Source organism: Humulus lupulus, chromosome 8 (assembly GCF_963169125.1).
Source record: "Humulus lupulus chromosome 8, drHumLupu1.1, whole genome shotgun sequence".
Taxonomy (NCBI): Eukaryota; Viridiplantae; Streptophyta; class Magnoliopsida; order Rosales; family Cannabaceae; genus Humulus; species Humulus lupulus.
The window spans coordinates 55933221-56003939 of record NC_084800.1 but is presented as its reverse complement, the minus strand read 5'-3'; the positions used below and the strand labels follow the sequence as shown (position 1 = coordinate 56003939).

Sequence of the window (70719 nt, the reverse complement as noted above, 5' to 3'; positions counted from 1 at the left end):
TTCGATATTTTTTGTCAAAAGTAAAAATTACTAAAAAAATTAGATTGAATTAATTTTAAGGAAATTTGCATGGTAGGGGTTTCGAAAAGAGTTTATTGTTAGGTTTTTTTTTGTGTTTTCAACTTGTGAATAGTTTATGATACGATTTTTTTTATGATAGTGTATATTATAGTTATTTAGAGTACTCTGCAAATTTTCAGAAAATTCAGAATAATTTATATTGCCGAAAACTAGGTTTAAACATGATGTTTTCCACGCACATAAAAAAATTAGTTACACATGCAACAACTTGTTTTTAAACTAGTTTTTTATACGGTAAATTATTTGAAATTTTCCAAAAATTTGCAGATGCTCTAAGTAACTACAATATACACGCTCATAAAAAAATCGTACTGAAAACTATTCACAGGTTGAGAACATAAAAGAGTCACACTGATAAAGTGCTTTTTGAAGCCCCTACCATCAAAAATTCCTAAATTTAAAAACATATAAATAAATTTCCAATAATCATTAAACTTAATTTTTTTTTGCTTTTAAAAAAAACATCACCATATAATAATAATAAATTTCCATAAGGAATATACATATTTTGATTTGATTCTTGATTGAAGAATGGTTTTACGGGTAAGTGGTCTATTTTATTCCAAAACCATGAATATGTATACAATGGGAACTACTCCAATTAAGTTAGGTATCGTTTCTCAGGTTAGACAAATAAATTCCAACCCAATTATTATTAATTTAATTTGCTTTCTATGGAATCCTTATCTTTTTCGATATTCTTACATTTTTTTTAGATTTGTAAATTGTCTTATATCATCCTTAGTCATTGATTATAGTTAAATCAATTTTGACCTGGATGGTCATGTCTGAATATAAGGGTTTGACTATCTTTCAATTATTTATTAAGAGATGAGTTGAATTAATTAAAAAAATACTCTGTTCAATTTATAATATGAGATTATGAAAATAAATACGTGTGATGTTTGGTGAGGAAAGGTGACATATTAGTAAAACTATTGAAACATCAATTAGAGAAGTGGGGGAGAGTGGTGACTGGTGAGAGGTTACCATCTCCATCTCCAACTCCATCTCCATCTCTCTAATTTGAAAGAAAGCACTGGATTAGCTACCTACATACTCACCTAACTGAACTTAACTTATTTAAATAAATAAATAAAATATTATCTATGATCAAATCGAACTCCATCATAGTTCACTTATTCAATTTAACCACTATGTTTTCCTTTTCCATTTCCGGGTCAGTCACTGTCGAAGTGGTTCACTTCATACAGTATGAATCATGAGGAAACTTAAAAAAAAAATTATCGAGTTTAAAATTGGATTAACCATATTTATTTGAACAACTCCATCTCCAGATTTGTAAATTGCTTTTTTATGTATAAGTTTTCTCAATGACCTCCATCACATTTATCACAATTCATCATCTTAAAATGCAAGTGAAATGAATAAAATTTAAAAATTAATAAGTTGAAGAAATAAATTTTACTTAGAAATAATGCATAACAAAATAAAGATTGTTAAAGTCGAGAATAAAACTAAAATGTCAAACTAAGAAATAGGTATTATTGTAATGTTTTTAAACATTAGGGATTCTTCAGTTAGAAATACAAAAAATAGGTATAGCATCCAATTTCCAGGAATATCATCATACATTTGGACATGACCACATCCAGTCCGTTGATTTTGAGCCCAACAGGCCTAGGGATGAGTTCATACGTCCAAATGGGATAGAATTGATTTAGGCCCAATCTCAAATCCAACGGTTCTTTTCCTTTCCTTCCATGTTGTGCCACTGACACGTTACATTACATACACCCTATCGTGAATGAACTATCCATCTTCCTTCAAACCCTCCAAAATCTAATTGAGAAAATCCTTACTGCTTAAGAACATGGCACTGCAATAGCTTCTACTGCAATGTCAATCGTCCCAATCAGGTCACAATTTTCTACACATTAAACTAACTTTGTATCACTTTTGCAAGTACACTACTTAATGATCTTACCATGTATACTTTCTATTTGGAAGCAGGGAAATTCCTTTGAAAATTTTACCACAAAAAGTCACTAAATCATTGTTTGGAACAACTCGAGTTAATGCAACAAAATGATTATCTAGTGTTTGCGAACCACTTCCTCCAGATAGGCCTATATGGTTCCTTGGTAGCTCGCCTCCTGAGTGGCTCGACGGAAAGTCATGCTTTTTCTCTTCTACCTCACATTTTTATTTATTTATTACATTTTTATCACATTTGCCTTATAATCTTTTTTTAAAGCTTTAAAACTTTGGCTTCGACCCTCTTGGATTAGGTACTCAATTATTCTTCTTAACCATAATTTGAATGAAAAAATCTTTGAATGAAAAATAGTCCTGAATTTGGTTTTGCAGGGTCTGATCCAAAACTACTAAAATGGTTTGCACAAGTTGAATTGATGCACGACATGTGGGCAATGCTGGCGGTGTCCAGAATCCTTGTCCCAGAGTGGCTTGAAAGACTAGGATTAATCCAAGACTTCTCATGGTACGAGGCCTGAGCCCGAGAATATTTTGCGGACCACAGAACTTTATTTTTTCGTTCATTTAGTACTAATGGGATAGGTTGAGGGTCGAATATGGGCTGACACGCTCAACCCAAGGTGCATTGACATTGAACCCAGGATGCCCCACAAGAAGAACCCCAAGCCCGATGTTGGCTACCCGGGTGGGCTGTGGTTTGATCCCTTTATGTGGGGAAGAGGGTCTCTGGAACCTGTCATGCTTTTGAGGACCAAGGAGATTAAGAATGGGTGTCTTTCTATGTTGACTTTTGTGGGTTTTTGGTTCCAAGCCATCAATACTGGCAAAGACCCTATTGACAATTTGATGGCTCACATTGCTGATCCTGGTCACTGCAACATATTTTTGGTAACAATCTCAACTCCTTGCTATTATAGGTCCAATTGGTAACAATCTATGAATTGAGAAAAAGAAACACAAATTTTATGTCTTTGGAGTTTGTGTTCAAAATTTTGAAGAGGGACCAATACTTTATAATGATTCTTTGATGATATAATACTTGTTTTGTAAGTGAATTGCTTTATTAATTGGTGATTATTGATGAAAGAATGATGCTAAAGATTAAGGAGGCAAATTAAGAGCCAAAAGTATTATAATTACTAATTCTTATCTAATGAATACTCATCTAGAGTACAAAGACTTCTCAGAAATGGAATAGGGCAACTGGTGTGGTGGTCTAAGTGGAAATGACGAAATAAAGTTGATTATTATGTCCTCTATTGTGGCAAGTAGCCTGTTTGAGTGAAAAGGATAGTACTGTCTTTCGATTTTTTCATGGTGGGTGTCAGTATCATTGGAATAATGTAGGTTCGTTTTCATATTACCTTCAGTTGTGCAAGGCTTTGGAAAAGATAACTTACCCAGAGTGGAGAAGCATTGCTACATTTGGTAGAGTCCTTTAGCTATCTAGATCTTTTGATTTTCCTATTGTTTGGATTAGTGGGGACTTTAATAAAAGGGCTCACCAGCTTGCGGTGTGGGTAGCTCATGTCATGCTAAAGATTTTGGTAGGGGCGGCAAAAAACACGACTTGAAACCCGTTAATAGGTTTTAGTTTATCTTAAACGGGCGTGGATCATTTTTGGGTTGACCCGTCTAACCAGCTTGATAAATGGGTCAGGTTCGGGTCAACATGCTTAATACGAAACTGACCCGTTAATGACTTATTTAAAGTTACACACTTTTATTTATTATATTTTGGTATTTAGAATAAGTGCATAATTTGAAAGAATGTTAAATTGTTTATATTAAACGTATTAAATGAGTTATAAATGTGTCATAAATAGATTATAAATGTGTTAAACGTGTCATAAACAAGTTATTTAGCTGGCAGGTTGATCCAAATTTAACACGATTTTTATATAAATAGATTAAATGGGTCGTGTTAGGTCAACCTGTTTATAAACAGGTCGAGTTTGAATTTTAGTTTTTGACACGATTAATAAATGGGTTGGGTTTGGGCTAAACATTTTCTTATAATATACGAATCTCGACACGACACGAATACGACCCATGAATACAAATTGCCACCCCTAGTTTTTGGTACCTTGAACTTTTGAGAGGTAATCTCGAATGTAATCGCCACTTATATTGCAGTTATTCGTTTTATGTAGTTGATAAAAAAATGAAGTGGTATTTTAAAGCATTGCTATAGGGCATATATAATGTTTAACACCACTTTAGTATTGATTGATACAATTAAATATAGAATGAAATATGTGAATTTTCTTATTAAATTGTATTAATAATGATATAACTGGACAAATAATATTACATACTATGTCAAAATATATACTATTTTCATTAGTCATCTTTTGTCCCGACCTATGACTAATGTATTATTGTGCCCCTGATTTTTTCGAGTTGTTAAAAATTATCCTCAAACTATTCATAGTGTTGTAAAGTGGGATTTTAGTTAAGTTTTATCTTATGTGGCTAACGGATTGATGACGTAGTCATTTGGTCACTGACTTTTCATTGCCATGTTAGCACTATGTGTATAATTTAAAATTAAAAAATATATATTTCTTATTAAAAAAAATAAAAAATATATGTTTTCCTTTTAATTCTTGAAAGATTAATTTTTTTTGAATAAATTTTCAAAAATTACGAATAATTTATTTAATTAATCTAATAAGAATTTATTTTAAAAAGTCAATATTTTAAGAATTAAAAAATATATTTTTTGAATTATTTTAATTTTAAATTTTTTAAAAGACAGATATATATTTTAATTTCAAATTATACACATGGTGCTGACGTGACAATGACAAGTCAGTGACTAAATAACTACACCATCAATCTGTTAGCACATAGAATAAAACTTAACCGAAGTCCCACTTTACAACACTCTGAATAATTTCACTTTACAACACTGTGAATAATTCTACTTAACACTATTGTGAATAGTTTGAAGTTAATTTTTAATGACTTGAAAAAATTAAATGACATAATAATAATAATGTATTGGTCATAATTGCGAGGACAAAAATCCCCCTGCTCTTAATTTTAAAGATCTATAATCTTTAGGGAGCAGTTGTACATTTTGAGGACTCTACACATTGCCTACACTGAAGGATTACTCTCTTGAAGTAGAATATTAGGAGTTGGATTTCAATGACTATAATTTTGTTTTTTCCCTTAGAGCATGTGATAAATTAGCTTTTAAAAAATAATTATTATTTTGGTAGAGGTAAAAGAAAAATAGAGGAGCAATAATAATAACCTTCTATTTCATTTTCTAATTCAACACGCGTAATAAATTAAAATATTAAAAAATATCAAGAATTCTATTTTTGGTATAATATACTGTTTATAATTTTTTAAAATTTACAAGGAGTATTTTGTAATTATAATGAACACCAATATAAACAAAATAATTCAATATTTGTTTTTAAAAATTAAAATAGGAGGTTAACATTTCACTCCTTGAAAAAAATAACTAAGGGAGAAGTTTGGACTTCGGAGAATCTGTCTACGCGGTCAAATCAGAGGACAAGTGGAAGCACATAAACTAGTCGACGTGGAGCTAATACTTACAGTTGGGATCCTATTCTTCTTCTACTCAAACCCCTCTGTTCACTCTCTGCATCTCATTCTACTACTCGCCGACGTCGTTTCAATGTATCGTACGGCAGCTAAGCGATTGCTCCTCGGTGCTTCTGCTTCCGGCAATGGCGGCTCCCGTTTTGGACTCCCTCCCTTCCGGTGCTTTTCCTCCTCCGTAGACTCTCAATCGTTCCCCAATCAAACCCCTAATCAACACCAACAACTCCATCACCATCAATTCCAAAACTCTAACTCTTCAGATTCAGCTTCGTCCTCGTCTTCGTCTTCGGATTGGACAGCTTCGTCTACGGCTGAGGAAGCTCGGCACCATCGCAGTCAGAAGCCGATACCGGACTACCAAGAGGAGCAAGCTAGGGTGCTTCGTGCTTCACTTTTCTATGTGGTCCGTAATTCCACCTTTTTATTATTATTATTATGCATTTTGAAATTTGCAAATGGGATCTTGTATCTGCAAAATCAAAATTGGGAGTGAATAATTGTGGCGTGTGGGATGAGTTGGTGCAGTTAAAGTTGGGGTGGACCGAAGCTGCGATGATTGCAGGTGCCAGAGACGCCGGTGTGTCTCCCGCTATAATTGGGTCACTTCCCAGGAAAGAGGCTGCTCTAGTGGAGGTATTTATATCCATTCATTGGTATATGTATGCACGTATGTGTAGCTTCTATGCCTCTGGTTTCTTTTTATGGTTCCCTTTTGTCCAATTTCATATTGTGTATTACTTTACTGGTTGAGTCGTTCTTTTTTCTGCAACTCCTATTATGATTTTTTTTTTTCTTGGTAATTATGTTTAGGCACTATTCGTTACACTAGTATATAATTTGATTAATTATGACCTTTCCGTGTTATACTAGTATGATGATTATTTTCTTCTCTGTACGTAATTACCTTTACTAATTCAAGTTTTTTCATAAGCTGTATTCGTACTCTTATTACATTTATCTAGTATATTGTTAAATTCTAATGCTTAAATACTCTTATCATTATTATGTGATTCCACATTGCAACTTTAAACTACCTTTATATTTCAATCATGAACTATATAAATGTCTTTGCTAGATTGAAAATAATTATAGGAATCAACCCTCAGGCACCTAAGGTCTTCTCAGAATAAAAATATGGATATAGATTCTTTTGGCTAAATAATAATGAAAGATAAAGATTGAATTGTGAGTGTTTTCCTTGAGAAATCAGTAATAGATACTCTTTTTCATCTATTTATTAATGAAATTTAGAACTAATATTGAAGGCTTAATTTTTTAACAAAACTTTTTTCAATATTATGCAGTCTTGCTGTAAGTTGGACCTTGTGATCTTTTCTCCACATTATTAATTTAGATATCATTAAATCTATTTCTTACAGTTTTTCATGGATGATTGCTTACAAAGACTTATTGATAGAATTGACTCCGGTGAGGACTTGAAAAGTTTGATACCTAGTGAGCGTATTTCCAAGCTTGTTAGAATTCGCTTGGACATGCAAGCTCCTTACATATCAAAATGGCCTCAAGCTCTTAGTATCCAGGTATCGCCCTGTGTATGATCTCTTTTAGTGCCCTGTTGTTTATTCAATAAACTAGTATGAAAGGCACAAAATTTATATTTCAAGATTTTTTGTATAGGCACAACCAATGAATGTTCCAACAAGTTTTAAGCAGCGAGCTATGCTTGTTGATGAAATCTGGCATGCTGCTGGTGATGAGGCCTCTGATATTGATTGGTATGTAAAACGCACTGTTCTTGGAGGAATATACTCAACAACTGAGATCTACATGCTTACTGATAGCTCCCCTGGTATGTATGCAGTTTTCATTGACCTGTAATTGGAATTGGATTTGTTACATTTGTATGGTTGGCCTTTATTGTCTTCACAAGGTCCTCTTGAATCCTTTGTACTCTTGGCCTATACATTAGTCCCAGATTGGTAAATTCCTCTCCTATGTAATACTAATTTGACAGTTTGCTGAATCTGACAGACTTTCGTGATACTTGGGCTTTCTTGAATGGTCGAGTCAAAGATGCCTTTGATTTCAAGAAAACCATGCAAGAGGTCTCTCTCCATACACAAACACAAATATAATGTTTTGGATCTGAGCGCCTTATTCACTCTGCTGTCCTTTTAGAGGTCAAGATTTTCTAGTGCATAAAATCCCAATGTTGAATTTTTGCAGGCAAAATACATGGCAGAAACCGTTGGAGCTGGGATGGGGAGTTCTTTGCAAGGATTTGTGAAGGGAGTTTTTCGGCATGAATAGTGGACAACAGTGATAGCGGTATCATGATCAGAAAATTCTGCTCTTATACAGGGAGGGTTAATTGTGTTTAACAAACTCTGCTTGAAGGGAATGCTGTTGGAAATCTTAACACCATTCTTACTAAATTTCAGTTTTCTTAAACCGTACTGGCATTACATGTTGAGTTTTTTACTTTTCTTATTCAATTATATCTTGGGCTGTAAGTGTAAAATAATGGGAATGCTTCAGTACCTGGAGGACTATGGATGAAGAAAGGTTAAGAAAATGGTGTTTACTTCACATTTTTAGAATGCAAACGGCGCGCATTGGTGAGCTTTTTTTACACTAAATATTTCTTAGGGAGAAAAAAAGTTGGATGAGGAAAATTTTCAACCATATAAATTCATCTTCTTTTCGTAAAGTAAGCGTAGCTAGCTAGAGCATGCATATGTTGCTCTATTGGCTTCACCAAGCAATCTATGGTTGGACAAAATGAAAGCAATTTAATAGGAGTTCCAATCAATGTGTGCTTCTAATGAGATGAATTATTGAATGCTAGCTCAGAAATGTAGGAGCTGACAGTAGATCCCGTTAGGTAAAATAGCTCAAATCTAAAAATTTAGCTAAAAAGTGGTAAAATAATGCTCTAACAGATGAGCTATTTTACAAAAAACTTACCTAAGACTACTATTCCTTAGCTAAATTTATGATGAACTATTCACTTGTGTAAAAATATTTTATTATTTTTTAAACTCTCACTTGTCTCTCTCATTCCCTTTCTTTTTAATGTGTGCATTTTCTGTTTTGTTCCTTTATTTGAACTTTGTGTTTTAACAAATTTCTTTTTGGACTCTGAGTTTTGTAAAATTGTTCAAATAAATTCCTAAATCTAATTTTGATGAATGATAAATTGAATATAACAACATAATTATTAGGCAAAATGATTTTGTTTTTGTTTTAAATTGTTAGTTTGGTGAATTATTTGTAATTTTGGCTAACAATTTTTTGACCAAAATCGAGTTTAGGGTTTTATTTGAACAATTTTACAAAACATAGGGTTCAAAAAGGTATAAACTCTATAAAAATGTGTAGATAACATAAATTATTTGTTTTAATGGTTTGCTTTGTTAACTATAACGAAATATTCTAAATATTTAACGGAATATACATTTAAAACTAAATAAAAATAGATATTTATTAGTTATATTAATATAAATTCAAATTCAAATATTATAAAATATCATTCTTATAATAATATATAATACAAGACTAGATATTTAATCATTATATTAATATTAATTAAAATTTTTGTAATAATAATTAGAAGTAATAATGACAATGCAAGTCATGAGGTTCTCAAAGTGAACTCTTCCAGGAAACCCAAACTGGCCAAGACATGGATGTCTCCAAGTGAGGTCACTTCCCGATGTCTGTCCTCGAGGCAAGGATGTCTTCATGTGAGACCACGTCCTGAGCCAATCTCTAGGTCATGGATGTCTCCAAGAAAGACCACACCCCGAGATCTGTTCTCGAAGCGAGGATGTCTCCATATGGGGCCACGTCCCGAGAGGCTCTCTTCACTCGCCCATCTCCCAAGTCTAGGATTTTGGTCTTTGGATCTGGAGTGGCTGCTAGGTGTCAATCTCTGTGGGTATGAGCCACAAGAAGATCATTTGACAACTTTTGGTGAGCCTCGATTAGTGGTGTCGAGTTCGTATCATCGACAATCAACATTTCGCACAACGACACCCGACATGGGCAAACGTGCGCTGCACCTTGACAATCACGGTATGTTCCCCATAAAGTTGGTACGCAACTTTCTGCAATGGGCCCTGTGCAATCCGCCTGGGCCGTAGTCTCTATTTAGTGCAACAATTTTTGTATTAATTCAGCATTAACTCCTCAATGGGGGGATTTGTATTAATAGTAGATTATTAATATTAATGATCCCGCACTCTATAAATATGGTTGATGTATCTCCTTGTAAATGGTTCAGATTTTCAAAGGGAGAAACTCTGTAACTCAGTGCAATATATACACTATTTGAGAACTACCATTAAAGCTTGTTCAAACAAGCTTCAAGATCATTAAATACCAGAGACTCGTGGACTAAGACTCTTTTATATCCTGAACCACGTAAAACCACCGTGTTCTTTTTTGTTATTTTCTTTAAACTCTCAGATTAGGTTATAGCGAAAAAGACAGTCAACATAAATATTATAAGATATTATTATGATAATAATATATAATCCTAATTATTTTCTAATTATATTAAATGAATTAAAATATTATAAAATAATTATAATAATATTTAATACAAGATTAGATATTTAATACTTATATTAATATAAATTTAAATACTATAAAATATTATTATAATAATAATATATAATAAATAATCTTAATTTTTATTAAAAAATTATCATTTATGTTTAAAAAGATTATTATATTATATATATTTAAAAAAAATGATAAGCAATGCTTTGGTTTAATTTTTCATTTAATATGTTTATATTAATTTTTTTTATATATAATATTATTTATTTATATAAAATGTATATGATAATGATCCAATTTTAATAAAAATAATTAGTAAATTTTATAAATAAAACTAAGCTAACGTGTATTGCAAATTGTTTGTAATGCACACACGTTACAAGGAAAGACATTATGTACTAATATATTATATTACTATTATATATATGTGACACCACCCTATATATATTTCCTTACTCTAAGTTACAAATTATGTGTGGTTAAAACAAGTGAAGAGTTTGTGACTAAACTATTTTTTTTATATTGAAAATAAAATAAATGTTTTTATTATTATATTTTAATCTAAATTATTGATATGTAGCTAAATACTTTTATTTAAATAATTTTTTTTAGAGAGTTCACTTTTTTAATATTGAAAAAAAAAGTTTATATATTTTTTAACCCTGTGTTTTGGAAAATAGTTCAAGTAGACCTTTAAACCCAATTTTGATTAAAAAAAATTTGAATATAATAACATAGTTGTTAGGCAGAATAATTTTGTTTTTGTTTTGAATTGTTAGTTTGATGAATTATTTATAATTTTAGTTAAAAAAACTTTGACCAAAATCAAGTTTATGGTTCCATTTGAATCATTTTACAAAATAGATGGTCCAAAAAGTCATTTATCAAAATACAAAATCTAAACGGATAATTGGACAAAATACATGATCCAAAAATATATAAAAAAAAATCTTTGATAGTGGTATAGTTGTAATAAATTTAAAACTTTATGACCTATTATTTTGTTAAGATGTGCCTTGTTTAAAAGATGACACTTGTCATCAAACTAAATAGAAAATGCAACAAAAAGTGGGCTAGAGATCTATTCAATATATGTAGTTCTTATTTATCTATTTATTTATTAATTTTTTTGACTTTGGGAGGGGATTTGAAAATATAATAGCATATGCCGACTAAAAAAGAAAAGCCTACGACGTAGGGCTGAGTATAAAATTTGAAAAACCGAGTACACCGACCTTTCGAACACCGAAAAAACCAAAACCAATTAAACAGAACACTGAAAAAATCGTTAACGGCGTAAACCGCCACTGTTCGGTCGGTTTGAAAAATTCGTGTGAATCGACTGATTTGAACCGAAACCGATCGAAATTATAAATATATATAAATTATGTTATACTTATGGATTTTTAATTATGTTTTCAAACTTTCAAATTTGTGAATGTAACTATGTTCTATGTATTTATGTTTTAAAAAAGTACAAAAATAGATTCCAACAATCCAAATTTTTTACTCTTTTTTTAACTAAAACTTTCTAAAAAATTATGGATTTTTTTTTTTATTTTTAAAAAATGAACTTCGGTTTGGTCGGTTTAATCGACCAAACAGCGGTCCAAAACGGTCAGTTTTTTTCTTTAATTGGTTTGGTCGGTCGGTTTTTGGATCGCACGAATCCAGACCGAAAACTAAATTCTGGATTTAATAATATGAAAAAACCGCCCAAACTGACCAATGCTCAGCCCTACTACGACGAGTGAAGTTTTATTTTACTCCATTCATGGCATGACATTTATTTTCTTCTTAAAATCTCTTCTATATAAAAAAAATGTGTATTTAAGAGTTTTTCTTGGTTTTAACAATTTAATTAGTTAACCTTAACAAAGTATTTCAAATATTTAACCAAATATATTTTTAAAATTAATTAAAAATAAATATTTATTAATTATATTAATATAAATTAAAATATTATAAAATATCATTATTATATTAAATATTTAATATAAAACTAGATATTTATTAATTATATTAATATAAATTCAAATTTTATAAAATATTATTATTATAATAATATATAATACAAAACTATATATTTATTAATTATATTAATATAAATTTAAATCTTATAAAATATATTATAATAATATAATATATAATTTTTATTTTTATTTAAAAAGAAAGCATGATATTTTTTTAAGACTTAATTTAACTTATATAAATATGTTCGTATTAAATAATAATAAATATTATAAATACATTATATGTAAGTGTCGTGTGTATACAAATAATATGATTGTTTAACTATATAAGAAATTAGAATAATATTTCTCTTTAATCAATAATAAATTGATTATTAATGTATGATTTTAATAATATTGTTGACGCGGTTCTTCGCCAACAAGTAATTAAGAGAAGAAGAGAAAGAGATTAGTACTGAAAGTAGAACCGTCACAGATATGAAATCTTAGAGAATGAACTAGGTGACTCAAGACACGTTTTTTAAGTGGTTCAAAGGTTAAAATCCTTCTACTCCACTAGTCAATATTATTCATATATTCTGGGTATTTGGTTTACAAAGTATATGACTCTTCAGAGACTATTTTTCCCAACCCCTATCAACTCCCAGGGTCCCCATATTTATAGGAGAAGGCACCTGGAAGTTGGTATGGAGGTTATCCCGTGACCTTACCATTTGTCATATCAACTCTGTGACAATTATGATTAATTCCTAAACCTGACACATAAGTGTGGTCTAATCAGTATGTAAGGAGATAATGGGCCGCACGGCCCAACCCAGCCGTGGGTGTCTGAATGCGCACGTTCCTGCTGCGTGTCCGAGAAGTCAGGGGGATATCGGACACATGATGTCAGATATATGCACGTTTATCTTGCGTGTGTTGACTTTACAAAGGGTCAGAGATCCATGGCCAGCTCGTACCACGAGCTGCTTCCCTGAACCGACCTTCAGCCTTCAGGTCTTCTGATGCCTTCCTCCAGTCTTGGGGGCCCTTGGCGAGCCTTTGAGGATCCCTCGAGCCAAGAAGGTACGATCTGGAAACAGGATCTCTGCCCTGGGGGAGTCCTCCGACTAAACCATGATTAGTCTGAGGCTCGACCTGCTAATAAGCCCGTGGGAAAACCAGGGCGTACACCTGCCCCCCAAGCTCCTGCTCATGGTATATGACGTCATATATATAGAAGACCATAGTAGGGGCTTTTAGACTTCCCCACAACCCTTCACATTCCATTCTTTGTGCAGGCGTCTGATACGTGGAACGTCGTGGGTGGTGACGGTACGTTTTACAAGAACCGCATTTAATGGCCTAGCCTATTGTCCAGCCGTCATTTCATATTTCGAGTGGGAGGCCTCGGATCCCTCACTGGGGCCATCCAAGAGCCTTCTTCACGTGATCCTTCCCTTATATAAAAAGGGGGTGGCCACCCTACGCACGGGCCACCCCTTCATTCCAAAATTTCCCAAATCTCTCTCCTTCTTCCTTCTCTGACTTTCAGAAGAACGAAACCCTCGACTCTACTGCCACCATTTTCCTTGTTCAAGAAGCTTAGGCGCACGAGTTTCTCCAAAGCTTTGGAAGCTACTGCACCGACGAGGCTCCTACCAACGCAACACTCTCGTTTACCATCCAGCCATATACTGTAAGTTTTCTGACCCTGTTCATTTTGAAAACATGCCACTGTAGCTTAGGTAAATTTTTTTACTGTAGCCGCATGCAAGGGTTTTCTGGGTTGCGGGGGTAGGAGGGTGACAGCCCCCTTTAGGCTAGGGCACACTTGTTGTAGGAAATCGCCTTAGAGTATGGGTTTCAAGATGCTTCTTCGGGAACAATTTCTGGTTAGGATCTTTAGGAACTTTGGGTGCAAAACCGGGTAGCTTAGGGGATACGCCTCAAAAGCGGTTTTGCAACGTTCTGTCTGTTGAAACTTCCCCCCCAAGGCAAATTTTTACTCTGAACCCCCTGACACACGAATTCCGAGTAATCTGGGATCTGTTGGGAGCATGGGCGCGTGTTCATTGAACTGCGTGGTTCCACTCTCCACGGGCTGGGCTTACCTCAGCTCGTGTAAATAATAATTGCTTCGTCCTTGTAACGCCCTGGCTACCCCAGAACAGTTACGGTGAACGGTGGACCGGAAATTTGACTCGTTACCTGATTCCTTTGGTCAAAAACGTGCTCTAAGTGTAATTAACGGGTTAAAGTATAAAACCAATAAAAAGGAAATGAAGATTTTATCACAAACTGCTCTGCAGAGCTAAACAAAACATTTACAAGTGGTTCTCAGTACAAAATGGTCACTATAGTTGTAAAGTTACAATCCCGCCGACCTAAGCGGCAAAAATAGGGTAAACCCCCTAGTTCCTCTGAGAACACCTTGGCCGTGGTGGTCAAGCGGCCGCATATGTACACATCACCACATCAGCTCTCCACTTAAGGCTAGGTGAGCTTTTCTTTCCCTTTACCTGCACCACATAGCACCCATGAGCCAAAGCCCAGCAATAAAACATAATACTTTTCATAAACATTATCAAATGATTATCATTATAATCATACTGAACATAAAGCTCTCAACAAGCAAATGAACATCACATGATTTTAGCGGAAGAGTGGTTGTTAGGTAAGCCACTAGCCTCCAAGCTTTCTTTTCTAGCGGGAGAGTGGCTGCTAGGTAAGCCACCAGCCTCCAAGCTCTGTTTGTTCATCGACCCTCAGGGTCGGTCAGGCATTAATGCTCCTTGAGTCATTCAATGCTAATAGTTGATTAGGTCTAATCCCTGTTGGCTTGCGTGAACCACGCTAAGTCCATCCTTGACTAATAAGTCAGCGCTATGTGACCAGTGTCCAGTATCACTGCCGAACCTGACTCATAAGTCACAGCTTCACAGCTGATACCAACACCTTTGCCAATTCTGACTGATGAGTCAGTGCAACGTGACCAGTGCCCAATACCACTGCCGAGCCTGACTAATGAGTCACAGCTTCACAGTTGATACTAGCACCTTTGCCAAATCTGACTAATAAGTCAGTGCTATGCATAAGTGTACAACATATGCTAAGAATTTCATATTTAATCCATGTCCATATTTGTACATCCAACATGCCTCACAAGTATCCATGCATGTCATACTTGGGGTGAAGTTTTCTTACCTTTGATTCGAGCTAGAATGAACAAAAGAACGACCTTTGAGAACGGTTTAGCTTTTAGTCCTTTAGCGGTTACCTAATCACAACACATTTGGGATACTATTAATAATCAAGATAATCAAGGGTCTCAAACCATTATCTAGCCTCCAAGAGATCAATCCAAACTAATCCAAATAGCAAGGACACTCCCGAGGCCTAAAACTAGGTTCCCGGGGTCAAAACAAGCAAACGGGGCGAAAACAGGGCAAGGGCTGCGGCCCTAGCACCTTGGGCCGCGGCCCCCAGGGTTCCCAGAGGCTAGGGCCGCGGCGCCCTTCATCAAGGGCCGCGGCGCCCAGCGAGCACAAGCTCCCCACCTGCTTCTTCAAAGAAGGGCCGCGGCGCTCCACCCTGGGCCATTCCCAACCGCGTTTATAACACTTCAAAGCCTCCAAAATCATCCCTAAACATTCCCCAATCATCAAGACAAAGTTCCCAAGCTTCCCCATACATCAAAACCCTCAAAACCCAAGGCTCGAACGAACCGAAAACTCAACAATTCACAAAATCAATTCAAAGCTTAGAAACTCGGAAAAACTCAAAACTTAAACTTCGATTACCTTCAATTGGGTTGTTTTCCGTCGAATCCTTCGGTTAAGAAGCTTCTAATCTTCCCTAGGATCGCTATGCCTCGATCCTCACTCGATTCCGACTCCTAGAACTCAAGATTTCGACAAAAAGGCTTAAACGGTAAAACGAACTTTGAAAAGGAAGAACAGAAGGTTTTCTTATCGTATGTTCTATCTGATAAGCTACTTCAAACTTAAGTAACCTCAAATAAAACCTAATGCTCGGGGTCCCGAAAACACCCCCGGGGACATTATAGTCAAAACCTCCAAAATTTCACCCTGATCTCAAATATTCCCAATTTATCATCAAATGAACATTTCTATTACCCCAAAATTGACCCCATTATGGTAAAACCGCTAATCCACTAAAAATAACCGTCTCATGTTGCTTAGCTCGAATATATCTCCATAATAATGGAATCTCACTCACAAATCAAGTTATGCACCCAAATACACAAATTACCCTCAACAGGCCAAATTATCATCACACCCCTGTAACAAGAGATATGGACTCACATGCATGCATTTCACATCATATCATAATATAATCAACATATACATGAATTTATCAATTAATAACATAATTAAGCAAGTATGGCCCTCCCGGCCTACTATTCATGCCGTTAAACTCATCGGGGAATTCGGGGCATTACAGTCCTTCTGCTTGGGTCGCCTTTTCTAAAGTGTTTTCTTTTGTTCGATAGGCGACCAGATGGCTCCAAAAAGGAATCTGCCTCAGAAGAACGTGGGAAGCTCGGTCTCCCAGCAAGAGAAAGGAAAGGCGGTGATGTCAAGCTCGCCGATCCCCCACTTCGGGCCGGCCGTGGAGAAGCAGGTCGAGGTGGCCCCCGACGCATTCTTTGAGGCGGAGAGAATCGTCTCAAAGATAACCGACCAAGCGAAGATCAACAAACTCTTCCTCACCCACAACATTCCACTGGGGAAAGCCTCCGTGATTGCCCGACCTTCTGCGGAGGGCGAGCGGAGCTGCACGCCGCTCGACAAATCGTTCGCGGCCTGGAGCGGCGAACACTTCAAGGCAGGGGCCTTCCTTCCCCTGGATCAGTATTTCGCTGATTTCCTGAATTATGTGGGGTTGGCCCCATTTCAGCTCCCCCCCAACTCCTACCGTCTACTGGCGGGGTTGAGGTATTTATTCAAGAAGCAGGAGTGGGAGGTCCCCACTCCTGCGGATATTCTATATTTCTTCTACCTCAAAGCCAGCCCGGACCAGCGGGGGCGAGGTGACGGGTTCTACTACTTAACCCGTTTCCCTAATACAGCGGCGGTCATCGAGCTTCCCAGCCATCCAAATGACTTCAAGGACCAGTTCTTCATGTCAACTGGGTTCCGGAATTGCGAGCACCATTATTTTAATCGCCCTCGTAAGTGATCCCTGACCTTAGCTCGCCTTTTAAGTGTTTTTTTTTAATTTTAGCTCCTCCCGTATTCCACCCTGACTCCAACCAATCTTGCAGCCATCTACGCAAGGACCGAAAAGTCTGCGACCCTCGGGGGTCAGTATGACACATTGGCGGGCCTGCCCCCCAGCGAAAAGGACTACCGCGTGCTCGTGACGGACGAGATGATAGTGTTCTGCAAATTGATCTTCCCAAACCAGACTCTAAACCTGAAGAGGCCTCGGGGGCCGCCCCCAGCCCGTGACAATAGGCCTATCACCGTGGAGGAGGTCGCGGCAGAGGAAGACGAGGAGGACGAGGTGGCTGAAGTTCCGCTCATGAGGAATAGAAAGAGGACCTCGGAGGTCGCTCAAGGGATGGACGAGGAGAGGATCCAAACCGGAGTAGCCGCGGGTCCTTCCGGCCAAGGTAACCCTTATTTGTTTAAGAATGTAGATAGGGCCACTGCAGACCCCCGGCTGGTTAAGTTCAATCCTAGGCAGATTGTCCATCGTCACGGGAGGAACCCGGAGCTGAATACACTCCTGCTCCATTGTGTTGACCGGCTCGTGCTGGATCACCAAGAGAGCCGGCCTAGGGGTACCGTAGTAGTAGATAACACCCTAGCTTTTAGGTCGATCCTTTTTGAGGAGTATGAGACCAACTTACGCACATGGCCATCACTTCAGAGGGGTGTCTATGCTTCGGGGTTTAGACAGTATGTAGAAGAGTCCAGCCCCGAGTCAGAACCGGACCTAGAACCCGCGCCAGTTCGTGAGATAATTGTCCTAGGCTCTTCCAGCTCGGGGGGTAGGGCTCCCTTAATATTCGTATACTTTTTTGCTTTTAACCTCTGCATGATTGCTAACTTGTAATAACCATGTTTTTGTTTTTGGCAGAAGAGATGTCTCAGCCCGGGGGTAATCTGCGGGGTGTAGTCTTCGGCGGGAATCCCCCAGCAGGGCCAAGGTTGAAAAGGCTCCGAGAGTCTAAGAGCGCGGCCGGGGCCTCCACCAAATCCCCGGCTAAGGAGAAGGAAAAAACCCCGCCATCCCAGGTCGGGGGGGCAATCCTTCCCCCTGCCGGAGCAGGACACATGCCCCCGTCGCCCCAGCGATCTCCATCAGCCACCCAGGACGTGGTACTGGAGGTCGGGACTCCGGCTGTGGCAGTCCCGGACGTACGCATCCCGGTCGATCCCCAGGATCTGGGAAAGATCCCAGAAGCATTCCGGGGGACGGTGTATGAGTCGGCGAGCTATGCCGTCGGCCACTTCTACAAGCTCAAAGAGAGGGATCTCCAGGCTATCGAAACAACGAGCCCGGTCTGAGTCATAGAGTCTTCGATGGACATGACCCTAACGGTAATCTGCCCCACTCTTTTAAAGCTTTAACACTTACACAATGCCTTGTTTTTCCACTTAGCCAACTTATCCTTCCTTTCTTGCAGGGCATTGCTGCCGTACATCGAGGTATCGCCAGGACCAAGGTTCAGCTCGAGGAGATGGAGGCTGAGCGCCAGGCCACCCTTCAGGAAGCTCAGGCGGCGAAAGATGCGCTGGCGGCTTCGAAGGTCGAGCTAGAGAGGATCCGCTCAAAGAACCGAGAACTTGAAACCTCCCTTGCCACTTCGCGAACAGATCTCGAGGCAGCGAAGATCGAGGCCCAGGCCGCCCTGGAGGCCGCCTTGGAAGCCGAGCGGGCCATCTCGGAGCAGTCCATGCAGGACCTATTCTATCACTGCTGGGCCCATAACCCGGATGTTGACTTCTCTTTTATGCCGCCGGACCTCTGGGCTATTTTTCTGCCGAAGCTCCAAGCCCGCCTAAACAGAGAGGTACCGCCCTCGGAGACTGGGGAAGCCTCTGGCGCGGCGGAGCAGGGCGAGACCGCGACCTCCAAAGGACCAGCTGATAGGGCTTAGGGCACTTCTTATGCATTTTTAATTATTTTATTTTGTCTTTGTAACCTTTTCATGAGGTGTTTTCACCTCGAGACGATTTACTTGGCAATCTTAACTTATATATATTTTTTTATATAAGCTTAGTTCATGCTAACCGTTATTTATATCCCGAGCTCTTTAAGAAAGAGCCACGACCGATAAACTTAAGTTAACAAGTTAACTTCTAAGTTTTATGACCCGGTTAAAACCATGAACTTATTTTGAAAACTTAGTTCGTGTTAACTTTTATCCATATCCCGAGCTTTTTAAGAAGAACCACGATCAATAAATTTAAGTTAACTTCTAAGTTTTATGACCCGGTTAAAACCAGGAACTTATTTTGAAAACTTAGTTCGTGTTAACTTTTATCCATATCCCGAGCTCTTTAAGAAGAACCACGATCAATAAATTTAAGTTAACTTCTAAGTTTTATGACCCGGTTAAAACCAGGAACTTATTTTGAAAACTTAGTTCGTGTTAACTTTTATCCATATCCCGAGCTCTTTAAGAAGAACCACGATCAATAAATTTAAGTTAACTTCTAAGTTTTATGACCCGGTTAAAACCAGGATAGGACTTAGTTCGCGTTAACCCTTATCCATAGATAAGAGTCAACATCTAAGTCGTTAAGGAGACCTGGTTATATCCAGGTACCATATGCCCCCTCAAGTAACTGGGAAAGGGTCTTTCGTGGTTACTTTAAAATCACATTTGCAAATTAAAAGAAACACTTGATTTTTATTTATACATAGAAAGTGGCCTTCCAGGCCTTACAAGTGGATCATTGATAGTATTTCTTTAAGTGGATGGCATTCCAAGTCCGCGGGATCGCCCCTCCATCAAGTCGAGCTAACTTATAAGTTCCCTCCTTGATGACTTCGATGACCTGGTATGGTCCTTCCCAGTTTGGTCCCAAAACCCCATCTTTGGGATCTTTTCCGGCCAGGAAAACTCTCCTTAGGACCAAATCGCCAACGCTAAAGGCACGTTTTTTAACCTTAGTGTTGAAGTAGCGAGTGATCTTTTGCTGATAATGGGCGAGCTGGAGTTGCGAATCCTCCCGCCTTTCATCAACTAGGTCTAGGGAATGGCATAGGAGTTCGTGGTTCCGATCTTGGTCGTAGGACTGGACTCTATACGACAGAATTTTAACCTCCACGGGGAGGACTGCTTCTGTAACGCCCTGGCTACCCCAGAACAGTTACGGTGAACCGGAAATTTGACCCGCTACCCGGGTCCTTTGGTTAAAAACGTGATCTAAGTATCATTAACAGGTTAAGGTGTAAAACCAGTAAAAAGGAAAGGGCACTTTTCATTAAGTAAATAAACTGCTCATGAGCCTTTTAAAATGTTTACAAGTAGTTCAAGTTACAAAAGAGTTGCTACAGTTCCATATATACAATCTCCGCCGGCCTAAGCGGCAAAAATAGGGAAAACCCCTAGTCCCTCTGAGAACTCCTTGACCGTGGCGGTAAAGCGGCCCTGTATGTACATCACATCGCCCAAGCTCTCCACTCAAGGCTGGCAAAGCTTTTCCTTTCCTTTACCTGCACCACATAGCACCCATGAGCCGAGGCCCAGCAAGAAAACACAATATAGCATGATATAATATCAACAATAATCACAGTTATTCCTTCAGGACTATCAGTCCGACAAATAGGTGACAATAGCCAAAATTCACAATAATGAGCATCGCTCCCTCTAGCCATGTGACGATAGGGTCACCAGGGCTTAACTGATAGGTGATTCTTTCTTAAGCTTGTTCAGGACAGGTGCATGGTGATTGGTCACCAACATAACCTTCCTCACGACTCTAGAGTCAAAACTATGGACAACGTCCCTTAACCTTGTGACAAACAGTCACCGGGGTCATATACCTTGGCTATAGTCATCTGGTCGTAGACCAGGCAAGCGCTTGTAAGTTTCTCGACCCTAGGGTCGGTCTGGCATTAATGCTATAGAGCCATTAAATGCATGATTCTCGACTTTAGAGTCGGTCCCTGACTAGTCAGTGTCTCAAACAGGTAAACAACGTTCAACAGCATTTAATATGCAATCCATGTCCACATATATCAACCAACATGCCTCAAGTATCAAACCACGCATGTCATATAGCTATACAGGGTGCAACTGTATTCATACACTGTTTTCTTACCTCTGGTTCGAGTGAGTATTATTATATGAACGATCCCTGAGAATGATCAACCTTTAAATTCCTCGACGGTCACCTGGTCATAACCAAAATATAGGATTCATCAATAAAAATGATAACTGAGGGTTCCCAAACCAAATCCCAGCCCCCGAGACCTCAAATACTACCCAACTGGGTACCAGGTCCAACCCCGAGGCCTATGGTTTGAATCCCTAAGCTAAAAACCACTTTCTAGAAAATTTGGCCTCTTGGGCCGCGGCCCCAAAAAGCCGTGCCGCGGCACGCCCTAAGCCTCATCTGCCAGACGCACCTGGGCCGCGGCACACAAAAGCTGTGCCGCGGCACCCAGCTCAGTTCAGCCTAAACCCCCACGCTCAAACCAGTTTTCCCCCTGTACGTTTTTCTCTCAAACAAGCCTCTCAAATCATCACAAAACCTCCTCCAAACTTGTAGTTAAACCACCAAACCTTACCTATAACACCTCCTCACCAAAACCCAATCATCTAACACCAAAAACTCCCTTTAATCCTCACTCCCCACATCAAAATCCATGAGTTAAAAACCAGAACGAAAACAGAGTACTAACTGAAATTAATGGCCAAAACTCACCTTGAGACTAGCTTAAACCTCCCACACAGGCTAACACAAGTGCTCCAACCCAGCCTTGAGTTCCTCTAGCTTGAATTATCACCAAGAACACAGAAAACCCTCAAAGGAAAAGTGAAGAAGATGGAGCAAGGAGGATGTACGGGAAAGGAAGAGGCAAACTCTGTTTTTTACTCTGTTTGTTCTACAGCTTCAGCCACTTAAGTCATATATATCCACCCCTAAAAAGACCAAAATTCCCTTGTGACATCTAAAGCCTTTCTGTAACGACCCCAAATTCGGTATTAAGGCTTAGGGCCTGAGATAGCGTGCCTGGAGGGCATAATGGAATTCTGTGTGGGTCTTTAATGGGTTTTATGCATGATTATGATTTAGTGCACGTTTTATGATTATGTGATTAATTGTGGTGCATGATTATGTGAATTAATATGCATGTAGACCTGATTGAGCATATTTGTAATTTGGCCATGTTGGGCATGACTATGTTGATACCTGTGATCTATGACTCGAGACGATCCTAGAACGAGCGGGTTAGCGGGAAGTCAAAGCGGGAACCTGTACCAGGCTTGGGTTAAGCCTGGGGAGTTAATCGAGAATTTGGGAATGTATTTGGTGATTTATTAGGCATTGGGTAGCGAACGGGAATTATTAGGAACACTTGAGGAATTAGTGGGAATTTGGGTATTATGACTAAAATGCCCTTTATGGACATAAAGGCTTAGAATTGATAAGAGAGGGTATTTTGGTCATTAGGCTTGCAAGAGATAAAATAAAGGAGGCCTTTATACTTAGTGGATTTAGTAGAGAAAATTTTAGGCTGAAAAGAAAGAAAGAAGAGAAAAGAAGAGAGGGAAAGCTGAAGGGTTGGCTTTGAAGATTTGGTTTGTGGTTCTCCCACCCTTTTTCTTTGATTTTTCTTGAGGTGAAGCTCAGTGGTAAGCTAGGTTTGTGGATTTGCAAGAGATTAGCAAGATCAAATCAGAGATTTGAGGTAAGTTCTTGAGGTTTTCGGTTTTAGGGTTTTGCTGGTTTTGAACTGTGTTTTTGAGCTAAATGGATGGGGTTTTTGGGGAAAACAGGTCAAGGTCGAAATTCCACCCACGGTATGATTTCTAGGACCCTATCCTTGTTGTTTGATTGATTTTTCTGGTTTTGGGGTTCATTGGGTTAGATTTTGAGTTGTGGGTTGCTTGAGCTTGGGATTGAGTTCTTGGGATGAGTGTGTGGTGTATATATGTTTGTTTTTGGGCATGGGAAAGAGTTGGACAAGTTTGGGTTCGAAATGGGGGAAGAAAATCGCAAGATGCGATTTTTGGTTTTGCTGTGCTGCAACTAGCGCTACAGCGCTAGGCAGGGGGCGCTGTAGCGCTAGCCCCTGTCTGGTGAGGGTGGTTCTGCTTGTAGCGCTACAGCGCTACCTTTTGAGCGCTGTAGCGCTGCACTGTTCACAGAGGGGATTTTTGGGCTTTTGTGAAGGGATTTTGACCTAGGGTTCGGGGCTCGATTCCGCCACTTTGTTTTGGGGATTTAGGACTTCCCGGGGGCTCGGGATTAGTCCCGAGGCTAGGTTTTGGACTTGAGGATTGGTGATGACTTTGACTTGTGGATTTTGCTTAGGTAAGCGCTAGGGCTCGGGTAAGATCGTGCTCAAGGAGTCAGGTTGATCAAGGCTACTTAATCTAAAGGTAAGAAAACCGTAACACCCGAGTTTAGGGCATGGCCCCACTGTGTGATTGTAGGGCGTGGCCCCGGATTGTATTACGTGCAAATGCTTAACCTTAAATGAACCATGATGTGTGTGAATGTTTATTTTGAATGTACTATATGTGTTATTATGATGAAACGAGCGGCAGAGGCCGGGTACGGCATAGGCCGGGGCGGCCGTGGGCCGAAAGTAACACAGCACATGGGATGCTTATATTCAGGGTGGGACCCAAGGGATACATGAGTTATCCTCGCGGTGAGAATCGAAACTCCAGGCTTTGGTAAGGCCTTGGGAGCGGCATGGCCGTACTTGCTTATTATGGTGGTTTTCCTATGTATCAGTGAATTATTCCCAGCTATTTGTTTTGCATATGTTATGTGTTATTTGGGTTTTCTTGCTGGGCTTCGGCTCACGGGTGCTCCGTGTGGCAGGTAAAAGCAAGGAGTCAGTCAACCGGCCATGAGTATGGAGAGCGTGGGGGCGGCGCGTACATGTTCGGCCTGCCCGACTGCTTTGGTTGGGGGCATTTTGTATATGGCTGTATTTAACCATTCTTTTGATAGATGATCAAGTGTAAATCTATTTTGGTGTTGTAAACATTTTGTAAACCTTATTTTGGGATCCCAGATGTTTTATATTTAACGTTTTCAATGAAGTTGACCATTTTAAAAGAATACAGCCTTAAACTCTGGTTTAATCAAACTTTTGGTTTTAGAAACCACTTTGAGTCAATTAAACGCACAATTTCTGTTTTAAACTCACTTAGTAACGGCTCTAAGGTAGTAGGGCGTTACACTTTCAAACTACTCTAGGGGTAAAATTGGTACTTCTAGCTTAACCCGTTAATTATAATTAACGCTTCCCATTTCCCGCTAATCTCAATATCCTCAAACTCCAATATTTCATAACCCGTTACCCTAAAATCCCCGGTAACGCGATAGCCTTTAATATCACCCCGAGACTCACCCCGAGCCCCGAGCTCAAACCTGTTATGACCAAACCGATAATCACGTTTAACGATCGTCTCATGTCGGAATACTCGAACCAATCCACATTATAATGTGGTCTCACAATATGTCATTAACATACAACAAATATTCAATTATACCCTCAACGGGCCAAATTACCATAATACCCCTGCAAACAAATGTGGACTCACATGCATGCATTTAACATCATATGATAATATAATTCTCATAAACATGCATAAACACATTTAATGGCATAATTAAACAGTTATGGCCCTCCCAACCTACTAATCCAGCCATTAACCATAATAGGGAATCCGGGGCATTACAGCTTCACTCCCAAAGGTTAGGGAGAAAGGAGTGTGACCCGTGGGAGTCCGATGCGAGGTCCGGTATGCCCACAGGACCTGGTGGAGCTGTTCTGGCCAGACACCCTTTGCCTCATCTAGCCTCTTCTTGAGGCTTGCCTTTAGAGTTTTGTTCACAGCCTCGACCTGGCCGTTCGCCTGGGGATGGGCCACGGACGAGAAGCTTTTCACAATTCCGTGCCTTTCACAAAATTCGGTGAACAGATCGCTGTCAAATTGGGTGTCGTTGTCGGAGACGATCTTCTTAGGTAGGCCAAATCGACAGATGATGCTTTTCACCACAAAGTCGAGTACTTTTTTCGATGTTATCGTCGCCAACGGCTCTGCTTCGGCCCACTTGGTGAAGTAGTCAATGGCTACCACGGCGTAACGGACCCCGCCCTTTCCGGTGGGCAGGGCGCCCACTAGATCTATTCCCCAAACGACAAATGGCCAAGGAGCCGAGATCATTTTTAGCTCGACCGGAGGAGCTCGGGCAACCACAGCGAATCGCTGGCACTTGTCGCACCTTTTCACATACGAGATCGAGTCTTTGGACATAGTCGGCCAATAATAACCTTGCCTGAGAACCTTTAAGGCCAGGCTTTGCCCCCCAGTGTGGTCTCCGCAGAATCCTTCGTGAACTTCCTGCAGGATGGCCTTCGCTTCACTCGGAAGAACGCACCGGAGGAGAGGTAGGGAGTGCCCACGTCGGTATAACACTCCTTCGACTAGCGTGTATCTAGGAGCTTGATAAAGGACTCGCCGTGTGTCGTTACGTTCTTCGGGTAACCTGCCCTCGACGAGATACTCCAGAATGGGAGTCATCCAGGTCGGCCTAATATCAATCATCTCGATCTCTGCCCGATCTCCTTCTATACTTGGTTTTTCCAAGAATTCTACTGGCACCAACCCCAGGGTTTCTGCCTCTCCCGAGGTGGCGAGTTTGGCGAGAGCATCTGCGTTGGCGTTCTGCTCCCGAGGTATCTGTTCGATCGACCCTCGCCCAAATGCAGACAGCTCGGCTTTTACTTTTGCCAAATAGGCGGCCATCTTGGGTCCCCGCGCCTGATATTCTCCCAGAACCTGGTTCACCACGAGCTGGGAGTCGCTGAAGCACTGGACGGAGCTCGCCTTTAGCTCACTAGCTACCCTCAGCCCAGCCAACAAAGCCTCGTACTCTGCCTCGTTGTTAGACGCCTTGAATCCGAACCTTAGCGCTGAGTGGAATCTATGTCCCTCGGGGGATATCAGGATGATTCCGGCCCCGGAGCCGTTCTCGTTAGATGAACCATCAACGAAGATCTTCCACGACGAATGTGGGGAGGCGACCTGAGGCAAGCCTTCTGATGGATTCTCCTGGAATCCTGTGCACTCCGCCACGAAGTCGGCCAAGGCCTGACTTTTTATGGCAGTTCGTGGAGTATAGAATATCTCGAACTGACTGAGTTCGACCGCCCATTTTAACAAACGTCCCGATGCTTCAGGCTTTTGCAAAACCTGCCTTAAAGGCTGATCGGTCATGACGTGTACAGAGTGGGACTGGAAGTACGGCTTGAGCTTTCGCGAGGCCATGATTAGGCAGAACGCCAGTTTTTCCATCATTGGGTATCTTGATTCTACTCCGAGGAGTCTCTTGCTGATGTAGTAGACTGGCTTTTGAACTTGGTCCTCTTCTCGTACTAGCACGGCGCTAGCTGCATCCTCAGTGACGACCATGTAGAGGAAAAGAGGTTCTCCCGCCTTGGGCTTGGATAGCACAGGCGGTTCAGCCAGATGCACCTTCAGGTCGAGGAATGTGCTTTTTCATTCTACTTCCCACTCAAACTTCTTGTTTCCCCGGAGCAGGTTGTAGAAGGGCAAACACTTGTCGGTTGATTTGGAAATGAACCGGTTGAGCGCTGCCATCCTTCCTGTGAGGCCTTGGACATCCTTTCGCGACCTAGGGGAAGGAAGCTCGAGCAGTGACCTGATCTTGTCGGGGTTTGCCTCGATTCCTCGGGTATTGACTATGAAACCCAGGAATTTCCCCGATGCGACACCGAAAGTGCACTTATGAGGATTGAGCCTCATGCCATACTTTCGTAGTATGTTAAAACACTCTTCTAGGTCGGAAACGTGGTTGTCGGCAGTCTTTGACTTGACCAGCATGTCATCGACGTACACTTCCATGTTTTTTCCGATCTGGTCCTTGAACATTCTGTTTACAAGCCTTTGGTAGGTAGCTCCGGCATTCTTCAGGCCAAATGGCATGACCTTATAGCAATAGACGTTAGTCGGGGTCATGAAGCTGGTATGTTCCTGGTCTGCCAGATTCATCGCGATCTGATTGTAGCCTGAGTACGCGTCCATGAAGGACACGAGCTCGTGCCCCGCCGTGGCATCCACCAGCTGATCGATCCTTGGCAATGGAAAGCAACCCTTGGGGCAGGCTTTATTCAGGTCGGAGAAGTCAATACAGGTCCGCCACTTCCCGTTGGGCTTTGGAACCAGCACGGGATTAGCGACCCAAATTGGAAATTTGGCTTCGCGGATAAAGCCACACTTTTTGAGCCGGGCCACTTCTTCTTTAAGGGCTTCGGCTCGGGTCGTTCCTAAACGCCTTTGCTTTTGGGACTTGGCAGGAACACTTTTATCCAGGTGGAGTGTGTGCATGATGACACTCGGGCTGATCCCTATCATGTCCTCGTGCGACCATGCGAACACGTCCAGGTTTTTCTGCAGAAACGTAGTCAGCTCCGCTTTTATTTGGTCACAGAGGTTCTTCCCAAGCTTAACCGTCCGTGATGGGTTTTGTTTATCAATGTTCACCTCCTCGAGCTCTTCAATAGCCTGGAGCTCGGATCTATCCTCGCCTACACGGGGGTCAATGTCCTCACTTAAGGCGAGCTTTTCTTCTTCGGAAATCTGAGGTTTTTCAATCTCAGGAGCCGCCTTGGGTCCCTGAGATTCCTCTTCGCCCTGAATGGCCATTGTCAGCTGCCCGGGTTTAGATTTTCCCTTCGTGGAAATGCTGTGGCATTCCCTGGCAGCGAGCTGGTCACCCTTGATAGTACAGACTCCTGTTGAAGTAGGGAACTTCATGGCGAGGTGTCGGATGGAAGTGATAGCCTCGAAAGCTATGAGCGTAGGTCGGCCCAAAATGGCATTGTAGGCAGCGGAGCAGTCAATGACCACGAACTCGAGTAGTTTGGATACTGTCCGAGATTCTTCTCCTAGGGTGATCACCAGCTCGATCGTCCCTATTGCTGCTGATCCTTCTCCCGAAAAGCCATATTGCATCATCGATGTAATGCCCCAGATTCCCTATTATGGTTAATGGCTGGATTAGTAGGCCGGGAGGGCCATAACTGTTTAATTACGCCATTAAATGTGTTTATGTATGTTTATGAGAATTATATTATCATATGATGTTAAATGCGTGCTTGTGAGTCCACATTTGTTTACAGGGGTAGTATGGTAATTTGGCCCGTTGAGGGTATACGTGAATATTTGTTGTATGACAATGATATATTGTGAGACCACATTATAATGTGGATTGGTTCGAGTATATCGACATGAGACGATTTTGAACATGATTTATCGGTTTGGTCATAACAGGTCTGAGCTCGGGGCTCGGGGTGAGTCTCGGGGTGATATTAAAGGTTATAGCGTTACCGGGGATTTTAGGGTAACTGGTTATGAAATATTGGTGGTTGAGGATATTGAGATTAACGGGAATTGGGAAGCGTTAATTATGATTAACGTGTTAAGCTAGAAGTACCAATTTTACCCCTAGAGTAGTTTGAAAGGCTTTAGATGACACAAGGGCATTTTGGTCTTTTTAGGGGTGGATATATATGAACTTAAGTGGCTGAAGACTGTAGAATAAAACAAAGTAAAACAGGGGTTAGTTTCTTTTCTCTTCCCGTACAAATTCTTCCATTTCCTTCTTTGGTGTTTTGAGCTCTAGTTGTGGATTCAAGCTAAAGGAACTTAGGGCTGGGTTGGAGACTTGGTTCTGCTTGTGTGGGAAGTTCAAAACAGGTTCTAAGGTAAGCTTTGACCATTGAATTCAAGTTAAGCTATGTTTTTGTTCTAGCTTTTGAATCATGAGTTTGATGTGGGAAGTGAGAATCAAAGGAGGTTTTTGGTGTTAGTTGATTGGGTTTTGGTGAGGAGGTGTATGGGTAAGGTTTAGGGGTTGAATTGGGTGTTTGGAAGAGGCTTAGAGAGGGTTAGAAGGTCTGGTTTGTGAAGGGAAATGTAGGGTTGAAGATCTGGTTCGTGTGTGGCCGTTCTAGCTTTTCTGGGCTGGGTGCCGCGGCACGGCTTTTGCGTGCCGCGGCCCATGCGCGTCTGGCAGATGGGGGGGGCCTCTTTGTTGGGGCGTGCCGCGGCACAGCTTTTGGGGGCCGCGGCCCATGAGGCCAATTTTGCTAAAAAGTGGTTTTTAGCTTAGAGATTCAAACCATAGGCCTCGGGGTTGGACCTAGTACTCGGTTGGGTAGTATTTGAGGTCTCGGGGGGCTGGGATTTGGTTTGGGAAACCCCGGTTATCATTTTTATTGATGAATCCTATATTTTGGTTATGACCAGGTGACCGTCAAGGAATTTAAAGATTGATCGTTCTCAGGGGTCGTTCATATTATAATACTCACTCGAACCAGAGGTAAGAAAACAGTGTATGAATACAGTTGCACCTTGTATAGGTATATGACATGCATGGTTTGATATTAAGGCATGTTGGTTGATATATGTGGACATGGATTGCATATTAAATGCTGATTACCTGCTTGAGACACTGACTAGTCAGGGACCGACTCTAAAGTCGAGAATCATGCATTGAATGGCTCTATAGCATTAATGCCAGACCGACCCTAGGGTCGAGAAACTTACAAGCGCTTGCCTGGTCTATGACCAGATGATTATAGCCAAGGTATATGACCCCGGTGACTGTCTGTCACAAGGCTAAGGGACGTTGTCCATAGTTTCGACTCTAGAGTCGTAAGGAAGGTTATGTTGGTGACCAATCACCATGCACCTGTCCTGAACAAGCTTATGAAAGAATCACCTATCAGTTAAGCCCTGGTGACCCTATCGTCACATGGCTAGAGGGAGCGATGCTCATTACTGTGACTTTTGGCTATTGCCACCTATTTGTGGGACTGATAGTCCTGAGTGGTTATTATGAATGTCGTTGATATTATATCATGTTTCATCATGTTTTCTTGCTGGGCCTTGGCTCATGGGTGCTATGTGGTGCAGGTAAACGAAAGGAAAAGCTTGGCCAGCCTTGAGTGGAGAGCTTGGGCGGTGTGATGTACATACAGGGCCGCTTGACTGCCACGGTCAAGGAGTTCTCAGAGGGACTAGGGGTTTACCCTATTTTTGCCGCTTAGGCCGGCGGGGATTGTATATTTGGAACTGTAGCAACTCTTTTGTAACATGAACTACTTGTAAACATTTTAAAAAGGCTCATGAGCAGTTTATTTACTTAATGAAAAGTACCCTTTCCTTTTTACTGGTTTTTCCACCTTAACCTGTTAATAACACTTAGATCACGTTTTTTAACCAAAGGACTCGGGTAGCGGGTCAAATTTCCGGTTCACCGTTCTCCGTAACTGTTCTGGGGTAGCCAGGGCATTACAATCGAGGTTGCCTTTAGCTCGGCGACGGTCAGACCCATCTTTTCTAAGGTGGATCGGAATAGGAGGTTCACCGAGCTCCCATTGTCCACCAACACTCTCCTTACTTTCCAGTTGGCGAGCTGGACTGCTACGACCAAGGGATCGTTATGAGGGAATTGGACATGGCCTGCGTCTTCCTCCGTGAAAGTTATCGGTTGTTTCTCTAACTGTTGTTGTTTTGACTGACGTTGCTCCGGGACGAACTCCGCTTCGTTGTGAGCCTTTAATTCATTCACATATCTCTTCTGGGCGCCTCTACTCGTGCCAGCCATATGCGGTCCTCCAGAGATGGCAGATATCTCTCCCTCGACCACGGGGGGAAGGACGTCCTGATCTATCCGAGGCCCGGGCTGGCTGGCTGGGACCTCTGGAATGGGTCGACTTGCTGGGACCCTGTTTCGCGAGTATTGCGCCAATGGGCCTGCTCGGATGAGAGTTTCGATTTCATCTTTGAGATGCCTGCAGTCGTCGGTATTGTGGCTGACGTCGTTATGGAAACGGCAGAATTTTGAAGTATCTCTCTTTCCCTTGTGGTGCTTTAATGGCTCCGGCCTTTTCCAAGGGACCCGAGCAGCGTTGGCCAGGAAAATATTTTCCCTGGACTGGGTGAGCTCGGTATATGTTGTGAACACGGGCTTGAACTTATCCACAGACTTATTCTTCTTCTGACCGTGATGGCTGTTTTCACCATTCCCCTTTCTTTTGCCACCACCGGGCTGGCTGTTCTGCGCGACGTTGGGAATCGCCACTACGATCTCTGTCTCCGTTCCAGCGGGCTTCTCGGGAATCTGGCTGGCCCCCGCGGCGGAAGCTTCAGCTTCTTCTAAGCTTATCCATTCTTGGGCTCTGTTAAGGAATTCGCTAACCGAGCTGACTCCCCTCCTTTGAATATCTTTCCACAGGTCTCCACCGACCAGGATTCCGGTCCTCATGGCCATGAGCTTGGAGCTATCGTCAGCGTCTCTGGGTCGAGCAGCGACATTCGCGAATCTGCTTAAGTAGGCTTTCAGCGTCTCACCGGGCTGCTGTCTCACGTTAGCTAGGGAGTCGGCCTGGACTCGGGCGGCCTGGGAGGCGCGGAATGCTCTTTTGAAGTCAGCCAAAAAGGTCTTCCAGGAGCTGATTGACTGCCTTTTACTCTGCTTGAACCACTGCCTGGCATGTCCAGTCAGTGTGGAAGGAAAGATCAAGCAACGCAGCTCCGGGCCGATGTTATGGGCCATCATTAGGGTGTTGAACATCCCTAAATGGTCCGACGGGTCTCCATCCCCGTTGAACTTTGACAAGTGAGGCATACGGAAGCCAGACGGGTATGCCGTCGCTGCTATGTTGGGGGCGAAGAGCTCCATTTCGTCACCCCAATCATATTCGTCTTTTTCTTTTTCTGATAGGAGCTTTCTCATCAGTTCCTCCATTTGAGTTAGGCGCTCGAGGGTTTTGTCCTGAGATCTTGGGTTATTCTGGGACTGTTCAACAGCTCCGGACCCGTTGTACATATTAGGTGGGTTGTTGCCCCCCCTATCTTGAGATAGGTTATTTGGGACATTCCCTCCGTTACGTACTTCGGATCGGACTCCCACTGAACGGGCCTGGCTACCATCTCCGGTTCGATCGTCTCTGTGAGAGTTGAGGCGATCTCGGAGGTCGCCTCCCTATGTAGTCTGGTGACTTTGTGCCGAACTTAGTCGTTGACGCAGGTCTCCCCCCGAGAGATCACTCCGGCGACTACCGGTCCAGTGGCTCCTACTGGATAGGCTTGGAGTGCGTCTTCGGCGGTTACGATCTGATCCTTCCCCTGGCACCCTGCTGCGCCAGGAAGGCCCAGCCGACGGCGGGTCTCTCCTACTATTCCTGTAGGCCGGGATGTCTCGGACGGGCTGAGGAGACGGGTATCTGATTGGAGAAGGAGGATGCCTGACTGGGGAGGCGATCCTAGTTCCGTCCGGACGGATCAAATTCGGTGGGGGCCTTTCGGCCCTGCCAGCCTGCTGGTCCCGCGCTGGGCGAGCTGGACGAGGCGCAGGACGGTCTTCTGGGACGGGCTGACATCTCTGGCCCTCCCCGGATCTTCTTCGGGAATTTCCTCGATCTCTCTTGGGCGCCCTCGAGGAAGGTTGAGAGCTAGGGGTTGATGTCCTAACCGAACGGCTGTATTGCTGTTGTCCGGTTCTAGGCATTTCCCTGAAGTTTGCCTCTTGGTGGTGTGATGAAGGGGTAGAGTTGGTTGCAGGAAGTCTATCCGAACGGCTATGTCTGGACCGATTACTCCGGCGAGACTTAGGAGCCTCACCTTGCCTCTCTCCAACGTTAACGTTGGTTGTGAGAGGGGGTAGTCGGTCCAGAATATCCTGGATTTGCTGACCAGCTGCTGCTAACTGGCTCCTCAGCTGAGCATTCTCCATCTCCACCGCAGTATAATAACACGGATTCGGATTAGGTGGCCGGGGCGCTGAACTACCAGTGTCGTCTTGGCCCGCTAGCTGCTTTCCTGGCCTCTGCTGGACTTCAGGAATTTGCTCATCCGGGATGGAAACATGGTGGGCCTCCTGCCCATCATGCTGTTCTGTTTCGTTGCCATGTCTGGATCGAGTGGTCACCATATGTAACGACCCAAATTCGCTAATAAGGCTTAAGGGCCTTGATTAGCATGCCTGGAGGGCATAATGGAGATTACGTGTGATTTTAGTGATTAAGATGTATAATTATGATTTAAAGCATGTTATATGATTACTTGAGTACTTGAGATGCATGACTATGCGTGTTTGTATGCATGTAGGCCCAGATTAGGGTAGAAGGGCATAATCGTAATTTTGGCCATTAAGGGCATAACTGCTTTGATATATGTGATAATTGTTGAGACCACATTATTATGTGGATATATCTGCGATCTGTGACTCGAGACGATCCTAGTGAGCTAAGTAGCGGAAAAGTCATAGCGGGGATTTATACCTGGCTCGGGGTGAGCTCACGGGTGTAAATGGGAATTTAGTGGATGAGCTGGAGATTATTGTAACATTGAGGAATGATATTGGTGATTAATTAGGTATCGGGAATTAAGCGGGAAATAATAGAGACATTCGAGGAAGTAGCGGGAATTAGGTAAAATGACTAAAATACCCTTAAGTGGACTAAAGGATTAGAGTTAATTGGGAGGGCATAAAGGTCATTGGACTCTTAAGGATGGGTATTACTGAGGTTTTAAGTTAGTGGAATTTATAGAATATCAAGGAAGTCTGAAAAAGAAGGGAAAAGGAAGAGGGAAAACAGAGAGAGTTTCTCTAAAGTCGGTTTACACTTTCCTTCATCTGTTTCTTGAGAATTTCTGGAGTAAAGCTTAAAGGAGAGCTGGGATAACTAAACATCAAGGATCATGACCTAAGACTAAGGAATTGACAGAGGTTTAGCAGGGTTTCACCAACACTTGAGGTAAGGTTCTAGAGTTCATCCATTTCTGTTTCTGGTTTTTAAGTTGTGGTGCTTGAATTGAATTGAATGGAACTTTGGGGAATTCAGGCTTAGGGTTGAGGAGTAGCAAGCCAAGGGAGCCTAGGGATATCTTGTGGGCGAAATTCTATCAAAGGTATGAATTCTAAGCTTTAGTTCTGATGTTCAGCTGGTTTATGTTGGGTTTTAGAGTTTGGAGGTGGCTATGGTGAATTTTGAGTTTGTGATTGCATGTGCTTGGATTTCAGATGGTTAGGGTGTTTGGGATGAGTGGAGTGTGGTCATGAGGTTGTTTTTAAGTTTGGGTAAGAGTTGGAAGAGGTTTGGTTGAGGTTGGCTCGAGAAAATCGCATAAGGGAAATTTTGGGTGTTGGGCTGTCTGTGACTAGCGCTACAGCGCTAGCCTTTGGGCGCTGTAGCGCTAGGCCATTTTGCTGGAAGGGTTTTGGCTTCTGTCTGTAGCGCTATAGCGCCCTCCCAAGAGCGCTGTAGCGCTACCCTGCCTTCTGAAGGGGATTTTAGGGTAATTTGCAAGGGTTTTTGACCTAAGGTTTGGGGTTTGGTTCCACCACCTTGTTTGGTGGAACTAGGTCATCCTGGGGGCTCGGGATTGGCCCATGTGACGCCCCACGTCACTATGGCTGCTTTCTAGAATGACGACTGGCCCTACAAACCAAGACAAGTCTTTCCAGCGTGCTTTGTCCTCACTCGCACACTTCCTGGGAAAACTTCCCAGGAGGTCACCCATCCCTAGATTACTCCAGGCCAAGCACGCTTAACCATGGAGTTCTCAAGTGATGGGCTACCGAAAAGAAGATGCACCTTCCTGATATAGGTAGTACCCATCAATCCATTTAAGCCCTCTTCAACTGTGTAGTCCCATACCTACACAGTCTTAGAATCATTACACTTGACCCTCCCCAGGCAGTGTGGGATTGCACAGCTTACCCGGTCTTTCCTCTTACGGATCACGGCCCCGGGGCTAGGTTTTGAACTTGAGGGTTGATGTTGACTTTGGCCATGATTGTGTTTAGGTGAGCGCTAGGGCTCGAGTGGGATCGTGCTCAAGGTGTCGAAGGATTAAAGCTATTGAATTGAAAGGTAAGAAAACTGCACACGAATGTATGGTTGTGAATGGGACTAAGTGCTCCCGAAAGTTGTATTGTGTCATCGTTGGTATTATGCCAAGGGACACGTATAAGCGGTCTAAGAGTACCGCTCATGAGTTTAGCGCACGGAGCGCGAATTGGCCATTGAGTGCCGGAAATAAAAGGATAACAGAGGGAGCTGCCTATGAGCGCTAGCCCTGGTTATCGTCTGTGCATTATGTATTTGATGAGATGCTATCAGTGTAATTCATTTGTTGCTAGTTGTTCATGCTCTGTTGTTTCTATGTTTTCTTGCTGGGCCTTGGCTCACGGGTGCTTCGTGGTGCAGGTAAGGGCAAGGGCAAGCTGGACCAGGCCTGAGGTGGAGAGCTCCGAGGTGAAATGTACATAGCCAGCCGTTCGATCACCACGGTCGAGAAGTGTGTCAGGACAGAGATTACCTAACAGCTCGCTTTTGCCTTAGTATGGCCAGTTGATGTATCTAAACGTTGTAACTTTTGTAAATGGCTTTTAAACTGTCAATTTTGGGGATCCCATGTACGTAAACAATGTTTAGTAATGGAAACGTACTTTTGAGACCAAAACACTTTTAACCCTAGTTCCTCTACTATTTCAGTAACACGCTTTTACTTTAATGACTTGATTAGCAAGTCTGGCACTTTATAAACACACAGTGTAACGGTCTTGGCTATCCAGGGCGTTACACCATAGTTGAATGTTTGTGGTAGTACTAATCGAACTTGCTCTCAATGAAAGCACCAAACTGTTGACGCGGTTCTTCGCCAACAGGTAATTAAGAGAAGAAGAGAAATGGATTAGTACTGAAAGTAGAACCGTCACAGATATGAAATCTTAGAGAATGAACTAGGTGACTCAAGACACGTTTTTTAAGTGGTTCAAAGGTTAAAATCCTTCTACTCCACTAGTCAATATTATTCATATATTCTGGGTATTTGGTTTACAAAGTATATGGCTCTTCAGAGACTATTTTTCCCAACCCCTATCAACTCCCAGGGTCCCCATATTTATAGGAGAAGGCACCTGGAAGTTGGTAGGGAGGTCATCCCGTGACCTTACCATTTGTCATATCAACTCTGTGACAATTATGATTAATTCCTAAACCTGACACATAAGTGTGGTCTAATCAGTATGTAAGGAGATAATGGGCCGCACGGCCCAACCCAGCCGTGGGTGTCTGAATGCGCACGTTCTTGCTGCGTGTCCGAGAATTCAGGGGGATATCGGACACGTGATGTCAGATATATGCACGTTTATCTTGCGTGTGTTGACTTTACAAAGGGTCAGAGATCCATGGCCAGCTCGTACCACGAGCTGCTTCCCTGAACCGACCTTCAGCCTTTAGGTCTTCTGATGCCTTCCTCCAGTCTTGGGGGCCCTTGGCGAGCCTTTGAGGATCCCTCGAGCTAAGAAGGTACGATCTGGAAACAGGATCTCCGGCCTGGGGGAGTCCTCCGACTAAACCATGATTAGTCCGAGGCTCGACCTGCTAATAAGCCCGTGGGAAAACCAGGGCGTACAAATATCATAAATATTTTATAAGTAGGTTGTGATCTAAAATATTATTATTATTATTATAAAAAATGTTTTAGTTAATTTTTTTAAAATATATTTATATCCTTTTATATAATATTATTTATTTAAAATTTATATATCAATCCTGATGACTTTAGTCGCAGTTAGTATAGGTAGACATCAAAGCATTGAAAACGAAAAAGAGAAGACAGAGTGTGTTAGGTTAGACGAGACGAGGGCGAAGATTTGAGCGAGTGATAGAGAGAATATCCATGGCTACTGCTTCAGAGATTGTGGCGAAATTGAATCTGAATCCAAACCCAGAAGGTGGATTCTACTTCGAAACTTTCAGAGACACTTCTGTTATGCTCTCCAAGTCTCAACTTCCACCCCAATGTTAGTCTCTCTTTCTTATATTCATCTTTACCATCTAACTAAATCGTTTTGATTTCATTTCGACGACTTCTTATGTGGGTGTTCATGGTTTTGGCTTTTTTCTGAAGTTATTCATTTGGTCTGCTTTTGAATTGGGCTTTTGTTATGTATCGTTTTCTATTATGATGCTAAATGCTGTAGACTTACGTTGGAGAATCATATAATTCTTTTGCCGCAATCTTATTAAGTTTAATCTTTTGTTTTTCAAGCCCGGAACGAAGGCACTGGTTCCTAATTAATTAAACTGATATATTGTTTGCTAATCTTTTCTTTTCTTAGTACCATAAACTTGTTAACTTGCTACTATCTTAATAATCTATAGACAAGGTAGAGCGTGCTGTGAATACATGCATTTACTTCTTATTGCCATCTGGGAATGTGTCAAACCTTCATCGAATCCCATGTGCAGAAACCTGGCATTTCTACTTGGGAGAGCCTCTTACGGTAAAATGACACACTTGCTTATCCATGATTTACAGCTAAGCATTCGAAAGAGAATTCATCACCTGATTATGTAATTTTTACTTGATGCCCATTTGAAAAATCTGAACTTCTTCGACACCCATGGTGATTTGGTTTCAGATAGTGGAGTTGAATGAGGAAAATGGAGAGTTCAAATTAACCTGTCTTGGACCAGATTTGATAGGAGATAATCAGCAACCTCAGTATACAGTGCCTCCTAATGTGTGGTTTGGTGCATTTCCAACTAAAGACATAAGCATTGGTACCGATGGATTGCTGCTCAAAGCTGCTGCAAGGGATGGCGAGAGCCACTACTCTCTTGTGGGCTGCACCTGCGCACCTGCCTTCCAGTTTCAGGATTTCGAGCTGGCCAAACATTCCGAGCTTGTGGCACGCTTTCCCAATAGCGAGCCTCTCATTTCTTTGCTTACCTTTCCTGAATGAGCTGATGCTTTTCTTTATCTAGGAATCCACCAACGCCTGATATGTTGGGTTGTAATTTGGGTGATGGTATGCTGCCTTAGTGGTATATCTTAAGGAGTAATACCCATCTGAACTATCCTACCAATATAATAATATAAACATATGAATATATATATATATATTAATCAATTGTTGTGGCAAGTGAGTTGTTGTACTTTTATCAGTTTCATCTCATCTTGTACTTTTAAACTTCTGTACTGAAATAATAACATACTGCGAGTTTAATCGGATGATACATCATCTCTTTTGTTTGCTTATGAAATTAGACCATAACGTTTATCTTTCTCGAGGAAAAAGGCTCAAGGAAAAAACCATTTCCCGAGTAGAGCACTTGAAGTTGATATTTTGATTTAGTGCACATTAATTTGGTGGTTTTGATTACCGGTCTAATGAAATTAAGGGAGACCAGTTCATAAAGTGCAAATGAAAACAATTCAGCTAGAGCTTAATTCTTGAGACCAGAAAGGGATCTATCCATTTAGCATCTTGTCATCTCCATAGAAATATAACCCAGATCACAAGACATAAATGAGGTTTACTTGAATCTGCCCTCAAAAAATCAGGCTACACAATAGTAATATCTTCTTTCGAGAGCAATTCTGGGTATGGTGCCAGATAAAATATATAATATATTGAATGAAAAGATAAAATGTAGGCAGTATTGAATGAAATCTCAGCTCAATGAAAACAGAGCTGGAAGAAATGTATTTATATACATATAGCCAAGGCACACGACCAATACATAAAAGAGCCGTTAGGCCTCAGTGATTACACAATAACAAAAAGGTGAGGGAATATTCTAACAGAAATATATTCCCACTCATTACATTATAACAACCTGGGACCACCAAATCATTGGCACAGAAATACAAATAACAGAATTGTGGGGATGCAGAGACACCTCAGCACCAGTAGTTCACTAATACCCAATTCCTGAATTTCTTATTTCTCAACAGCCCCTCTCAAACTGACGGGTGATGTCTTCACACCAAGTTTGTCCACGCGGAATTGGAATCGAGAACGAGCTAGTCCCTTAGTAAGGCAATCAACAATTTGATCTGATGAGGGTATATATTTGACTTCAAGTTGTTTTTGTAACACTTTGTCTCTCACATAGTGAATATCGATTTCTATGTGTTTTGTTCTGGCATGAAAGACCGGGTTCGAGGAAAGAGCACTGGCACTGAGATTGTCACACCAAGTTACAGCGCGCTGTGGAAGTGGAAAGTTAATTTCTTTTAGCAATGATTCAATCCAGGTGATTTCGGCTGCCACATGAGCAAGAGCACGGTATTCTGACTCTGTGCTTGATCGAGACACCACTGGTTGTTTCTTGGAGGACCAGGAAACCAGTGTTTCTCCCAGGTAGACACAATATCCAGCCACTGACCTTCTGTCATCCGGACACGTCGCCCAATCCGCATCTGAATACCCAGTAATATGAAGTCTGTTACTGCTGCTAATATGTAGTCCCATGTGTGTTGTTCCCTTGAGGTACCTCAGTACATGTTTAGCTCCACTCCAATGCACAGAAGTTGGAGCTTGAAGAAACTGACTTAATTTGTTGACTGCATATGCTATATCGGGTCTTGTGTGACATAAGTATTGTAATGCTCCAATGATGCTGCGGTAGACCGTTGGATTGTGCATTGGGACTCCCTCATCTTGTGAAAGTGGTTTGCCTGCTGTTATTGGAGTTGGGCAAGGCTTGACATTACTCATGTTGGCTTTCCTTAATAAGTCTTCAATGTACCTGGTTTGTGTCAAATATAAACCAGTATTGTCTCTGTACACCTCTATCCCAAGAAAAAAATGTAGTGACCCGAGATCCTTCAGAGCAAACTTCCTGTGCAATTCAGCAATGAATTTGTTAACTTCTTTGGCATTGTTTCCTGTGATAATAATGTCATCGACATAGATTAAGACAAGAATGATTGTGGTGCATGTTTGTAGGTAGAATAGAGAAGTATCAGCTTTGGAGTTTTTGAATTTCCAAGTCAATAAAGTGGTTTTAAGTTGATCAAACCATGCCCTGGGCGCCTGCTTCAAACCATACAGTGATTTGTTGAGTTTGCACACAAAATTTTCTTTGTCTTTCTCCTCAATACCTTCTGGTTGTACCATGTACACTTCTTCTTCTAGCACCCCATTTAGAAATGCGTTATTTATATCAAGTTGCCGTATATCCCAATCTTTTGAGGCAGCCAAAGTGAGAACTATTCGAACTGTGGATGGCTTGATTACAGGACTGAAAGTCTCACCATAGTCAACTCCTGGTCTTTGGTGAAATCCCTTGGCCACAAGTCTGACTTTGTATCTTTGGAAAGAGCCATCAGCATTTAGTTTTTCTCTGAATATCCACTTATTTCCCACAAGATTGTACTCACTGGATGGTGGTACAAGCACCCAAGTTTTGTTGTTTTTGAGAGCAACAATTTCTGAATTCATGGCAGAGTTCCACCCAGGATGTTGCAGCGCCTCATGAACACTGGTGGGTTCTCGGGTGATGAGTTTGGACTTGTGACTTACAAAAGTGCGTGGCTTAAAGATGCCAGCCTTGGCACGAGTTACCATGGGGTGAGTAGGTCGAAGAGGAGCAGCAGGGATCACTTGAGACAGTTGGTGACTTTCAGGTTCAGGTACAGTAGGAGGTGTATCTGCAGAGGCTGTAGTCTGCTCATGTTCAACAGAGTCATCAAAAAATACAGGGGAAGAAGCCATATGATGATGTCTCCCCTCGGAACTTGAAGCTAAACGAAGAGAAAGAGGTGTAGAAGGCGATACCTGAGGTGAACCAGGAGAGATACCTGCTGCGTCCGGGGTGTGAGGAGAAGGAGAGGACCTTGCAGAAGGAGTGAAAGATGGTACCGGTAGAGTAGACCAAGAAGAGCTATGGACAATAACTGGTGGAGGTGACTGATAATTGTTGAGGAAACCTTGTTGAAAGGGGAATTCAAGTTCGTTAAAGACTACATTTCTCGAGATGTAAATACGGCCAGTTGGACTGAGACACTTATAGCCCTTGTATGACTCACTAAAACCAAGATTAACACATTTTATAGAGTGAAACTGGAATTTGTGAGTGTGATAGGGTCTTAGGCAGGGAAAACAAGCTGAACCAAATGTTTTTAAAAAATGGTAATCAGGTTTGGAAGAGTGAAGTATCTCATAAGGTGATTTGTATGAGAGGACTGGTGTAGGAAGTCTGTTTATTAGAAAAACAGCAGTGTGAAAAGCATCACACCAATATTTGAGAGGCATATGACCTTGTGCAAGCAAGGTGAGGCCCATTTCGACTATATGGCGATGCTTGCGTTCAGCTCTGCCATTTTGGGCAGATGTGTGTGGACAAGGATGGTGAAATTCAATTCCATTTGCAATGACCAGATCTGTGAAGGACCTGAATTCTCCACCCCAATCAGTCCTTAAGCATTTTATTTTCCTTTCAAACTTGGTTTCAGCCATAACTTTAAATTGCAAGAAGGCATCAAGTGCTTCAGATTTAAACTTTAATGGATAGAGCCATGTGAACCTACTGTAGTCATCAACAAAATGAATATAGTATCTATAGTTTGTATTTGAAGCAATTGGTGCAGGTCCCCATAAATCTGTATGAATTAAATCCATAATATTTTTGGCACGACTGTGAGAGTTTTTAAAGGGAAGTGCATGAGATTTTCCATATTGGCAAGCATCACAAAATGATTTCATTTCATTTGGAGAAACTTTTACATGACTAGACTCTAAGACTCGATTTAAAACTTTAGATGAGGGATGACCTAGCCTCCTATGCCACACATCTAGTTTAGAATTTAAAACAGGTTCAGCACTAGGCTGAGTTACATTGACAGACATTATACTAGAGAAAGGAGATGATTTATTTTGGATAGAGTGACTTGGATGGGAGGTAGTTGAGCCTTGTGGTGGTGAGAGCAGATATAGTCCTTCCTTAAGCACCCCGTGAAGCAGAGTTCTCCTGGTTACCTTGTCCTTAATCACACAAACATCAGGAGAGAATTCAATGAGTAAGTTGTTATCAGCAACAAGTTTTGAGACACTAATGAGATTCTTAGCTATCTTAGGCACATACAACATTTCATTTAAGTAAAGCAGCCTACCACAGTTTGTTTTTAAATAACCAGTGCCAATATGAGAGATAGAAAGTTTATTACCATTTCCAACCGTGACTGACTCCTTACCCCCATAAGCTTTCTTTGGATTCATGACAGATGCATCAGCAGTAATGTGGTTACTTGCCCCACTATCGGCATACCACATGTCACTGTCAACCACCTCAGGACCAGCAATGAAGGCATTTGGATTTGACTTCAGCTGTTGTTGATTGCCACTTGAATCTGCTCCCATATAGGTCTCATCGTACCTATTGTAACACACGGCAGCTGAGTGACCATACTTGCCACACACTTGGCAAGTAGGTCTAGATCCACCACTGGTTCGCCCTCTGCCTCGAGACCGACCTCCATTGTGGCCACCTCTTCCAGTAAAGCGATGTCCTCCTCCAGAGCTAGTATGAGAGTAAGACCCTCTGCCACGTCCTGAGTTGTTGGATCTGGTAGCCATGTTGGCTTGGGGAGCTGATGTAGGAGGAGTGGGAAGCAGTTTAGAGGTATTGGTCAAGGTTTGCAACCTTTCTATTTTGTTGTCAAAGCTTAGCAAGATGTCCTGCAGCTCCTGCCAGGTGGTTTTGGTTCCAGCCTCTATTTGAACCACGATTGAGATGTATTCTGCATCCAGACCTGACAAGACATTAGCTACAAGATGGGCTTCTGGATATGGATCTCCTGCCAGAGCTAATATGTCAGCCCAGTTCTTTTTCTGCCTCAAATATTCAGCCATAGATAAGTTCCCCTTTCTGGTGGTCTGAATGTACGTACGAAGGTCATCCATTCTAGCTCGAGAATAGGCTCCATAAAGATTCTCCAGAGCTTGCCATAAACCTGCTGCTGTTGCTGAACCCATGACTTCTGTGGCTATACTTTCGGTCATGGAGCTGTATAACCACCCCATGAGAAGCTGATCATTAATGATCCAATGCTCAAACTCCGGGTTCACCTGGATTGCTCCAGTGCTATCCTCGGTACCTATAGGCAAAAATTCAGGAGGACAAGGTTTAGTTCCAGTGAGATAACCATCGAGTCTATGACCCCTTACAATAGTGGAAACCATAGTTTTCCATAGCGTGTAGTTGTTTCTATCCAGTTTGAGAGAAAATGGCTGGTTGAGGGTGGCAAAATGTTGAGGAAAGGAGTTTGGGAGCTGAGAGGCAGAGGCTGCATTTCTGGTGACTGTTGGTACTGATGCAGCAGGAGTGATGGTGGCTGAGCTAGCTTCTTGAGCAGTGACTCCTCCTCCTTCATTGGGATCCTGAGGTGATGTCATTGGCGTTGGCCTTTGATGGCTTCTGATACCAAGATAAAATATATAATATATTGAATGAAAAGATAAAATGTAGACAGTATTGAATGAAATCTCAGCTCAATGAAAACAGAGCTGGAAGAAATGTATTTATATACATATAGCCAAGGCACACGGCCAATACATAAAAGAGCCATTAGGCCTCAGTGATTACACAATAACAAAAAGGTGAGGGAATATTCTAACAGAAATATATTCCCACTCATTACATTATAACAACCTGGGACCACCAAATCATTGGCACAGAAATACAAATAACAGAATTGTGGGGATGCAGAGACACCTCAGCACCAGTAGTTCACTAATACCCAATTCCTGAATTTCTTATTTCTCAACAGTGCCCGAAGGTTCGACCATCCCACAACCATTATGGTGGACAATTCAAATAAAGAAAAACAAATTATAAAAAAAAAAAAGAGGGGACAACGCATTTAGACCCAATTACATTAATGGCATGTATCAAGTAAAAAATAACATGCAATGGAGGAAAAAGATACCACAAACAATGACCTCCAAGAGGTACACAATTTGCATATTTTTCCCTGACATCTGTAAACGGAGCCCTCAGTGCTGCTGCAACTTTCTTCTGAAATTCCTCTTCTTGAGACGAAATTGATCTGCTTAGTCCCAGACTCTTACTGATCATTTCACTCATATATGAAAGATATAATAGGAGCCCATAACAGGTTTAATCAAAATCAAGAAACTCCATTCTCTTTCTCATGGTACCCTTGAGATCACTGGCATCCTTCTCTGCTTTCTGAGCCTGATCCAAGAGGAACAAAATATTGCACTTAAAATTATAACTATAGAGGCAAGAAAGACTGCTCAACTACTAGTTAACCTTTTCATAACCTAAAAGAACACATTCTATGAATATGGATGGGCAAAGACAAACTCAAGATCCATCCAAGAAGGGTGGACCGAACTCTCCTTTGTCATTTAAACTTAAATGAACTCTGAGAAGTGAGTCTTACCCTTTTTATCTCTTCTACTGAGACTCGAGTCATATGTGGGGGAAGCTCCTCCCTATCCAAGTCCTGTGAATAGGATAGTAACTTAGCTATTGACAGTTTAAAGTTTCTAAAGCTGATAAAAAAGCAAGTAGGATAAAATGTCCATACCAGCTCTCCAATCAACACCACATTTTCGCCTCGAATTACATATAGACCTAGTGGAATGTCACAGTAAAGATCACCAACAATAGCTCGTTCACAGGCACCTTCAAGAATAACATTAGCTGTCCATGGAGAAGAACACTCAAATCAGCCAATAAGTAAATAAATAACAAAGAAAGAAAGCATGTTATGTGGGAAGAATACATTACCAAATTGATCAAAAGATCTCAGTAAACCCAAAAGCTTTCTCCCATCTCGCAACAATACAAGAAGCTTTTCTGCAAGAAGAAAAACAATACTGTCATAACTCTAAAATCTTGTCGTTAAGCAATCTAAAAGACTAAGATCTATTAGTTCACTGTTCACACACAACTCTAGGCATAACTAAGCAGCAATCTGGGAATGGAGTCATGAGGAGTTACTGATACCAGATACTTCTAATTTTATCAATTTGATTGTTTTGGAGGTTGTATATGAGGCATTAAAAACCAGGAGTGCGAACACCAAAAAGGTCCTGCCACTAAACATATTGCCCTTTCAACGTGTTTTACCCTTCATCAATACAATTACATACATACATATCGTCAATCACACATCTCCTTAATATTTTAGGGGGAGGGTCAGGTATATGGGGTACTGCAGTGGGGTCTTCCTTCCATTCCAAACCAAATGTAGCCTCAGGTAGGACCAAATACAATTCAACCTCTGATATTCTCTTGACATCCAGTTCATTAAGTATTTCTGAAGCTTCCTTAGGCCTAACAACCATCTTCCCAGCATTAAGATGCTTCCCATGTGGCTTATATAGAAACCCGAAAGGCATAGAATATCCTAATTTGCTAGCAATATCCTCTTAGGTATGGGACACTGACCTAAGAGTCAGAAATGGCATAGCGTCATGAACGTCGAGCCAAATGAAGATTATATCTAATCGATATCAGTGTTGAATGGCTCTAAGGCATTAACACTGGACCGACTCTAAGGTCGATGAATTTATAAGCACTTGGCTAGTCTGAGACTAGTTATTCAGAGCCAGGGCGTGTGGCCCGGTGACTGTTTGTCACATGGCTAGGGAACGCTGTTCCAGGGTTATGACTCTATGGTCATGAGGAGGGTTATGTTGGTGACTATTCACCATACACCTTTCCTGGTTAAACTTATGAAAGGTTCACTTATTAGTTAAGCCCGAGTGACCCTAACGTCACATGGCTAGAGGGGACTGTACCCACATTTGTGACTTTTGCGACTGTCACCTATTTAGTTGGACTGTTGGTCCTGAATGGTTATTATGATCGATGTTGATATTATATCATGTTTTATTATGCTTTTCTTGCTGGGCCTTGGCTCATGGGTGCTATGTGGTGCAGGTAAAGGGAAAGAAAAGCTCACCCAGCCTTGAGTGGAGAGCTTAGGTGGTGATGTGTACATATGCGGTCGCTTGACCACCATGGCCAAGGCGTTCTCAGAGGAACTAAGGGGTTTACCCTATTTTTGCCGCTTAGGTCGGCGGGGTTGTAAATTTGAAATAGTAATGACCATTCTGTACTGAGAACAACTTGTAAATGTTTTGACTAGCTTTGCAGAGCAGTTTGTAATGAAGATATCCATTCCTTTTTATTAGTTTTCCACCTTAACCTGTTAATCATACTTAGAGCACGTTTTTAACCAAAGGACTCGGGTAGCGGGTCAATTTCCGGTTCACCGTAACTGTTCTGGGGTAACCAAGGTGTTACAACTTGGTATCAGAGCAATGCCAAGGTTAGGGTTCCTGTAGATTGGTTGGGTATGTACACACATCACTGAAGTCAAGCTAGACTCATGGGATTTCGGGATCCACAGCTTCGTCGTGGTACTCCCCCTCATTCCCCTCATTTTCTTTGTAATAGTCCTCCTCGTACTCTGTTCCACCTTCGTAGTCTTGTGACTCGTCAGGGTGGGACGTCTGATGAGGAGCGTTCTCATGTGGACTTTGAGGAAGAGGCTGGGAGGGCAGTGGCTCTCCATTGCCTTGCTTTGGGTTAGTAGGGTCGAAAGTGGTGTGTCTTGTATTCACCATTGTTGTAGAGGTTTGACGTTAGCACTAGCTTTCTCAGGCTCTCAATGAAAGCACCAAAATGTTTACCGAGATTTTCGGAAACTATATAAATAAAAATTAAGCAAGATTAATGATATGGGATTTAGAAGATATAAACAAGATTTTTACGTGGTTGGGGCGTTAATGAGCCTTAGTCCACTAGACAGTTGTATTAGAGCTTGGAAAGTCTATAACAATGGAGTTTCTCTCTATGTTTTGGCAGAGTAACTGTATATCAGCCAAATCGAGGTCCCTTCTCCAGTGCTCTGTCACCTGTATTTATAGGCTCACAGGAGCACTGGGCTTGGGCCGGGCTGACCCGAGTCCAACAAGGATATAAATACCACTGACTTCTCTATCAGAAGCCCAATACAAAGGATAAAAATATAAAAGACAAAGAATGATTAGAGCCCACTAGGGCAGCCCAAGGCTTATCTATCACCCGACAAAATGGGGCTTTTGGTCTGGGCATTTCGAGTTACGAGGCAAATTCAGGGGACAAGATCAGTCAGTGTAGTGGCGGCACAGGTCTCAACCAGTGGCGTGCAATCCCGAGGTGGCCTTTTTCGCAGGTGAAAAGTGGGGACAACTCCCACGCGTCATGGGGCGGAGTTAGGGTCACGGATGCTTTATCCTGCCAACCCTGAGGACTTGACCCGGGTTCTTTTACCTCTGTCCCTCTTCGTTTACCGTAGGCCCGGATTTTTCACATAGGGCCCAGATCATCTACATAGGGCCCGGGTCGTTTACAAGGCTCCGATACCGTTTGCATACATTTCGACCGTAACCCCAAACAACTGTACGTCTCCGGGATGATCGTCCCGGATCATCCTTCCTGGACACCGTCCGGGTTTGAACCCACACTTGGGTCGTCGATGTCGGTCATTCCCTGCCAAACGGGCCTGGACTGGGCCCAACCTCAATTGCCCAGTTAGTGAGCCTGGACCACCGTCCCGGGCCCAAGGCAGGAAATGGGGATAACAAATATAATAACACAGTTGTTAGGCAAAATAATTTTTTTTTTGTTTTGAATTGTTAGTTTGATGAATTATTTATAATTTTAGTTAAATTTTTTTTGACCAAAATCAAGTTTATGGTTCTATTTGAATCATTTTACAAAATAGATGATCCAAAAAGTCATTTATCAAAATACAATGTCCAAACAGGTAATTGGACAAAACACATGATCAAAAAATATATAAAAAAAGTCTTTGATAGTGGTATAGTTGTAATAAATTTAAAACTTTATGACTTATTATTTTGTTAAGATGTGCCTTGTTTAAAAGATGACACGTGTCATCAAATTAAATAGAAAATGTAACAAAAAGTGGGCTAGAGATCTATTCAATATATGTAGGTTTTATTTATCTATTTATTTATTAATTTTTTTGACTTTGGGAAGGGATTTGAAAATATAATAGCATATGCCGACTAGAAAAGAAAAGCCTACGACGTAGGGCTGAGCATAAAATCTGAAAAACCGAGTACACCGACCTTCTGAACGCTGAAAAAACCAAAACCAATTAAACCGAACATCGAAAAAATCGTTAACGGCGTAAACCGCCACTGTTCGGCCGATTTGAAAAATTCGTGTGGACTGACTGATTTGAACCGAAACCGACCGAAATTATAAATATATATAGGTTATGTTATGCTTATGGATTTTTAATTATGTTTTCAAACTTTCAAATTTGTGAATTTAACTATGTTCTATGTATTTATGTTTAAAAAAAGTACAAAAATGGATTCCAACAATCCAAATTTTTTAGTTTTTTTTAACTAAAACTTTCTAAAAAATTATGGATTTTTTTTTGTTTTTAAAAAATGAAACCAACCAAACCGCGGTCCAAAATGGTCAATTTTTTTCTTTAATTGGATTGGTCGGTTAGTTTTTGGATCACACCAATCCGGACCGAAAACCGAATTATGAATTTAATAATATGAAAAAACCATACAAACCGACCGATGCTCAACCCTATTACGACGAGTGAAGTTTTATTTTACTCCATTCATGGCTTGACATTTATTATCTTCTTAAGATCTCTTCTATATAAACAAAATGTGTATTTAAGAGTTTTTCTTGGTTTTAACAATTTAATTAGTTAATCTTACATAGTATTTCAAATATTTAACCAAATATATTTTTAAAATTAATTAAAAATAAATACTTATTGATTATATTAATATAAATTATAATATTATAAAATATCATTATTATATTAAATATTTAATATAAAACTAGATATTTATTAATTATATTAATATAAATTCAAATTTGACAAAATATCATTATTATAATAATATATAATACAAGACTATATATTTATTAATTATATTAATATAAATTCAAATCTTATAAAATATATTATAATAATATAATATATAGTTTTTATTTTTATTTAAAAAGAAAGCATGATATTTTTTTAACACTTAATCTAACTTATATAAATATGTTCATATTAAATAATAATAAATATTATAAATATATTATATGTAAGTGTCGTGTGTATACAAACAATATAATTGTTTAACTATATAAAAAATTAGAATAATATTTCTCTTTAATCAAGAATAAACTGATTATTTATTAATGTATGATTTTAATAATATCACAAATATTTTATAACTAATTTGTGATCTAAAATATTATTATTATTATAAAAAATGTTTTAGTTAATTTTTTTTAAATATATTTATATCCTTTTATATAATATTATTTATTTAAAATTTATATAACTTTAGTCGCAGTTATAGTACAGGAAGACATCAAAGCATTGAAAACGAAAAAGAGAAGGCAGAGTGTGTTAGGTTAAACGAGACGAGGGCGAAGATTTGAGCGAGTGATAGAGAGAATATCCATGGCTACTGCTTCAGAGATTGTGGCGAAATTGAATCTGAATCCACACCCAGAAGGTGGATTCTACTTCGAAACTTTCAGAGACACTTCTGTCATGCTCTCCAAGTCTCAACTTCCACCCCAATGTTAGTCTCTCTTTCTTATATTCATCTTTACCATCTAACTAAATCGTTTTGATTTCATTCCGACGACTTCTTATGTGGGTGTTCATGGTTTTGGCTTTTTTCTTAAGTTATTCATTTGATCTGCTTTTGAATTGGGCTTTTGTTATGTATCGTTTTCTATTATGATGCTAAATGCTGTAGACTTACGTTGGAGAATCATATAATCCTTTTGCCGCAATCTTATTAAGTTTAGTCTTTTGTTTTTCAAGCCCGGAACGAAGGCACTGGTTCCTAATTAATTAAACTGATATCTTGTTTGTTAATCTTTTCTTTTCTTAGTACCATAAACTTGTTAACTTGCTAACTTGCTACTATCTTAATAATCTATAGACAAGGTAGAGCGTGCTGTGAATACATGCATTTACTTCTTATTGCCATCTGGGAATGTGTCAAACCTTCATCGAATCCCATGTGCAGAAACCTGGCATTTCTACTTGGGAGAGCCTCTTACGGTAAAATGACATACTTGCTTATCCATGATTTACAGCTAAGCATTCGAAAGAGAATTCATCACCTTATTATGTAATTTTTTTACTTGATGCCCATTTGAAAAATCTGAACTTCTTTGACACCCATGATGATTTGGTTTCAGATAGTGGAGTTGAATGAGGAAAATGGAGAGTTCAAATTAACCTGTCTTGGACCAGATTTGATAGGAGATAATCAGCAACCTCAGTATACAGTGCCTCCTAATGTGTGGTTTGGTGCATTTCCAACTAAAGACATAAGCATTGGTACCGATGGATTGCTGCTCAAAGCTGCTGCAAGGGATGGCGAGAGCCACTACTCTCTTGTGGGCTGCACCTGCGCACCTGCCTTCCAGTTTCAGGATTTCGAGCTGGCCAAACGTTCCGAGCTTGTGGCACGCTTTCCCAATAGCGAGCCTCTCATTTCTTTGCTTACCTTTCCTGAATGAACTGATGCTTTTCTTTATCTAGGAATCCACCAACGCCTGATATGTTGGGTTGTAATTTGGGTGATGGTATGCTGCCTTAGTGGTATATCTTAAGGAGTAATACCCATCTGAACTATCCTACCAATATAATAATATAAACATATGAATATATATATATATATATATTAATCAATTGTTGTGGCAAGTGAGTTGTTGTACTTTTATCAGTTTCATCTCATCTTGTACTTTTAAACTTCTGTACTGAAATAATAACATACTGCGAGTTTAATCGGATGATACATCATCTCTTTTGTTTGCTTATGAAATTAGACCATAACGTTTATCTTTCTCGAGGAAAAAGGCTCAAGAAAAACACCATTTCCCGAGTAGAGTACTTGAAGTTGATATTTTGATTTAGTACACATTAATTAGGTGGATTTGATTACCGGTCTAATGAAATTAAGGGAGACCAGTTCATAAAGTGCAAATGAAAACAATTCAGCTAGAGCTTAATTCTTGAGACCAGAAAGGGATCTATCCATTTAGCATCTTGTCATCTCCATAGAAATATAACCCAGATCACAAGACACAAGTGAGGTTTACTTGAATCTGCCCTCAAAAAATCAGGCTACACAATAGTAATATCTTCTTTCGAGAGCAATTCTGGGTATGGTGCCAGAAGGTTCGACCATCCCACAACCATTATGGTGGACAATTCAAATAAAGAAAAACAAATTATAAAAAAAAAAGAGGGGACAATGCATTTAGACCCAATTACATTAATGGCATGTATCAAGTAAAAAATAACATGCAATAGAGGAAAAATATACCACAAACAATGACCTCCAAGAGGTACACAATTTGCATATTTTTCCCTGACATCTGTAAATGGAGCCCTCAGTGCTGCTGCAACTTTCTTCTGAAATTCCTCTTCTTGAGACGAAATTGATCTGCTTAGTCCCAGACTCTTACTGATCATTTCACTTATATATGAAAGATATAATAGGAGCCCATAACAGGTTTAATCAAAATCAAGAAACTCCATTCTCTTTCTCATGGTACCCTTGAGATCACTGGCATCCTTCTCTGCTTTCTGAGCCTGATCCAAGAGGAACAAAATATTGCACTTAAAATTATAACTATAGAGGCAAGAAAGACTGCTCAACTACTAGTTAACCTTTTCATAACCTAAAAGAACACATTCTATGAATATGGATGGGCAAAGACAAACTCAAGATCCATCCAAGGAGGGTGGACCGAACTCTCCTTTGTCATTTAAACTTAAATGAACTCTGAGAAGTGAGTCTTACCCTTTTTATCTCTTCTACTGAGACTCGAGTCATATGTGGGGGAAGCTCCTCCCTATCCAAGTCCTGTGAATAGGATAGTAACTTAGCTATTGACAGTTTAAAGTTTCTAAAGCTGATAAAAAAGCAAGTAGGATAAAATGTCCATACCAGCTCTCCAATCAACACCACATTTTCGCCTCGAATTACATATAGACCTAGTGGAATGTCACAGTAAAGATCACCAACAATAGCTCGTTCACAGGCACCTTCAAGAATAACATTAGCTGTCCATGGAGAAGAACACTCAAATCAGCCAATAAGTAAATAAATAACAAAGAAAGAAAGCATGTTATGTGGGAAGAATACATTACCAAACTGATCAAAAGATCTCAGTAAACCCAAAAGCTTTCTCCCATCTCGCAACAATACAAGAAGCTTTTCTGCAAGAAGAAAAACAATACTGTCATAACTCTAAAATCTTGTCGTTAAGCAATCTAAAAGACTAAGATCTATTAGTTTACTGTTCACATACAACTCTAGGCATAACTAAGCAGCAATCTGGGAATGGAGTCATGAGGAGTTACTGATACCAGATACTTCTAATTTTATCAATTTGATTGTTTTGGAGGTTGTATCTGAGGCATTAAAAACCAGGAGTGCAAACACCAAAAAGGTCCTGCCACTAAACATATTGCCCTTTCAACGTGTTTTACCCTTCATCATGATACAATTACATACATACATACATACATACATATATATGTTATAAATTCAAATATTTCCTCTTTTTAAGGATTTCCTCTTTTTAAGGATTAAAAAATTGAAAATTCTGGGCAACCTAATAAACTAGAATTTTGACATTCAATCAGTGCAGAAACACCAGATAAATTTTTTTGTAATCAACCAATAAGTGGCATAACTTCATCTTATCTGCTATAGGGTTTAATTAATTCATTATAATTTCTGCTAGAAAGAGATAGCCTGTAAATCTAACATCTTAATAACCATTCCAAAGCAATCGTACCAAAAAATAAATAAATTAAAACACACCATTTTTTTGTGTCTGTTTTGAAAAGTACCCTTTTGCCTTGTTTGTAGTCTAAAACCAATCTCACCTAACTCACAGATCAATTACACGAACAAACAAATGGGTTGAGAGACAAAGAGAGAAAGAGCGTACTATCAAGATAGCTTGCGAGCGAAGTGGAAAGGAAAATATCGTCGGAGGCAGCCCAAGACATGGATGGCGATAAAATCCTGCTATTTGGGTATTGAGAAAAGCCACCAAAAACCATCCAAAACCACCTCCAATGGCATAAGCATTGGCTTCCCCCCCACTAGCCAAAATTCTGCTACAATCCAAAGAAAAAAAAAGGGAAACACGAAAGCGAAGACTCAGATTGAGGCTTGTTATTTGCTCAACAATATTTATTGCACTTTTGTTTTTAAAATTACCCCCAAAAAAAAAGTAATATATAATGATATAAATCATCAGCTCTTTCTGAGTGTGTTGTGTAACGATGACATTTGTAAAACCTAAATGGAGGCCTTGGGTCCCACGTAGCCAACCTTTGACTTATTTTAGAGAAAGTAATGTAGTGTAGTAACGGGTTAGAAGAGGATTGCATACTTAAGTAAGGTCTCCAACGCCACGTCCCATAACACTTTAGGATCAACTACTAATATTTTATAATATTTATTAAATTTATATATAAGATCTAATATTTAATTACATTAATAATTATAGGTCATTTTCTTTTTTTTTGTAATATTCAACATTAATGATATTTCTTAACAATTCTTGAGTTAGAATAGAGTTATAATGTGTGGTTTATTTTTGAGTTTGCTTTGTACTTATTTTCCTTGTCCAAGTTTCTACCACTCTTCTCTCACATTATTTCTTTTTTTTTTTTTTTTATAAAAAAATGTTAAAATCATTAGCTAATATTAATTTACTTAATATATATATATATATATATATTTATCTCCATGCGGAATTTTAGTAATTGATTGGGAATTCCATTTTTTTTTTTACTTTTATCTACTTAGTTGTCTCATACTAATTTAATGATATATTGATCATATCACATGTTGGTGACTCATGCTGTACTGTAGAGGTTACCAGGCCACTGACACGGGGACGGTTCATTCATCCGCTCTATAATTGTGGATGAATAATTGATTTTGTGTGTGTAGGAAAAATATAAAAGTGGGATCGTTTGGTTTCTAGAGTCGACATTTTGTTTTTTTAATTATATATTATTTATTTATATTTTTACTTACACTAGTTTGAAGAGTGTCAACTTTATCATTAACCGTTCTGTTAAAACTAACTTATTTTTCTAAAAATATTCTATTAAGCACAACAATTTCTGTTAGACATTTATTATAGGAATGGGTTCAATGGAGATTGTATTTTACATTAAATTTTAGGCCCTTAGATCAAACCAAATCCAAAGGCTAAGATTAAACATAAGTTAAAAAGGAAAAAAACAAAATCTAAAGAATTCATTGTCAAATTGTTTTTAAATAAAAAATTATTAAAAAATACAAATCTAAACTAAAACCTAGTACTATACCCAATAAAAAATCGAAACAATCGAACTTTTTTTCTTCTTCTTCCATTTCTTCTTCTTTCAAGTATGGTGGCCATGGGATCTGAAGCCAAAGAACTCGCAGGAGATGGAGGTGGTAACCTTGGGTGAGTTGCAGCTAGGCTGAGGTTCAAGATCTAAAGCTTGAGTCGTCAGGCTAGCTGAGTTGCAACAGATCTGGGCTTGACGGTGACCGACAGACTTCGACAAGGGAATCGATGACTTCCATGGCTGCAAAGCTTCAATGGATATGAGTTTTCCAATCGTAATCTTATTCTTCCCTATGCGGCTTGACAGAGCTTCATATATGAGGCTAGAATAATCGGACGGCCATGGATGTTTTGTAGGTGAAGTCGGGGTTGTGATGGCAAGATGTGAAGTTATAGCTTCAAACGAAATCTGGCCGACGATATTTTTTGCAGGTCAAGATTTGGCCGGAGCTTCAGACAAGACTCGGATGCTGTGATGGTGAGAGGTGAAGTCAGAGTTTTAAAACTGAAGCTAAAGTCATTTGATGGGATCTGGTCAGTGGAGTGGGGCGACAGATCCAGTGGGTTAGGGACGATGAGTAAGTGAACCCATGACCTATGGGTTGGAGATAACAATTGTAATGCCCCAAAATCCCTAATGTGGTTTAATGACGGGATTAGTAGGCCGGGAGGGCCATAATTGATTTATTATGCCATTAAATTATTATATGCTATTTATGTGAATTATATTATAATATGATGTTAAATGCATGCATATGAGTCCACATTTCATCACATGGGTATTTTGGTAATTTGGCCCATTGAGGGCGTAATTGTAAATTTGTATGCATGTGGGTGATTTATTGTTGATGCCACATTATAATGTGGATTTGTTCGAGCTATTCGGCATGAGACGATATTTGAGTGCAAATTAGCGGTTGAGCCATAACGGGATTAAGTTTGGGGCTTGGAGTGAGTCTCGGGGTAATTTGGTGACTAGAGTGTTGCCGAGAATTAAAGGGTAATGAGATATGAATTATTGGTATTTTAGAATATCGAGAATAACGGGAATTGGAAGGTGTTAATGATGATTAACGAAATAGGTGGGAAATGACGGTTTTACCCTTGGGAGCCTTTAGAAGACTTTAATTAACCTAGGGGAAAAATAGTCTTTTCACCCCTAAGATATATATCAACCATTTGGGTTGTAGAAGCCTACCAAAGCAGAGCACTCTTCTCCTTCATCCGATCATCATTCCTCCTCCTTTTCTTTTTCAATTTTTGAACCCCAATTTGAAGAACCAAGCTAGGAAATCAAAGTTTGGAGCTTAGAACTTTAGTTCATCCATTGAAGAGGACTCAAATCCAGCTTGAGGTAAGAATTCATCCATGAAACTTTAGTTATACTCTGTTTTTCTAATGGTTTTCAGTTGAGAAATTTGAAGTGATTAGTTGGGAATCAATGGAAGTTCTTGATGAAGTTTGCTTGGGTTTTTTATGAGGTTGGGGTATGGATGAAGTTTTGGGGTTAAATGGTATGTTTGAATGATGTTTGGGGTTGGTTTGAAAGCATGGTTTTCAGGGGAAAAATCTGGATTCCAGGTCGAGCTGCAGCCCTGTTCTTGGGCGTTGCAGCTTAAGTTGTGCGAAGGAGAAGATGGTGCTGCTGGCCTATTAGAGCTGCGGCGCCAGTTGGGAGCGTTGCGGTGCTAATGCTGTCATGAAGGGCTTTGGTCCCCTGAATTGAGGGGGGGCTATGGCTCAAGGGCTTGGGGTCGCGACTCAAAATGGGAATTTGGCCAAAATGGGTTTTAAATGATAAAAACTCGAACCTAAGGGCTCGGGATCAAACTACTACCCGATTTAGTAGAATTCGACATCCCGGAGGTTAGGGCTTGGTCCATGAACCTTTAATTTCTTATTTTATTAATGAGATTTCATATTTGGTTATGACTAGGTGACTGCTAAGGAACTAAAAGACAGATCGTTCTCAATGGTCGTTCTTTTACTAATTCTCGCTCGAACCCGAGGTAAGAAAACTACACCCCATATGTGACATGCATGGTTATTATTGAGGCATGTTGAGTGTTTAAATGTGGACATGGATTGCATATCAAATGCTTAACGAATCTTGCTTACTTGTGAATGTGTAACACCCTAAGTTGCTAATAAGGTTTAAGACCTTGAATAAGTGAATTAACATGATAATATATGAATTTAAATGAATATGTGATTAGAATGCATGTTTAGGTAGTATAAATATGCATGTGAGCCCCATTTGCAAGATAGGGGTAAATTGGTAATTTTAGCCTGTTGAGGGCATAAATGTGATAATTATATTGTGTGATTTGTACCACGTGGATGTGGTGGTATTAATGTGATGCACGTACCGAGACGGTCCTAGAGAGCTAGATAACTCAAAAGTCACAACGGGATTTTATACCCGGCTCGGGAGGAGCCCAGGGGTGTTTTGGGGATTTTATACTCGGCTCGGGAGGAGCCCACTATCCGAACCCTGCTCCGGTTACCCCAACTGTATTTTATGCATGCATTATGTACTGTTTGAATTTTCTTGCTGGGCTTCGGCTCACGGGTGCTCTGTGTTGCAGGTAAGGGCAAAGAGAAAGTCAACCAGCCATGAGTACGGAGAGCGTGGGGGCGGCGCATACATGTTCGGTTTACCCGATTGTCTTGATTGGGGACATTTTTTAGAAATGGCTGTATAAACCCTAATTTTGATGGTTAATTACTTATAATCTTGCTTTGAGTTGTAAATGTTTTATAAACTGAGTTATGGGATCCCGAATGTTAAACTCTCGAACTTTTAATGAAATAGAGTACTTTTAAAAGATTACAACCTAGAATTTTCACTTAATCACACTTTTGTTTTTAAAACCTCGTTTATCGAGTTGATTGCACATTTTAACCTCACTTAGTAACGGCTCTAAGGTAGTAGGGCGTTACAACTTGGTATCAGAGCGAGCCAAGGTTTATTGGTTCTGGAGATTGACCGAACATGTACGCACACTGCCATTGAAAAGCTCGACTCAGGGTTGATTGGTATGGTTGATTATTATGTTTGAATATGTGCTTGGTTGACCTATTTGCATGCTTAGTTTATAAAGAGCATGTTAAGTGAAATAACATATGCATGATGCCAGGGCAAGGCCCGTTATGTGTTATATGCTATTTGTATTATATTTGGATTGTGGATTCTAGTTGATTGGTGTGAATGGGAGGTGGGATTGGATTTTGTTATCATGCCTGATGAGCGGTGTCACTGATTGCAGGCATATAGTTGAGATGCCTCGGCAATCGTCCAGACTCCGCGGCAATCAGGCCGAGGATGAAAATCAGGGTCAGGACCCTCCACCTGCCCCACATAATTGGCAGCAGATAATGGACGAAATGGAGGCTAGACTACAGAGAACGGAGGAAGAACTCCGCCAGATGAGACAACAGGCCCCTCCGCAGGTTGCAGTGTTGCCGATACAGCAGAATGTGCCGCCAGTGCCGGTTCAGCCTGTGACTGAGAACAGGTGGGAACCCTTGTACGAAAGGTTCAGGAAGCAACAACCTCCTACCTTTGAGGGTGGGTGGGACCCACTGCGGGCAGAGCAGTGGATGAACATGATTTCTTTGATCTTGGACTTTATGGGGGTTGAAGGAGATGAAAGGATAGCTTGTGCTAGTTATATGTTCAGGGACGATGCCAGCATCTGGTGGGATGTGGTGAGACAGTGGAGGAATGTGGCAGTCATGACATGGGAAGAATTCAAGAGTGTCTTCAATGAGAAATACTACAGCATAGCAGTTCGAGCTGCGAAGGTTGATGAGTTTATCAACCTAACACAGAACAGGTTATTAGTTACAGAGTATGCTTTGAGGTTTGACAGACTGGCGAAGTTTGCGCCAGACCTAGTGCCGACAGATGCGGCCAAGAGAGACAGATTTATACGGGGATTGAATGTGATGATCGCCCGTGATGTGAATATTACATTGGTTCCAGAGACTACTACATATGCACAAGCAGTGGATAAGGCCCTTACTGCTGAGAGGGCTGAGGGTCAGATATGGAAGGACAGCGCCGTTAGGCACGATGCCAGGAGGACGGTACCTCCTTTTGTTGGGTCTAGTCGGGGCAGTGGCCCCAGTGAGCAGAAAAGAAGGGCTCCAGAATCATTTACTCCTCCTAGTTCTGATAGGAGAGTGCGGGGTTTTGTTGGTGGCCGTCAGGGCAGTGGTGACAACTGGAGGAATTTTCCAGTGTGTCCTCGATGTAGGCGACGACATCAGGGTGAATGCCGGATTAGGGCATGTTTTGTCTGTGGGAATGCCAACCATTTAAAGAAATACTGCCCACAAGTTAAGAAGGAAGAGCCAAAGCAGGGAGACAGTCCTGCTCCCGCCAGGGTATTCGCTTTGACTCAGACTGAGGCAGAGGCTAGTCCCTCAGTTGTGACAGATTAGATCTCTAGCGGTGGTTCTTTGTATACTGCATTGATTGATTCAGGGGCTACCCACTCATTTGTATCTGCTAGGGTGATAGATCAGCTTTGTAGACCTAGTATTGTGTATGTTAGGAATTTTCAGACTTTGTTGCCAACAAGAGAACTGGTAGTCTCTAGGAGATGGGTTAGAGCATTACCAGTAGAGATAGATGGTAGGGAACTGTTTGTTGATTTGGTTGAATTAGATATGGATGATTTTGATATGATACTAGGAATGGATTGGTTAATGAGATATGGAGCAACGATTGATTGCAAGCGGCATATGGTGACTTTCGAACCGCAAGGTGAGGTGCCTTGTGTATTTGTGGGGACGGTGAATGGACCGCGAGTGCCTATGATTTCAGCACTGAAGGCTAGAGACCTGATGCAGGAAGGCTGCATAGGATTCCTGGCGAGTGTTGTAGATACTTCTAAGGTGGTGACAGTGGGACCGAGTGAAACCAGATTGGTATGTGAGTTCCCAGACTTATTTCCAGCGGACTTGCCAGGGTTGCCGCCACAGCGGGAGATTGAGTTTGTCATAGAGTTGGCACCAGGGGTGGAGCCAGTTTCTAGGACTCCCTACAAAATGGCCCCAACAGAGTTAAAAGAACTGAAGATTCAGTTATAGGAGCTATTGGATTTGGGGTTCATCAGACCGAGTTTCTCGCCGTGGGGTGCTCCAGTGCTATTTGTTAAGAAGAAGGATGGGTCGCTTAGAATGTGCATTGATTACAGGGAATTGAATAAGCTGACCATTAAGAACAAGTATCCACTGTCTAGGATTGATGATCTGTTTGATCAGCTTCAGGGAAGTACGGTATTTTCAAAGATCGATCTTCGGTCAGGCTATCATTAGTTGAGAATTAAGGAGGAGGACATACCGAAGACAGCTTTCCGGACAAGGTATGGGCATTATGAATTTCTGGTTATGTCATTTGGATTAACCAATGCCCCAGTAGCTTTCATGGATATGATGAATATAATCTTTAAGGACTACCTAGATAAGTTTGTAATTGTGTTCATCGACGATATACTAGTATACTCCCGGTCAGAGACAGAGCATGAGCATCATCTGCGCCTGGTATTGCAACGGTTGAGAGAGCATAAGCTGTATGCTAAGTTTAGCAAGTGCGAGTTCCGGTTACCGCAAGTTACATTCTTGGGCCATATCGTTAGTAAGGAGGGGATAATGGTTGACCCAAGTAAGATAGAGGCAGTGAAAGATTGGCCTAGACTGAGCAGTGTTCCTGAAGTCAGAAGTTTTCTTGGTTTAGCAGGGTACTATCGACAGTTTGTGGAGGGATTCTCCAGCATTGCTACTCCACTGACAGAGTTGACAAGAAAGAAGACTAAGTATGTGTGGACAGATCGGTGTGAGAATAGCTTTAAGGAGCTAAAGCGGTGATTGATTACTGCACCGGTGTTGAGCCTGCCGACAGATAATGAGAAGTTTGTGGTCTACTGTGACGCTTCTAGACAGGGTTTGGGATGTGTGTTGATGGAAGCTGGGAAGGTAATAGCTTATGCATCAAGGCAGATAAAGGAGTACGAGCAGAGATATCCCACGCATGACCTGGAGTTGGCTGTAGTGGTATTCACGCTTAAGGTGTGGAGGCATTATCTGTACGGTGAAAAGTGCGAGATATACACTGTTCACAAGAGTTTAAAGTATTTCTTTACCCAGAAATATCTGAATATGCGCCAGAGGAGGTGGCTAGAGTTGGTAAAGGATTACGATTGTGACATTTTATATCATCCTGGAAAAGCTAATGTTGTGATTGATACGTTGAGCCGGAAGGGCCCAGGTCAGTTATATAGTTCAAGACAGATATCAGATAGACTGGCTGAGGAGATGGCCAGGGAAGGTATTGAGTTAGTGGTTGGTAGGTTAGCCAACATAACTCTCCAGTCCACGCTCCTTGAGAGGATTAAGGAAGCACAGGGAAAGGATCCCCAGTTAGTTGAGCGTAGGGAGAATGTCCTAGCTGGAACGATTAAGGACTTCTCCATTTCGGAGATGGGCCTATTGAGGTACAAAGGACGAATTTGTGTTTCGATTGATCCAGATATTCGACGAGAGATTCTAGATGAGGCTCACACCACTCCCTACTCTTTACACCCGGGTACTACAAAAATGTACCAAGACTTAAAAGTTTAATATTGGTGGTCAGGCATGAAGAGGGATGTAGTGGAATATGTGGCAAGGTGCCTAATTTGTCAACAGATTAAGGCTGAACATCAGAGGCCAGCAGGGTTGTTGCAGCCTCTAGGAATTCCTGAGTGGAAATGGGAGGATATTGCGATGGACTTTGTGGTTGGATTACCGAAGACCGTGGGTTAGCATGATTCGATGTGGGTGATTGTAGACAGGTATACTAAGTCTGCCCACTTTTTACCTGTGAGAACAACTTATACTGTGGAGCAGTATGCTGAGCTTTATGTGAAGGAAATTGTCCGACTTCATGGGGCTCCGAGGTCGATAGTATCCGACAGAGACCCCACCTTTACCTCCAAGTTTTGGGAGAGCCTGCAGAAGGCAATGGGCACACAGCTACGGTTCAGTACCGCTTACCATCCTCAGACAGATGGGCAGACTGAGAGGACAATTCAGATACTAGAAGAAATGCTTCGAGCCTGTGTGTTAGATTTTGGGGGATCTTGGAGTAATTATCTCCCATTGATTGAGTTCTCGTACAACAATAGTTATCAAGCGACTATCGGAGTGGCTCTGTATGAGATGCTGTATGGAAGAAAGTGCAGGTCACCGATACACTGGAGTGAGACAGGTGAGAGAAGATATCTAGGTCCTGAGATGGTTCAGAGGACCAATGAGGCAATTGAAAAGATTAGAGCTCGTATGCTCGCCTCCCAGAGTCGTCAGAAGAGTTTTTCGGATCTGAGACGGAGGAATGTGGAGTTTCAGGTCGGCGATCATGTATTTCTCAGGGTTTCAACCCTGAGAGGGGTGAAACGATTTGGTGTTCGGGGCAAGCTGAGTCCCAGGTTTGTTGGCCCCTTTGAGGTTCTGGAACGAGTTGGTGAGGTAGCTTACAGGTTAGCGATGCCTCCAGCTCTATCAGGGGTTCACAATGTGTTTCATGTGTCTATGCTCCGGAAATATGTATCAGATACCACCCATGTGTTGAGCATTGAGAATTTGGAGTTGGATCAGGATTTATCATACAAGGAGAAGCTTGTTCAGATCCTTGACAGGAAGGACAAAGTCTTGCGAAGCAAGACCATCGCCTTGGTTAAAGTGCTGTGGAGGAACAGCAAGGTTGAAGAGGCGACGTGGGAGCTTGAGTCCGATATGCGGGAGCGGCATCCCGAGTTGTTCAGGTAATTTCGGGGACGAAATTCTTGTAAGGAGGGGATAATTGTAACACCCTAAGTTGCTAATAAGGTTTAGGACCTTGATTAGCGTGCCTGGAGGGCAATAATTGAATTAATATGATAATATATGAATTTAAATGAATATGTGATTATAATGCATGTTTAGGTAGTATAAATATGCATGTGAGCCCCATTTGCAAGATAGGGGTAAATTGGTGATTTTAGCCTGTTGATGGCATAAATGTGATAATTATATTGTGTGATTTGTACCACGTGGATGTGGTGGTATTAATGTGATGCACGTGCCGAGACGGTCCTAGAGAGCTAGATAACTCAAAAGTCACAACAGGATTTTATACCCGGCTCGGGAGGAGCCCAGGGGTGTTTTGGGGATTTTGTAAGTTTAGTTCTTGTAAGTTAATGGTAACTGGTAGACTGGTAACTTGTGTAACTGTTAGTAACCACTGAGAGTAACATATTTTGATGGAGAAATGGTATAATTGTAATGTAAGTAAAATGACAAGAGTGCCCTTGAGGTTTAGTTAGGAAGGGATATTAGTGGAAGGATAAGATGGTCTTTTGGCAGTGGTTTGGATAGCTTTGGCTGAGGGAAATGGATATACACGATCCTTTATGCTAGGTATGACTGAAATTAAGGTTTGGAAGGCTAGAGAAATCAAGAAGGAAAAAGGGAGAATTAAGAACTTAGAGGGAAAAGTGGAAGAGGAGGTGAACTGTGTTCTTTGAGGCTAGTAAAGAGCTTAAGGGTGTGGAATCAAACACATATTAAGGTCTACACTGAGGTAAGGATTTAGTCCCTGTTTTTGTTAAGTTTTGAACTTGATTTTGGAAGGAATTGAAAGATAGCCATGGCTTGTTTTGCATGAGAATTCAGCTGGTTTCTCCAAGGGGGAATTCAGTTTAAAGCTTGGATTGGAGGGAGCTCAAGTTGAATTTGTGATTGAGGTAAGAGTATTAAACATGTTTGAAATCCCATAACTGTTATGGTTTAAGAATTTAGAGGTTTGGTTTGCACTTCTCTCAAGTTTTGGTTTAAGTGTTTGAAATCTGAAACTTAAGTATGAATTTTGGGAGTGGCTGTGTAATTGAGCTAGATTGTGATGTTTTTAGGTTGTTGAATGGTCTATTTGGGGTTTTGGGGCTTAGGTATGAGTTTGGGGATGATTTGGAGTGGTTTTGCTCGGAGAAACGCAGGGGAAAAACCTAGATTTCTGGGTTCGCGAGGAAGCGCCGCGGCCCTGTTCTTGGGCACCGCGGCGCGAGGCTGATTTTGGGCAGGGGAAGCTCTCTGACTTGTTGGGTGCCGCGGCCCTCTAGGGCAGCGCCGCGGCGCTAGGCTATTTTCAGCCGCGGCGCTAGGCTATTTTCAAAACATAAGTGTTGACTGCGTTTTTAGCCAACGACGTGAGAACGTCAAATACGACGAACCTTCAAGAGAATGTAAACGACAACAGACGGTATAAACAAGAAAAGTAAATAACACAGAATTTTTATAGTGGTTCAGCCCCGATTGTCGGTAATAGCCTAATCCACTTAGAGTTGTGATTTATAAATCTATACTCAAGATCAGATGGACTATGCCAACTGAGTTTCTTCAGTATAAATTGTGAAAATACAAGAATTCTCTCTAATTTCAGCACTTTCTCTCTCTAGAATAGACAGACCCAATTTTATCTCTCTAGAAAGAATAAGCAGAAGGGGTCCTCTTCTCATCCCATCAGCTCTCTATTTATAGAGATGGGATCCTCAACTGATATCCCCTTATAATAGGGATATTTTACTATATTTATTATATTTATATTACAAATAAACATTCAACATTCAAAATGTAACAAACTCCCTATTTGTGGGAAGAATGAGAGATTCCCGCGCATGTTGTTGAAGTTGTATCTGACTTAGTCTCCTCTAGCTAGTTGGTCCACCTCCTACTCACTACCCATGCAAGTGCTGGTTAAACATGCATGGTGGTAGGATATGCATGGTGGTAGGACATGCTTTGGGTGGGCTGAACGTGCATGGTTCTCCTCGAACATGTACTCTCCTCCAGCATGCCATGTCCCTCCTTGAACCAATCTCCTTAGCTTCTCCTCGGACCAAGGTGGTCCGAGGCAACTTCCTTGGCACCTCACCTTGAACAACATTGAGGGAACCTCACCTTGGACAATATTGAGGGAACCTCACCTTGGACAATATTGAGGGAACCTCACCTTGGACAATATTGAGGGAACCTCACCTTGGACAATATTGAGGGAACCTCACCTTGGACAATATTGAGGGAACCTCACCTTGGACAATATTGAGGGAACCTCACCTTGGACAACATTGAGGCAACCTTCTTTAGCATCTCCCAAACATGTCCGATCGAACAGTGTATAGACTTTCCTTATGAAAGTCTAAGTCTCCATTCTCTTGCATGAGACTCCTCCTCCTTAGCTATTTACCTTGGGCACGTTCGAGCCAACACTTAGAAAACCTTGGGAGGCTTACCTCCTACACACCCTTGGGGTCTCCTAGGACCACCCTCTTAGCCCTCCTAGGAGGCACTCTCCTGGATGCATTCTCCTTAGCCTCCTAGGATGCATTCTCCAATTTTTGGGTATAACAATAAGATTTTGCAATTTTGAGCCTTTGCTCCAGGGGTTCGGGGGATGTCTTCGATGTATTGTTTTAGGGATTTGGGAGTTCCGAGAGTGTGGGATTGGCCCCGGAAAGTGGTTTTGGATTGGTTAGCATTAAATAGTGTTTCATATGTGTTGTGACTAGGTTTTCGGAGGGGCTCGGGATAGAGGACCGTGCTTGTGATCTTGGTGCATCGGAAAGCTCGGGATACAGGTAAGAGAACTGTAGAACCTGTGTTGCAGGGCTTGAGCCCATTGAATTGTTGCAGGGCGCGGCCCTAAATTGTATCATTGCTAGGATATAGCTAAATATGAATGATTGTATATTTGATTGTTATTTGAGAATGCTTAATATGGTAAAAGCAGAACGAACGACAAGGGGCCGGGAACGGCGAAAGGCCGAGAATGGTGAAGGCCGAGAACGGCAGTGGGGCCGGGAATACAACTTAGCACATGGAGTGCTTGTGGCTAGGGTAAGACCCCAGTGGATACATGGGATATCCATACGGTGTGGACCGGGATCCCAAGCTTTGGTAACGCTTCTGGGACGGCATGGCCGTATATGTGTTAGATTCTGTGGACTGTCTGACTAGATATGAGCTGTATGCTGTAACAACTGTATTTTATGCATGTGTTATGTACTGTTTGAATTTTCTTGCTGGGCTTCGGCTCACGGGTGCTCTGTGTTGCAGGTAAGGGCAAAGAGAAAGTCAACCAGCCATGAGTACGGAGAGCGTGGGGGCGGCGCATGCATGTTCGGTCTGCCCGATTGTCTTGGTTGGGGACATTTTTGAGAAATGGTTGTATAAACCCTAATTTTGATGGTTAATTACTTATAATCTTGCTTTGAGTTGTAAATGTTTTATAAACTGAGTTACGGGATCCCGAATGTTAAACTCTCAAACTTTTAATGAAATAGAGTACTTTTAAAAGATTACAGCCTAGATTTTTCACTTAATCACACTTTTGTTTTTAAAATCTCGTTTAACGAGTTGATTGCACATTTTAACCTCACTTAGTAACGGCTCTAAGGTAGTAGGGCGTTACAGAATGGCACTGACTTACTAGTCAGAATCGGCAATGGTGTCAGAACTAGCTGTGAAGCTGTGACTTACTAGTCAAGTTCGACAATAGTTTTGAGCACTGATCGTATGGCATTGACTTATGAGTCAAGGACGGTTTTAGCATGTTTAGTGCAAGTTGATAAAGATTAGTTGAATCGACATCTGCATTGAATGACTCATCTTGAGCATTAATGCCAGACCGACCCCAAGTTTGATGAAAAATTAAAATCGCTTGTCTAGTTTTATGAATAGTTACTCAGAGCCAGGGCCAGAAGGCCCACGTGACCGTATCGTCACATGGCTAAGGGTACGGAACCCACAGTAGTGACTCCATGGTCACTGGCTTGGTTTACATCGGTTACCCGCTCATCAGTCACTTATCCTGTTTAAGCTAGTGACTTGATCACTTATTTGTAAAGGGTGCGGAATCCCATGTTAGTGACTTATACATTTGTCACTCATCAATTTAGGACTATAAGTCCTGGATGATTATCATTTGATATATATATATATATATGTACAGTATTGAGTTTTCTTGCTGGGCTTTGGCTCATGGGTGTTATGTGGTGCAGGTAAAGGGAAAGAAAAACTCACCCAGCCTTGAGTGGAGAGCTTAGGTGGCGATGTGTACATATGCAGCCGCTTGACCACCATGGCCAAGGAGTTTCTCAGAAGGACTAGGGGTAAACCCTATTTTTTCCGCTTAGGTCGGCAGGTTGTAATTTTCAACTATAATGACCATTTTGGATTGTAAATAACTTGTAAATGTTTTTTTTATGGGCCCATGAACAGTTTTATGTTTTAAATAAAATATATCATTTTCTTTTGATTGGTTTTACACCTTAACCTATTAATAACACTTAGATGCACGTTTATAACCAAAGAACTCGATTAGCGAGTTAAGCACGGTTCAAAGTTCACAGTCACGGTCTTAGAGTAACCAGGGCGTTACAACAATGACAGATCTGACGGTAGCAAGCTGGTTTTTTTTTCAAATTTGATTTTTTTTGTATGTATAAATATGTGTTAATTATTGAGTTAGAGTGCAGATGAAATGGTTGATTATTGATTCTTTTGAGTATGGTAGATGAATAGTGTTATACTTATTTTTGGAGTATCACTACCTATCGACCCAGATCATACCTAAGGCTTAGTCACTTGTTACTTTGTCTAATTATTGGGCCAAATCCAATAACTTAAGCCCACTTAAATGTAACCCTAACTCCTTAATTTAAATAAGAGGAGTAGGGACCGAGGGAAGAGAGAGAGAAAAGGGGGCGTCGACAACTTTTTACAGAGAGAGCTCTCCATCTTCAATGGGGCAAGATAGCTAAAAGATAAATACAATGTGATCTATGGCTGGCAAGATGAATAATAGTAACTAAGTGGATGTAGACTATCTTTTTGGGGTTGAACCACTATAAAATTCAATCTATATCCATTATTTTTGGGCACTAGAAGCATCTCATATGCTTTAATTAGCTTTCACAAATATTCTCAATAATATTCTCTGGGTGTTAGACGAGTTAACGAAAAAATGAGTCAACAAATAGATTGAGTTGAATGTTGAGTGTTGATGAATATATTTGTGATTTTGTGATTTCTAGGTATAAATTTGGGTTTGTTTGAGTATGTTCTTCAATATATTGATGAACACAAATATTCATTAATTTGTGTTATAAATATGTGTTTAAAATAATATAATTTTTATTTTAAAATATATTTTTAATTATTTAATTATAAAATCTAAGGGTATTTTGGTCATATTGAAAAATTGTTTCACCAAAATCAGGTTCATGGTATCTTTTGATCTATTTTGTAAAACAGAGGGTCCGACCAGTAACTTTTGCAAAATACAGGGTCCAAATTGGTATTACCCTTTATTTTTTTCCTTTTTAACTTATTTTTAATTTTTGCCCTTTGATTTGGTTTGATCTAAGGGTCTAAATTTAGTGTACAATTTAATGTTAAAAATGATGTCCGTCGAACCCTTCTCTTTATTATATATGTAAGATATATATTTTAGTCATTGTTTTTTTGATAAAAAATATTTCGGTCATTGTTGATTTCACTTCTTCTGACCAAGCTAATATGATGACAATTCTTTTTCGGCATAGTATGTGGTCCATGTTATAATGCGGCCCAAGATCGCTATCACGACCCATCGGTCAAAATGGGCTCCAACCCATATCTTGAAATAACTTTTTTTTGGGGAATTTTTAAAAAATATGGCTTTTACGCCATCACTGTGTAAAAATATGAGGATTATACTTTTGCTAATTTGTATGGGAAAATTTAATAAAGAAAAAACAAAGTATTAGAAACATAATTACTAGCTAACTAAATATGGAAGCTAAATTTAAAACCAAAACACATTAGCCAAACAGGGGTACTATTGTAAAACTAGCATACCATTCCTCTCTCTCTCTCTCAAACCCCAGCCACACAAACCCTTTCTCTCTCCAAACCCAGCCACACAAACCCATTCTCTATCCAAAACCCAGTTGCACCATCCCCCCCAGCTCCGGTTACCCCAACCGAACCCAATCGTTCGAGACCCCAGCTCTGCCCGAGCCCCACTATCCGAACCCAGCTCTAACCGTTCAAGAGCTCAACTGTTCGAGACCCCAATCGTTCGATACTCCAGTTCCGCTCGAGCCCCATCCGTTCAAGACATCAGCTTCGTTCGAGAGCCTCATCTGAGCACGGGCCCAGGCGCGACACCACCATCTCCACGATGAACCACTTCCAACTCCGGTTGTGGTGTCGATGTGCACCCAGATCCAAAACGACGGGGCTTGCGTGCATGGGATAAGGGGTTCTGGTGGTGGTTGGAGGCGAGGGAGGAAGGTGGTTGTGGTCGGAGGTGATGCGGGGAGGTGACCTAGACACGAACCCAAGCGGTGGAAAGGTAAGGAGCGACTAGAGTTCTTGGTGAGGGAAGAGAAGAAGATGGGAGAGAGAGAAAGGGGCAGATTTGATTTTTTTTTTCTATCTTCAAGTATGTGGTAACTAATTACATTCTCGTTCTTTGTGTGTATATTTATGGGGGTAACTGGTTACCTTCCTGTTCTTTGTATGTATATTTATGGGGGTAACTAGTTACCTTCATGTTCTGATCTGTGTGTATAATTATGGGTTCTTTATGGTAACTGGTTACTTATGTTGCTACAATCATAGTTACTTCTTCTTCTTCATATTTTAATAAAGTGTTATTCCTATTTTTCCTTCAAATTTGATTTTTCTTTTCATATTTAATATGAGTAACTCGTCACCCATATTATGGTAACTGGTTACCCCTCCTGGTACATGTTATTTAATTTAGCTCTAGGATTATTTTTACATAGTTGCAAAGATCAATTAAGTAACTGGTTACCTTACCCAGGATTTGAAAAAAGAAACGTAAAATCTAAAAAAAAAGGAAAATGTTTATAATAATAATAAAAAAAAAATCACAATTCATATTACAAATAAAAAAAAATTGGAAAAATACCAAAGAAAAATTTAATATAAAATTAGTTATATGAAAATAATATAAAAAAACAAATAAGCTAAAAAAATAATAAGCAAATTATAGACATACCCTTTCAAATTAATAAAATTTGATTAAGAGTAAAACTATTATGTAAACCAACTTTTATAAAAAAAAATATAGGAAAATAAACTCATAAAAGTGAAAATTCTTAAAAAATTTCATATTTTTGCACACTCTATTAAAAATCTCATATAAAGTGTAATTTCCTCTTTTTTTTTTTTTTTACTTTCATATTTTTATTTTATTTATAGAATTTTAGCATGTATCATATTTATATATTTGGTGAGATTATATTTTTAAATACTATAAAATGATTAAAAAAACATTTTTATTAAATCCCAAAGCAAATTGATACCAAAAATTAAACTTAGATGTTTATTTACTTCATTTTACTATAAGAATTTATAGTTGACCACATATATATATTGTTGATTGTCTTTTTCGCTATCAACCTTTTAAAACAAGAGATTAAATAAATAAGTAATACGAACACAATGATTTTTACGTGGTTCAGGTTATAAAAGAACCCTGGTCCACAAGTCTCTGGTATTAAGAGGATTGGAAGCTTGTTATGACAAGTTCCAATAATGTATTCTCAGGCAGCGTTTAGAGTGCTCTGAGTACAATGTGTTTTTACTCCAAAAAACATAATCCCTCACAATAAGACTCACAACCTTATTTATAGAGGCTGGGGTCATTAATACTAATCATTAGTTATTCATACACATTATTCCTATTATTGGGGGATTAATACCAGTTCAATGCATTGAGCTGCATTGAATAAAGACCACAACCCAAGTGAGATCTGCGGGGCCCACCGTAGAAAGGTACCTACTTTATGGGGAACATGACCCAGGTACTGTCAGGGAGTGCTATAAGTACCTCCATGCCAGACGACGTAGTTGGAATGTGAATTATCGAGTCGTACACTCGACAACATTGTTGACGGATCGCCCCAAAAAGGTTCTTAGACGATTCTCTGGTGTTGTAAACCCACACTGGCTGACACCTGGCGCCTTATCTTAGGTCCGAGAAATGGAACCTCGGACCTGGGAGACGACTGGGGGAGGAGAGCCCTCGTCTTAA

General features: G+C 40.7%; 5 protein-coding genes and 1 pseudogene across 5 annotated transcripts; 4 read left to right on the top strand and 2 right to left on the bottom strand.

The window, feature by feature from the left end:
- Positions 1-1825: 1825 nt before the first annotated feature.
- On the top strand, positions 1826-3154 carry LOC133797327 (photosystem I chlorophyll a/b-binding protein 6, chloroplastic-like; annotated as a pseudogene).
- A 2407-nt stretch (positions 3155-5561) lies between these two features.
- Positions 5562-8164, top strand: LOC133797326 (uncharacterized). The gene is made up of 6 exons (XM_062235199.1): positions 5562-6031; positions 6154-6261; positions 7008-7169; positions 7267-7438; positions 7621-7694; positions 7816-8164. Exons 1-6 carry the CDS (start codon positions 5702-5704, stop codon positions 7897-7899), a joined length of 930 nt encoding a protein of 309 aa, XP_062091183.1. The 5' UTR covers positions 5562-5701; the 3' UTR covers positions 7900-8164.
- Positions 8165-36957: 28793 nt separating this feature from the next.
- Positions 36958-38408, top strand: LOC133797325 (uncharacterized). Its single transcript, XM_062235198.1, has 3 exons — positions 36958-37189; positions 37551-37672; positions 37811-38408. The coding sequence occupies exons 1-3, from the start codon at positions 37066-37068 to the stop codon at positions 38132-38134; spliced, it is 570 nt and encodes a 189-aa protein (XP_062091182.1). The 5' UTR covers positions 36958-37065; the 3' UTR covers positions 38135-38408.
- A 5626-nt stretch (positions 38409-44034) lies between these two features.
- Positions 44035-45550, bottom strand: LOC133795428 (sm-like protein LSM1B). The gene is made up of 5 exons (XM_062232880.1): positions 45302-45550; positions 44937-45036; positions 44734-44849; positions 44587-44649; positions 44035-44375 (listed from the first exon to the last, which is right to left on the bottom strand). The coding sequence occupies exons 1-5, from the start codon at positions 45548-45550 to the stop codon at positions 44298-44300; spliced, it is 606 nt and encodes a 201-aa protein (XP_062088864.1). The 3' UTR covers positions 44035-44297.
- A 4004-nt stretch (positions 45551-49554) lies between these two features.
- Positions 49555-51016, top strand: LOC133797324 (uncharacterized). Its single transcript, XM_062235196.1, has 3 exons — positions 49555-49783; positions 50153-50274; positions 50415-51016. Exons 1-3 carry the CDS (start codon positions 49660-49662, stop codon positions 50736-50738), a joined length of 570 nt encoding a protein of 189 aa, XP_062091180.1. The 5' UTR covers positions 49555-49659; the 3' UTR covers positions 50739-51016.
- A 214-nt stretch (positions 51017-51230) lies between these two features.
- On the bottom strand, positions 51231-53495 carry LOC133797323 (sm-like protein LSM1B). Its single transcript, XM_062235195.1, has 5 exons — positions 53187-53495; positions 52378-52446; positions 52175-52290; positions 52028-52090; positions 51231-51816 (listed from the first exon to the last, which is right to left on the bottom strand). The coding sequence occupies exons 1-5, from the start codon at positions 53299-53301 to the stop codon at positions 51739-51741; spliced, it is 441 nt and encodes a 146-aa protein (XP_062091179.1). The 5' UTR covers positions 53302-53495; the 3' UTR covers positions 51231-51738.
- Positions 53496-70719: the final 17224 nt, after the last annotated feature.

Excerpts from the sequence above, each read along its gene's own strand:
- LOC133797325 (XM_062235198.1), top strand. The coding sequence starts at position 37,066 with ATGGCTACTGCTTCAGAGATTGTGGCGAAATTGAATCTGAATCCAAAC. Across the intron at positions 37,190-37,550 it reads GTCTCAACTTCCACCCCAAT|ACAAGGTAGAGCGTGCTGTG; the intron begins GTTAGTCTCTCT and ends AATAATCTATAG. Across the intron at positions 37,673-37,810 it reads ACTTGGGAGAGCCTCTTACG|ATAGTGGAGTTGAATGAGGA; the intron begins GTAAAATGACAC and ends ATTTGGTTTCAG.
- LOC133797326 (XM_062235199.1), top strand. The coding sequence starts at position 5,702 with ATGTATCGTACGGCAGCTAAGCGATTGCTCCTCGGTGCTTCTGCTTCC. Across the intron at positions 6,262-7,007 it reads AAGAGGCTGCTCTAGTGGAG|TTTTTCATGGATGATTGCTT; the intron begins GTATTTATATCC and ends TATTTCTTACAG. Across the intron at positions 7,695-7,815 it reads TCAAGAAAACCATGCAAGAG|GCAAAATACATGGCAGAAAC; the intron begins GTCTCTCTCCAT and ends GAATTTTTGCAG.
- LOC133797324 (XM_062235196.1), top strand. The coding sequence starts at position 49,660 with ATGGCTACTGCTTCAGAGATTGTGGCGAAATTGAATCTGAATCCACAC. Across the intron at positions 49,784-50,152 it reads GTCTCAACTTCCACCCCAAT|ACAAGGTAGAGCGTGCTGTG; the intron begins GTTAGTCTCTCT and ends AATAATCTATAG. Across the intron at positions 50,275-50,414 it reads ACTTGGGAGAGCCTCTTACG|ATAGTGGAGTTGAATGAGGA; the intron begins GTAAAATGACAT and ends ATTTGGTTTCAG.
- LOC133797323 (XM_062235195.1), bottom strand. The coding sequence starts at position 53,301 with ATGGTTTTTGGTGGCTTTTCTCAATACCCAAATAGCAGGATTTTATCG. Across the intron at positions 52,447-53,186 it reads GCTCGCAAGCTATCTTGATA|AAAAGCTTCTTGTATTGTTG; the intron begins GTACGCTCTTTC and ends TTCTTCTTGCAG. Across the intron at positions 52,091-52,174 it reads TGGTGTTGATTGGAGAGCTG|GACTTGGATAGGGAGGAGCT; the intron begins GTATGGACATTT and ends TCCTATTCACAG.
- LOC133795428 (XM_062232880.1), bottom strand. The coding sequence starts at position 45,550 with ATGCCTTTCGGGTTTCTATATAAGCCACATGGGAAGCATCTTAATGCT. Across the intron at positions 44,850-44,936 it reads GAGATCTTTTGATCAATTTG|CTAATGTTATTCTTGAAGGT; the intron begins GTAATGTATTCT and ends CTCCATGGACAG. Across the intron at positions 44,376-44,586 it reads CAGTAGAAGAGATAAAAAGG|GCTCAGAAAGCAGAGAAGGA; the intron begins GTAAGACTCACT and ends CTCTTGGATCAG.